General features: G+C 47.0%; 3 protein-coding genes across 8 annotated transcripts in view; all 3 read right to left on the bottom strand.

Moving 5' to 3' along the window:
- Positions 1 to 20,541: 20,541 nt before the first annotated feature.
- Positions 20,542 to 38,333, bottom strand: MAP1LC3A (microtubule associated protein 1 light chain 3 alpha). Its single transcript, XM_027663968.1, has 4 exons — positions 38,225 to 38,333; positions 28,194 to 28,249; positions 22,100 to 22,206; positions 20,542 to 21,558 (listed from the first exon to the last, which is right to left on the bottom strand). The coding sequence occupies exons 1-4, from the start codon at positions 38,262 to 38,264 to the stop codon at positions 21,396 to 21,398; spliced, it is 366 nt and encodes a 121-aa protein (XP_027519769.1). The 5' UTR covers positions 38,265 to 38,333; the 3' UTR covers positions 20,542 to 21,395.
- A 4,921-nt stretch (positions 38,334 to 43,254) lies between these two features.
- Positions 43,255 to 48,891, bottom strand: DYNLRB1 (dynein light chain roadblock-type 1). Of its 3 annotated transcripts, none has more exons than XM_027663970.1 (4): positions 48,833 to 48,891; positions 46,288 to 46,363; positions 44,756 to 44,923; positions 43,255 to 43,759 (listed from the first exon to the last, which is right to left on the bottom strand). In XM_027663970.1, the coding sequence occupies exons 1-4, from the start codon at positions 48,833 to 48,835 to the stop codon at positions 43,716 to 43,718; spliced, it is 291 nt and encodes a 96-aa protein (XP_027519771.1). In that variant the 5' UTR covers positions 48,836 to 48,891; the 3' UTR covers positions 43,255 to 43,715. The 3 variants fall into 3 exon arrangements, with proteins under 3 accessions (XP_027519771.1, XP_027519772.1, XP_027519773.1); XM_027663971.1 differs by lacking the exon at positions 48,833 to 48,891 and adding an exon at positions 48,229 to 48,427; XM_027663972.1 differs by lacking the exon at positions 48,833 to 48,891 and adding an exon at positions 47,793 to 47,811.
- A 2,019-nt stretch (positions 48,892 to 50,910) lies between these two features.
- Positions 50,911 to 70,838, bottom strand: part of ITCH (itchy E3 ubiquitin protein ligase) — a 55,091-nt gene continuing 35,163 nt past the window's right edge. For 2 of the 4 annotated variants that reach the window (XM_027664033.1, XM_027664036.1), the window contains 16 exons: positions 70,580 to 70,675; positions 69,136 to 69,310; positions 68,141 to 68,207; positions 66,588 to 66,672; positions 64,976 to 65,104; positions 64,219 to 64,291; positions 63,198 to 63,269; positions 62,501 to 62,589; positions 61,698 to 61,857; positions 61,292 to 61,425; positions 58,579 to 58,719; positions 56,723 to 56,843; positions 55,679 to 55,783; positions 55,370 to 55,466; positions 54,940 to 55,012; positions 50,911 to 54,304 (listed from right to left, as the gene is read on the bottom strand). In XM_027664033.1, coding sequence (XP_027519834.1) covers positions 54,205 to 54,304; positions 54,940 to 55,012; positions 55,370 to 55,466; positions 55,679 to 55,783; positions 56,723 to 56,843; positions 58,579 to 58,719; positions 61,292 to 61,425; positions 61,698 to 61,857; positions 62,501 to 62,589; positions 63,198 to 63,269; positions 64,219 to 64,291; positions 64,976 to 65,104; positions 66,588 to 66,672; positions 68,141 to 68,207; positions 69,136 to 69,310; positions 70,580 to 70,675 — 1,717 coding nt within the window. In that variant the 3' untranslated portion in view covers positions 50,911 to 54,204. The remainder of the gene's footprint in view (positions 54,305 to 54,939; positions 55,013 to 55,369; positions 55,467 to 55,678; positions 55,784 to 56,722; positions 56,844 to 58,578; positions 58,720 to 61,291; positions 61,426 to 61,697; positions 61,858 to 62,500; positions 62,590 to 63,197; positions 63,270 to 64,218; positions 64,292 to 64,975; positions 65,105 to 66,587; positions 66,673 to 68,140; positions 68,208 to 69,135; positions 69,311 to 70,579; positions 70,676 to 70,838) is intronic. The other 2 variants (XM_027664034.1, XM_027664035.1) reach the window with 2 other exon arrangements.

Raw genomic sequence — 70,838 nt, 5'->3', positions numbered from 1 at the left:
GGACCAGATGCCCCACTGTGGTCCCTTCCAACATGACCTGTTCTGTGATTCTGTGGGAGCAGGAGCTTGGCCATGCCCAACCCCTCATCCCAGCCCTGGTGTGTGACCCCAGTCCTGCCCTGAAGGCATTACAGGGAAGATGTCACCAAGCAAGTGGAGTCAGGCACAGTAAATACTCATTCACTGAGTTTGTACAGCTTTGTTGCAACCCTACTGCTTTCAGGGAGTTTGATGTGTTTTGTTCTAAGAAGAGACTCAGTCGTATGGGCAGGTTGCTGTTGGTCACGTTCTCTTGCTCATGTCTTCAAAGCCACCTTTATATTGGAGCTATTTCGTATAAAACATTCCCTGCACCCTTTAAATTGGAGCAGAATCATATTTGTATCCATGAATTTGAGCAAGACCTGTTGGCCATACTTCAGTAAAACAGCAGACTGTGATCTCTACAACAAGTAAAACTCTGAATCTCTTTAATACCAAACTGATAAATTGTTTCAATATTGAGGTAACAGGAGGAAATATATTTGACCAGCCATTCCACCTGTCTGTCCCGTTCGGGTCCTGTCTTATGTTGTGTACTAAAGCTTTAAAGTTTTTTTGGCTTCTATTGGTTTATTGTTATCTGTGAGACTGAAACAATAAAGTCCTTCCAAATCTTCATTCCTGGAGTAACAAGCAATGTCCAGCTGCTCTATTTTCCAAGGCTGCTTCCCTGTTTAAATGTTGTCCCTCTTGGATCAATGCAATCCAAGTGGGGTGGCAGTCAGAGGTTTTGTAGTGTACAGACCACCTGTGCCAGTTGGAGGTTGGCACCTTTTGCTCGTGCAAGGACTGCTACTGCTTCCCCTTTGCTCAACACATTCACAGGGAAAAGGACAAAAGGTCAAAAGGACAAAAAGCTTTAACTGGAATTACTTACTACACAATTACTAGTATTGCACACTTCTTATTAAATAAATTATATCAGAGCTATCTTATCAGAGGTGTCCACAGTGTATATGTATAGTATTTTGGCAAATATGTTGAGAAACATTGGTCTCCAATGTTTTGTCATTTACCTTAACTTACATGACTTAAAAGGTGTTAGTTCTTATATTAAGATGTTAAAACTTAGCAATATCTACTAAATAAAACATAGCATCTGGTTCTGGCAAAACGAACACGTATCTTTCACTTCAACCTTTGTATTTCTGGACAAGTCAGTTTTCTCAATTGCTGGGTTAGGTACTGCACTCTTACACACACTGCAGTTACTAACACAAACCAAATCCCAGTTGGGATCAATATCCCAACAGCAGGATGTAGCATTAGGTTGAAAAAGCCCGTGGCAGTTGGGGACCACCCTAGAAACTTTACTCACCAGTGATGTTCTCCATCTCTCCTCTCTCGTTCTGGGACATGTGTAAGGGGGGTACTTTTGAATTAGATGATCAGTGGAGCATAGAGGGGTGAGAAAGAAATTATATTAGGATGTGAAACCAGTCAGAGTATTGTACAATGTACCTTTATTGCACAAGTTAACTGTAAGGTCCATTGTGTCTTTAGCAAGTCAACTTGATGTCCCCCATTATCAGAGCTGAGTTCCTCCTTGGCTTGGCTCCATACTGCAAGATGGAAATGGAAACACAATGGTAGAGGTCCTACATAGGGGTGAGAAAGATGATGGTGAGAGGAAGATGATGTGAGCAGGGGTCGCTGGCCCCTTGCCCCACAGCAGGGCAGGCACAGACTGTTGCTCTCAGGTGATGAACAGGCAGGGTTTGGCTGCCACTCAGGCGTCACCTTATACTGGGTACTGGCCCTACGTGGTGTAATGTAGAGCTGATGAAATGGGGTGTCAGCACTGCTGGGGTGAGCGATCCTCATCCTGCCATGGAGACTGTGTTGCTCTGTGGGGACGCCCGCTAAGCACGGGCAGTGACCAACTGCTGCAGATCCTGGCAGCCCTGGCCTGTCTGTGTGGGTGAGCACAGTTTATTGACAGGAAGCAACCGAGAAAGCAAATGTTTTAATATCTTTTTAGTGTCCCTTTAATTCCCCTTTGTTAGTTAATACTGTAATAAAAGTTGTCCATACTATTTCCCCTTAATTCCCCTTTTTACTAACTAATATTTTGTTAGAAGTTGTCTGTAATATTGCGTTAAGATCCTTTTTTGGAACCCCTTTAGTTCCTTTTTACTAATTAATATTGTATTAAAAGCTGTTCTGTAGTATTGTTTTAATATCCTTTTTTTGGTATCCCTTTAACTCTTTTTTTTCCTAGTTACTACTGTATTAAATGCTGTTCATAGTATTGTTTTAATGCCAACCGATAAAGTAGTTATTTTGTATTCTTTTTAGCTTTTGATTCTCTTTGCTAGTTTTTTTTTTATTCTCACTGCAATAAAAGATTTTTTGTGGTGTTTGAATGTCTGTTGTACTTGTTTTTATTCCAGGCATGTATCCTAATGGACTAGTACATAAATTGGCACAGTCGGCAGGATGCATGGTGGAATAAACAGTGTTGTGTAGGGAAATTCGTTGGTGGAGTGCTCAGCCAACAAAGCTGTGTCCCTGCATGAATGGTGGGGGGATCATCAGGTGGAGTGCAGAGCCTGTAGAGCCACGTCCCCATGTGAGATGTGTGAGAAGGGAGATTCTCAGGTGGAGAGCACAGCCTATGCAGCCGTGTCCCTGTGTGGGTGGTGAAACATAGAGTTCAATTAACCCTCTCTGTGTGTGGGCACCGGGGGTGCCGGTGTCTGTGGTTTATATGTTTTGTTTGCTTTTTGCCTATTTTGAACCGGTTTTTGTTGGTTAAGTTACTATATGGGTGACAGTGCCTGTGTTTTATATGCTTTGTTTGTTTTTCATATATGGGAGGTAGTTCTGAGCAATTAATTATGAATATACCACACTGCTGAAGACCTAGAATTAAGATTTGTCCCTTTTGCAACTGTTCATTATATGTATGACTTCTTTGTAATAACTGCAATAAATATATCTTGGGACCTAGAGGCATCCAGGAGGTAAGGCTAGATTGGACTCTAAACTTCTCTTGTATTCTATGTGGAGCTAATCAAAGCCTAGAAGATACTCATTGGGTTAGGTTTTATTGTTGTTTTATTCATAGATATGTCTTTTTGAGGATCCATTCAGAGCTATTATAGTGTGTATTCTGTGGTTGGTACAAACACAGACTTTAGATTTGATGTGTATATGTGGTTAGATTTCTTTGTGGTGTAAGGGCCACAGTTTGTGGATTGGAGTGTCTTGTATTTAGCTTGAAATTGTATTTGTGGATTTGTGTATAGATGTTGTGTTTAGTTTGAAACTGAGAACCTTTTGTTGTGAGTGAGAACGTTTAGTAGATTAAGATGAAGAAGTGGTTAGGAGAGTCGGCCACAGGTGGCAATGAACCCAAGAAAACCACTGCTCCCCCCCGTGAATTAGTAGAATGGGGGCAGGAGCCATGGAATACCTTATGGAATAAATGGGACACATGTACAAAGATTTCCCCTGAATGCTGGGGACAGCAGGCCCTGATGGAGGTACTGCAATACTGGGAGCAGTTTACACAAACCCCTACTACTAAATCAAGCATTTGTCTGGAACACGCCAGACATACAGGGGGTGTGCTGCTTGCTGCATGCAAGTTAACTGTGGAAAAATTGCAAGAGGAATTAGAAAAGAACAACAAACTGCAGGAGCAGCTGAATGCTGTAAGAGCCACTCAGTTGGTACAAGGCCAGGCTTTGCTTGACCTTCAAACTGAAAAGAGCAGGGTAGAAGATAAATGTGTTACTTTAGCTGAGAAATATGCTGAGAGAACTATTCGGTGCAGGCAAAGGAAAATAGACCGAAGTGATCGGGGGCCACGGGTGTGAGCTGTAGTCACTGCCCCTGATTGGGACCCAGAGAAGTGGGATGGTAACGTATGGAGTAGTAGCGATGATTCTGATGAGGATGATTCTATAGAAAATTCAGGGAAGCCATCAACAACAGATGAGTTGACACATGAAGCAAGGGCAACCCCCTGTTGTACGATGGAAGGCTGTGGTGGATAATCAGGGTAACCAAGTAAGACAGGATGAGATTGTTGATTTCTCCCCAGAAAACATTAAAAATCTTTTATCTAAATATTCTCAGCAACCTATGGAGCAAGCACAAATGTGGATGGTTCAATTAATGGAGCAAGGGGCTGACTCAGTGATAGTAGATGATGTTGATGCCACAAAGTTTTTTAGGGTTAACTAATGATGTATACATACAAAATGCTCTTTGGCATTTAAAACAAAGCTGCCCCAGTGCCCCTGTCCCCAGGGATGGCTCTGCCCTGCCCTGGGCCCAGCACTGTCCCTCAGCAGGATGGCACCTTCCTGCCCCACTCTCCCTCCCTCCCCACCCACCTCAGAGGCCCCTCTGTGCTGGGACCCCCGTGGGCAGAGATCAAGGACAGGCACTGAGCGGGGGCTCCCGGCACCTGCCAGAGCCTCAATTCTCCACTCACCTTTGGCCACATTTCTGGGACACCTTCCATCCTTACGGGCCCCTGACCAGACACAAGAGACCATTGTGGGGCAGCTGGGAAAACATCTCAGGTCAATGACTTGACTATTTCCCTTGGATTTTCCCAAGGAGCTGGAAGATTTTCCTTTTGCCCGAGGAACATTGACTGAGGAGGGGCCCAGGGGAGGTGAAGCTGCTCAGGGGGATTGTGATTTCCTCCACCCCAAGGGGAATTCCCTCACATCCTGGGCACCTCCTCCACTGGGAATTTGCAAGATCTTTCTCAAAACCATTCCTGTCCTTCCCACTCAGCAGGAGCCACCTCCAGAGGCTGAGGACTGCTGCCCCCTCCCCAATCCTGCTGTGGAAAGTATTACAGAAATGTGGTTGATAGAAAGAGGACATGAGAAAGATGCTATAGCTCTGGTCCCATGATAAAGGAAAGATATTAGAAGGTCACTGTGTCTGTGAAACTGTGTACGTGATAGAAGAATAGAATAAAACAGATGGGAAAGCAGAACAAATAGCAAATAAGTAACCATAAGAGTGTGAAAGAAACAGCATTTGTGCAAATATAACTTAGGTAATCAGAAACCAATGATGAGCTAGCGCTTGTAATATGCATGAGGCTAATTATTAACCCTTATAAACACAAAACCTGCAACAATAAAGTTGGATAAGTCATGATTCACCTTGGAGTCGTGTGCTCTTATCCCATCGTCTACAACAAATGGTGACCCCGAACGTCTTGACTTAAAGAAACGGGGGAATTGTGGTTGGATGGCAAGGTGTTGGAGCCTTAGCAGCGAGGCTGGTCGGAAAAAGTCGGCATAAAGAGCGACTTCGGACCTGGAGTGTCGTATAGACAAGCTCTACCGTACGTGCTGCTGGACCCTGAGGGGCTGCAACAGCGCTGACGTAGGTATGGATAGGGAAGCAGCATATAGTTTATTTTCTGAATTTTTACAGAAAAAAGGTATTAAGGATATAGATCTTAAAAAGGAACTCCCAGAGTTGCTTGCTTTTGGATATGCTAAGGGTTGTTTTATTAATCCGCATACAGTACATTCCTTAGAGGAATGGCGTAAATTTAGGGATAAAATATGTGAAGCTGTTTTAGATGATAACAAAGTTGCAAAAAAGCTGGGAAAGCTTTGGAGGGTGGTTCATAATACATTGTTGCAACATGAGACAGAGAAAAAAACCGCGGAGCAGGCTCAGGGTGTTCAGCAACAGAACAAAGAATATTACGGGAAAGATTGGTTTTCTAATACTCCAGTCCCTCCGGCAGTCCAATCAGTCTTGCTCCCAGCGCAACCTTCTGCCCCCATAAAAGAGGAGGTAGTGCATTCAGATCTGCCTAAAGCTCCTGCCCCTGTAGAGTGAAGGTGCTGACCCACAGCCGCAACCACCCCCCCTGCTTTGGAAGCTAAAGAGCCTGTCCCTGGGGCTCTTAGTGACTCGGCGGAGGCCATAGCTAAAGAGCGGAGGGAAGCCTGGGCAGCATTCGCTAAACACTGCCTGTCACAAGGCGATTCTCAAGGATTGCAGGCGGCAGAGGGCATGGCATTTCCAGTAATTTATAATCAAGCAGAAGGGGGAGGAATGACGGCTACTATTACTGCTTTACATTGGGAGCTTTTGGCACAACTTCGGAGTACTGTGAGTGAATTTGGCTTGCATGGAGAACCTACTAAACAAATGCTAGATTATTTTTGGGGAACACAGTTTTTGTTACCTTCAGACCTTCGTTCTATAGTAAAAATGATACTTACCGAACATCAACAACTTTTGTTTAGTGCTTATTGGCAAGCATATGTTAATGAAAGTGTTGCAGAAATCAGACCTCAGGGAGATCCTTTGCATGGTGTTACAGTAGATGAATTGATGGGAACAGGCTTGTACACTAGACCTGAAGCACAAGTTCACATTGGGCCAGACAAGGTTAGAGAAGCGATGGAGCTTGTTAGAAAAGCTTTGAATAAGGTTAAAGAACCAGGTGGAGCACCATCATATATGAGTCTCAAACAAGGAAGAAATGAGTCACTTGGCGAATTTGTTGATAGGTTAACTACAGCTATTACAAAAGCAGGGGTTCCGGATTATATGAAAGGGACCATGCTGAAACAATGCATACTACAGAATGCTACTAATACAGTTAAACAGATTATAGCTAACATGGGTCCTTATTGGACTATTGAAGAAGCATTAGAAAAAATGTTAACTATACCTACAGGAGAGAATGCATTTTTAGTCAATGCTATTCAAGATTTAGCTAAAGGACTTAAGGAACAGGCTCAGAGTTCCCAAGCTCAGGTTTTAGCAGCTCTTGCACCCCTTCAGGCAAAGGCAAATAACTCTGCAGAAGGAAAAGCTCGATTAAAATGTTACCGATGTGGAGCCACTGGACACATCCAAAAAGAATGCCAAGCGACAGGAGTTTGGTGCCAACAATGTCAAAATTCCACTCACAATACTTCTGCTTGCCGAAACCGTTCGGGAAGCTCGCGACGGAGCGCGAAGAACAGCAGTGGCCGCTCACGGACACAAGATGCTGCAGCACAGATGACTCCAACCAACAGTTTTTCACTGAACAATCCATTTCACGGACAAGAAAACAGCTGCAACCCGCCGCAGCCAACAATTCCAGATTACAACCTGCCACAGCTGATAGTCTCGGATTACAACCTGCCACAGCCGGTAGCCTCGGATTGGATTTGGCAACAGCAGTAGAAGTCACCTTGCTATCCACCCAACCTCAAAAGATTCCCACTGGAATTTACAGGCCTTTGATAATAAATAAACAGGTGTTTGGTGCACTGCTGATAGGAAGATCATCAGCTAGTCTTGCTGGTTTATTTGTATTGCCTGGAATTATTGATGCTGATTATACTGGGCAGAAAATGGTCATGGCATACACCATTTTTCCACCTTTAAGAATTCCTAAAGGACAACGCATTGCTCAGTTAATACCCTTACCCCAGTTAACAAAACCTTTGACCAATGACCGACAATTGATGCAACGTGGAGATCGCGGATTTGGTTCTCCAAGAGGACTTACCCTACTGACACTAGATTTGAGCGAACGACCAAAACATAAAGTTACAATTATTTGAAAAGATCAAACAAAAACACTAGATGCTTTACTAGATACAGGAGCAGACTCTAGCATAATAGCACCTCATTGTTGGCCGAAACATTGGCCTCTACAACCTTCTGCTACAACTGTGACTGGCACTGGAGGTGCCTCAATTGCTATGCGAACTCCTACTTTAAGTATAGAAGTGGAGGGTCGTGTAGCTAATGTTGTCCTGTCTGTCGTACAACTTCCACCAACAGTACAATGCTTAATAGGGAGAGATGTCTTAACACAAATCGGAATGAAACTCTCCAATGATTACCCTTTGGGGGAGTAGCCATTGCTTGGTCTTTCCCAATTCCTATTACTTGGGTTGTTGATACCCCGGTATGGGTTAAGCAATGGCCTCTAAAACGGGAAAGCCTGGAAGCTGCTCATGAATTAGTGCAAGAGCAATTTGATCAAGGACATTTAAAACTTTCTACTAGTCCCTGGAATACACCCATATTTGTAATAAAGAAAAAGTCCGGAAAATATCGATTATTGCATGACCTGCGAGCAGTTAACTCACAAATGGAAGCCATGGGGGCTTTACAGCCTGGACTACCGAATCCCGCAATGCTTCCTATGGACTGGTCTTTACTGATTATAGATTTAAAAGATTGTTTCTTTACAATTCAATTACATCCTCGTGATACTAAACGTTTTGCTTTTACATTACCTACCATCAATCGAGAAAAACCTGATCAACGGTTTGAGTGGACAGTATTACCACAAGGGATGAAAAACAGTCCTACCCTATGCCAACTATATGTGGACACTGCGTTACAAACCCTGTGGCGTAGATGGCCTGATTGTATAATCTGTCATTACATGGATGATATTTTATTCTGTCAGCCTGAAGATTTTGTACCCCAGCAAATACAAATAATTCGCAAACATTTGGAACAATTCAAATTAATGATAGCAGATGAAAAAATTCAAACGACAGCACCATGGAGATATTTAGGCTGGACTATCTCCCGACATGTTGTTATCCCACAGAAATTGATATTTCAATCAAAATTACACACTGTGAATGATGCACAAAAACTTCTTGGTGATTTACAGTGGCTGCATCCTGTAGTAGGAATCCCTGCTGACCTTTTGGCCGAATTGTGACCCCTATTAAAAGGAACAGACCCAACAGCAAAGATTACTGTAACAAAGCACCAACAACGCATCCTCCAACAAATTGTAGACTGTGTTGTCACTCAAGGCCGTGTCCGAAGATGACAGTGGGACCTGCCTTTGGAACTTACTTTCTGGGCTGATAAACGATATGTCTTAGGGTCCATCACACAGTCACAAACAGAAGCGGGGGAGGATATAGGTGTCATAGAATGGCTACCAACTAGCATACAACAGTCTAAAACACTTACAAAAAATTGAAATGTTGGCAGCCCTAATAAAAAAGGGTAGAGAGCGTGTATTACAGATTGATGCTCGAGAACCTGTACGCATATGATTACCAATGCAGAAGAATGTTCTTGATTGGTACCTGTGTACTAACGAGGATCTTCAAGAAGCATTATTGGGACTATCATGTCCTATAATTACCAGTAAATTAAACAATGTTCCTATGGCATGGATTGGCTCCTGCAAATGGATGCTGAAGCCTAAGAAACAGGAACAACCGATTTTACATGCACGAACATTTTATACAGTTGCTGGCATTCCTAGATACCCCATTGATGGACCATGTTTCTTGGGAGAATTGACCATGTTTACACCCACTATGAGACAAATAACGCAGTTGAAAAGGAAAAACATTCAGAACAAACGAGACACTGAATTTGATAAATACTGTAAATCAGTAGAAAACCAACCCATCAAATTTTGGACGCCTACGGCAAACTTCTTTGCATCCATATTTGCCCTCATTGGAGCAAAAAAGAGCCTGGTTCTTGTCCAAAGAACAACTTGTTGGGCAAGGAATCAAATGAATAGAACCTCGAAAATTCTAGGAGAATTGGCTCATGACTTTGATGAAATAAGACATGCTGTTTTACAGAACAGAGCAGCTATAGATTTTCTATTACTGGCTCAGGGGCATGGATGTGAAGAGTTTGAAGGCATGTGTTGTATGAATCTTTCTGATCACTCTCAGTCCATTTACCAAAAACTGAAAGAAATGCAAGGTCATTTGAATGACTTTAAAGTCCAAAAGGATCCTATTAGAGAATGGTTAGCAAAGTTAGGTTTAGGACCATGGCTCGCTGAGATCACTAAACAAGCTATTTCACTCTTGCTGATATTGTTGGCTGCTTTATGCATCGTTCCTTGTGTTTTTAAATGTATACAGAACATGCTAACGAAAGCAACGAATGATGTATTTTTAACATTATCAAAAGAAAACGGGGAAAGTGTGGAAAGTATTACAGAAATGTGGTTGATAGAAAGAGGACACAAGAAAGATGCTATAGCTCTGGTCCCACGATAAAGGAAAGATATTAGAAGGTCACTGTGTCTGTGAAACTGTGTACGTGATAGAAGAATAGAATAAAGCAGATGGGAAAGCAGAACAAATAGCAAATAAGTAACCATAAGAGTGTGAAAGAAACAGCATTTATGCAAATATAACTTAGGTAATCAGAAGCCAATGATGAGCTAGCGCTTGTAATGTGTATGAGGCTAATTATTAAACTTTATAAACACAAAGCCTGCAACAGTAAAGTTGGATAAGTCATGATTCACCTTGGAGTCGTGTGTTCTTATCCCATCATCTACAACATCCCGCTGTCCGTGCCCTTATCCCCAGCAAGGAATCCCCAGCTGGACTCCACACCCTCCAATTCCTCACTCCTGGCCCCAGTATCCAGCATCTTCCTTAATGATGTAGGCGAAGGGATGGAGGGCACCCTGAGCCCGTGACACTGAGCTGAATGGGGCAGGTGACACACCTGAGGGACGGGATGGCATCCAGGGGGACCTGGACAAGCCAGAGAAATGCTCCCAGAGTGTGGAGAGAGAGAGATAGGGATAAAAGGTAACGTAGAATAAGAATTAGAGAGGAAAACCAGCTGCTGCTTCCTGGACAGCAAAGAGACTCCAGCTGCTGTTTCCCAGCTGGGATAAGGTCACGATGCCCCACAAAGCTCCCCAGGCACCCAGAAACAATTGTAGCACTTCTCATTAGAATTCCTCAAACTTCGAAATAGCATAAAAGATAGTTGGAAATGGGGAAAGAATTGGAGGGAGAATTCCATTGAAACTGCTGGGATCAACAGAGGGGTTGAACCTGCCTTCCTCCCCCTCAGGGATGCCTGTGCTGGGTGGGAAGTGTCAGCTTTGCGTGTTAGTCACTGCTTGGGAGAACTAGAGCAAGGTTTTGCTTCCTAATGTATTTGTGGATTGGTTTGGTTTAGAGTTTGTGCTTTGCTTTGCTTTAACAACAATTTTGACATTGTTTGAAGTGTGTTTTTGCAGCCAGGCCCTGTCCCTGACCACCACGAACCTTTAACCTGTGCCAATTTGTATAAATAATGTTATTCCACAGACTGTTGGAGGGATCCTTTTGTTGATGCCAGAGTAACTCGTGGAAATATCCACGGAAGGGTTTTCCCTTTTGCCGTGATGTGTCAGTCCCTGAAAAAGGGCACTGGAATTCCCCCACCTGGTGGATCTGTTTGGTGGAGGGTTCCTGGGCGGAAAATGGGACAGACTAGATCGGACTGACAGGGGTTTGTTTTTCACAGGAGAGATGTGATGTCACAGGAAGGATGTGATGTCACAGGGGAGCTGTGATGTCACAGAGACGATGTGATGTCAGGAGGAGGACATGATGTCACAGGGATGATGTGATATCACAGGGGAGGTGTGATGTCATATGATGATGTGACATCATAGGGGAGATGTGATGTCACAGGAATCATGTGATGTCACGGGGGAGCTGTGATGTCACAGGGAGGATGTGATGTCATGGGAACAATGTTATGTCACAAGGATGATATGATATCAAAGGAGAGATGTGATGTCATATGATGGATGTGATGTCACAGGAAGGCTGCAATGTCACAAGGAGGATGTGATGCCATATGGGAGCTGTGATGTCATATGATGGATGTGGCATCATATGGGAGATGTGATGTCACAGGAAGGATGTGATGTCACAAGGATGATATGATATCAAAAGAGGGATATGTCACAGCAAGGATCACACCGGGCAGGTGTGATGTCACGGGGAGGATGTGATGTCATAGGAGAGATGTGAAGTCACAGAAAGCTGTGATGTCACAGGGATGATGTGATGTCTCAGGGAGGATGTGATGTCACAGGGGAAAAAGTGATATCACAAGGGAGATGTGATGTCATATGATGGATGTGATGTCATAGGGGAGCTGTGATGTCATAGGAAGGATGTGATGTCAGCGGGGGAGCTCTGATGTCATAGGGTAGCTGTGATGTCAAGGGAAGGATGTGATGTCACAGGGGAGCTGTGATGTCATAGGGGAGATGTGATATCACTGGGAGGATGTGATGTCACAGGGCAGGTGTGATGTCATAGGGGAGATGTGATGTCACAGGGGAGCTGTCATATGACATCACACCTCCCTTGTGATATCATATAATGCCTGCGACATCATGTGCTCCCCTGTGACTTCACATCATTCCGGTGAAATCACATGTCCCCTGTGGCATCACATCCTTCCTGTGGTGTCACATCCATCATATGACATCCCATCTCCCGTGTGATATCATCCCTATGACATCACATCCTCCCCGTGACATCATACCTGCCTGGTGTGATCCTTGTTGTGACATCGCATCTATCCTTTGATATCATATCATCCTTGTGATGTCACATTTTTCCTGTGACATCACATCCTCCCCATGACATGACAGCTCCCCTGTGACATCACAGATCCGATCCCCTATGACGTCACATCCATCATATGACATCCCATCTCCCTTGTGATATCACATTTTCCCCTGTGACATCACGTCCTTCCTGTGACATCACATCTCTCCTGTGAAAAACAAACCCCTGTCAGTCCGATCTAGTCTGTCCCATTTTCCACCCAGGAACCCTCCACCAAACAGATCCACCAGGTGGGGGAATTCCAGTGCCCTTTTTCGGGGACTGACACGTCACAGCAAAAGGGAAAACCCCTCAGTGGATATTTCCACGAGTTACTCTGGCATCAACAGAAGGACTCCCTCCAACAGTCTGTGGAATAACACTATTTATACAAATTGGCACATCCTTCCTGTGACGTCACACCCATCTTATGACATCAGAGCTTCCCTGTGATGTCACAACCATCATATAACATCACATATATCCTTTGATATCATATCATCCCTGTGACATCACATCCTTCTTGTGACATCACATCTTTTCTATGACGTCACATCTCCCCTATGACATCACATCCTTCCTATGACATAACATTGCCACCGTGGCATCAGAGCTCCCCCGTGACATCACACCTGCCCTGTGACATGACATCCTCCCTATGACATCACATCCTCCCCTGTGACATCACAGCTCCCCTGTGACCTCCCATCCATCATATGACATCACATCTCTCGTGTGAGATCATATCATCCCTGTGACATCACATGCTCCCCTGTGACATCACATCCTTCCTGTGTCGTCACATCCTCTGTATGATGTCACATCCATCATATGACATCACAGGTCCCCTGTGACGTCACAACCATCATAAGACATCACATATCTCCTGTGATATCACATCCTCCCCGTTACATCACATCCTTCCTGTGACATCACATCTCCCCTATGACATCACACCCCATCTGTGACATCACATCCTTCCTGTGACATCACATCTCTACTGTGATATTATATCCTCGTGACATCACGTGCTCCCCTGTGACATCACATCCTTCCTGTGATGTCACATCTTCCCTATGATGTCATATCCATCATATGACATCATAGGTCCCCTGTGACGTCACAACCATCTTATAACATCACATCTCTCCTGTGATATCATATCATCCCTGTGATGTCACATCCTTCCTGTGACATTACATCTCCACTATGACGTCACATCTCCACTATGACATCACATCTCCACTATGACATCACATCCATTATGTGACATCACATCTCCCTTGTGATATCGTATCGTCCATGTGATGTCACATCCTTCCTGTGACATCACCACCACCATATGACATCACATCTCTCCTGTGATATTTTGTCATCCCTGTGACATCACGTGCTTCCCTATGATGTCACAGCTAACAGGGAGTTAGTAAAACTTTAGTTTCAGTTATTGCTGAATGTTTTAGTGACTGTTTTACCAATGATGGATCATGGCAGGATGGAAGTTCATCCTGGGTAACTCTTCATCAAGCAATCAGGATATTGAAAGGGGAAGTGATGAAAATAGCTATTGAATTGCAGAGCCCTGAACTTTACATAGAACAGCCTTTAATTCCAGTAATGAGAAACAAACTGTTAGAAGGCTGTCCTTTACCCTGGAAACCATACATTATTCCACTGTTAGTGTCTAACCCGGGGGTATCCATAGAAGGGATTGTAGAGAGGTTGCAGCAACTCGGTGACCTTCCAGATCTCCCACACACAGACAAAACAGCTGACTGTGGAAATAAACGAGATAACAGTGAAAACGGGAGAGGAGGGGAAGGAGGAAAAGGGGAACGAACTAAGTTATTTCAAGATGTACTTAAAAAAGGAGTTCCCAAAAGAGATATTGATGGGCAGCCAACAGAAGCCTTATGGAGGTTAGCCAGACAGCACCAAATTAGAAGAGCTACAAAACAAGAACAGATATATCCCTGGGCTGAGATGCAGGAGGCAGTTGATCGGTTCTGTAACACAGATCCAGTATTTTCAGGGTTTGAGCCAGCAAAGGCCAACACTCCTCCGTACGAGGAGCATCATACACTTGAATAGGGGTGTGGCCAAGCCCCAGTGCAGTCCCCGCTGTTTGCCGTGCTTGTGAGGATCAACGACCTTTTACCACTTGTACAATACATTGGTCCACAAAGAACAAGCAAACTGTTGATCAACAAGCATTGGTTGATACTGAGACAGAGGTCACTATTACTCATGGCAATCCTGACAAATATAAGGGGGACTCAGCACCTGTATGGGGCCTTGGGGAACAGGTAGTTCAGAGGTGTATGCTGGAAATAACACTACAAATAGCAGACCATCCACCAAAACCTTGCAGAGTAATGGTAGCAAAAATATTAGAATATATAATAGGGATTGATGTTATTAGAGGAATGGACTTATGGATTGACAACACCCTCTGGTCGTTTGGGTCCATGCAGTGGCACATTTGAGCCATACAAGTAGGGAAGATACAGGAAGAGACAAACATTCCTATTTGTACACCCGTAATATTGCGTTAAGATCCTTTTTTGGTATCCCTTTAGTTCCTTTTTACTAATTAATATTGTATTAAAAGCTGTTCTATAGTATTATTTTAATATCCTTTTTTCAGTATCCCTTTAACTCTCTTTTTTTTTTCCTAGTTACTACTGTATTAAATGCTGTTCATAGTATTGTTTTAATGCCAACCGATAAAGTAGTTATTTTATATTCTTTTTAGCTTTTGATTCTTTTTGCTAGGTTTTTTTTTATTCTCACTGCAATAAAAGATTTTTTTGTGGTGTTTGAATGTCTGTTGTACTTGTTTTTATTCTGGGCACGTGTCCTAAAGGACTGGTACAACATGATGTGTCTTTTCCATATTGTGATGGACACTGATCACTGTCTTCTGACTTTTCTTCTTCAGTTGTTGTAGCAGTTTGTGCAGGTCAGGATGTTCCAGCAGGTTTTTGACCAGGATAGTGTCCCTTTCAATCAGTGTTGGAGACAAACTTGTGTAACATAAAGTTGCTGTGTATGTTCTGTAACACAGTTTCTCCTAGGCAATAGTTAAAATCACATCCTGCTATGTTAGTAAAGTCACAAATCCATAGTTTTGTGAGTTTTGAGGGGTTGGAAAGCTGGATGTGTTCTCTACTGTTACCAGAGGGGGTTTGAAACACTCACATCCTTGTCCTATGTATTACTGACCATGACTGGCTGGCCCATCTTCAGATTATCCTAAAAGTCATCAATTTTATTATTTGGACCTGATTTGAGAGACATGGAGCTCAAGAAAGCCCTCAATACAGGCCTGCCCATTGGCCCCATTGTTGTTTAGCTGATTCAGAGGGTAACCTTTCATCCCTTCCAGATTTGTGTGCTTTCAGAGAATCTTTTAACAGACCATTCACATGCTCCACCATCCCATTTCCCTGGGGATAGTAGGGTGCGTGGAAAACCCACTCAATACCCTCCTTCCTGGCCCAATCCTGTACCAGGACACTGGTGATGTGTGATCTGTTATTGCTTTGTGTATAATCTGGAATTATACAAAATTCCAGAGAAAAAACGAGAGAGCAGATTACAAAGCCCCGAAACAGCAGCTTTAGAACCGGCGTGTTTTGGCAGCCAGGTAGACCCCAGGTGGACCTCTTGGGTCAGTACGTGCTGACATCTGCTCAGGGTCCTCAGAGGCCTGTGGGAGGCCACCTGTGTGGGACCAGGGCCCCAGTGGGCTTTAAATGTAAAGGTGTAAAGGTTGCCCCTAGAAACAGGCCTCACTGCTGGTTGCCATGGCAGCGTTGCTGGAAACAGGTCCTGACAGGCTGCCATCATATAGTGATAGTTTTTGTGGTGGCTGCCATCATACAGTGATAGTTTTTGTGGTGGCTGCCATCATATGGGGGGGGGGGGTTGCAGGGAGATGATCATTAAGGTCCTTTCAAACTCAAAACATTCTGTGACTCTCTGGGTTCCTATAGCCCCTCCCCATCTCCCACAGCCCCTATGGGTTCCTATAACTCCTCCCCAGCCCCACATGTCCTATAGCCTCTCCCCCAGCCCTTATGGATTCCTATAGGCCCTTTTTCCCCTCCCCCAGACCCTATGGTTCACTGTAGTCCCTTCCCCAGCCCCCTGTGTTCCTGTAGCCCCCTCCCCCTGCTCTCCCAGTCTCTATGGATTTCTGTAACCTTTCTATAGCCCTTCCCTGAACTTTATGGGTTCCTATAGCCTCTCTCCCCTCCACCCCGATTTGTTCCTGTAGCCCCTTCTCCAGCTTCCACAGGCTCTACAGTTCCAACAGCCCCTTCCTCAGATTTTATGGGTTCCTATAGCCCCTTCCCCAGCCTCTATCTGTTCCTACTGCTCCATGATCTTCCCAGGCACAGAGGGTGAGGCTCTCCGGTCTGTAGTCCCCCAGTCTTCCTTTCTCCCCTCTTTAAAAACAGGAGCAGTATTTCCCTAGTTCCAGTCCCCGGGGACTTTGCTTGAGTTTTCAAGTGGGGTAGAGAGGGGCTTGGCAACCCCATCAGCCCATTCCCTCAGGATCCTGGCAGGCATCTCATCAGGCCCCACAGACCTGTGCCCCGTCAGTTCCATCAGATGATCTTGAACATGCTCTTCTCTCCCCCACCTGGAGGTTCAAGGACTTGAGAGATGTCTTCATATTTTATTGTGTTTTACTTATTAAACTGTTCTTTTCTCAACCTGTGAGGTTTACTTATATTTTCCAAATCTCCTGCCCAGCAGGGGAAAGGAGAGGAAAGGAAGGGGTGGGGGGTGAGCAAGCAGCTGTGTGGTATTTAGTTGCCAACTGGGGTTAAACCACACTGGTGGAGGCCCAGACTTGTGCATGTGAGTTGGTTTGAGCGGCTCATATCAGGGCTCACCCAAAGGGGAGCAGTGGGAGCACCCCGCTCTCCAACAGGAATTTCCTTCCCTGCTGTGCCACAGTCTCAGTCTTTGGTGGTTCCTCATCCTGGAACTTCCTACTAACAGTCACAGCCATGCCAGACACCTCCCTCGGGGTCACAGGAGCCACGTACCCTGGCAGTGAGGGTGGTGGCAGTGACCACACAGAGTGGCCAGTGGCTGGAGGGCAGCGTTGGTTCCTGCTTGGCTCTTTCCCACCACACTTCCAACACCCCCTGCAATTGTGGCTCCCTCGTGACAAGAAACACTGTGCTGAAGCGAGTCCTGGGGACCCCCAGGGTGGTGCACACAGCTTGTAAGACAGGGCTGGGGGAGCTTGGCTTGCTTGGCCTGGAGTCAAAGGGGCTCAGGTGGCCCTGGCAGCAGCACGGGGTGGGGCCTGCGGGGCGGTTGTCAAGAGGGGACAACAGCAGGGCAGCATCAGTCACAGTCACCAGGTGACTGGTGACACCCTCATGGCTCTGGTCACTGATGGGTGCAGTGTGACATGCAGAGACTTTCAGCCTCTCAGAGTTACTCCTGAGCCCAGCACACAGAGGGGTTCTGGGTGCCAGCACACATGGTGGGCCATGTCCAGCCTCTCACCCACCAGCACCTCCATGTCCTTCACAGGGCTGCACTTTTTGCTTCCCATGTGATACTGTCTTCAAGGTTCAACCACTACCAGGATCTCTCCTCTTACTCCTTTTCAGGCTGTTTTTTGCTGTTCTTTCCTCCACTCTGTCCTTAGTTCCCGGTGAGTTATAAATAAAGGTGAGTGACACTGGAGTCTGTCGGAGTTACCTCACAGCATCACCACAGCCCCAGTGCAGATTCACCCAAGGCTGATCCACAGCATCACTGTGTGGCCTGAAGATGAACAGATGAGGATCAGGACACACATACAGCTCTGTGCTGAGCAGATGGCACCAAAGGGGACTGAAAGTGCCCTCTGAAGCTGTCATGTTCATCTCCAGGCCTTCTCTCCCTCCTCTGTCAGGAGGGAAATGACCTAATGCATTTCTATCTTTGCTTGTTGGCACTCTGCCCTACCTACCCTTGTCCCAGGCTCATTTGTGTTCCACTGCCCCCATAGAAACCTCAGCTTCCTCCTACCCTGATGGTTCCACCATTTGGCCTCAGTCATCAGCTGTGCCACACAACCTGCTCAGCTCTGGGTCAGCCTGGCTGGCGTGGCCAGGTCTGGTCCATCCTTTCAGCCAGTCTGGCACAGGTAACATCATCCACTGGTCAAGCAATGCCCAAAGCAATGCCCAGAGGCATCAGCCCATGAAAAGCCCAGGCAGGCCCTTGTGCCCAAGCGGTTTCTTGCAGCTCTTCCTGAAGGTTGTGGGTGAAAGGGCAGCAGAGAGGGGGGACAAGGCAAGGGCCCACTTTCATCTCCCACACGGGGAGGAGGGGGCAAGACAGCAGCATTTCCCTTCAGAGACCTTTGAGAACCTGCAGGTATTAGAGGCCAGGCCCATGCAGACCCCAGTGACACAACTGGGTAGGAATGAGCAGGGCTGTTGGGTGCCCCTGGGGACAGACTCCAGTTGTTATTCACCTTTATTTACAACTCACCAGGAACGAAGGGCAGAGTGGAGGAAAGAGCAGCAAAGAACAGCCTGAAAAAGAGTAATAGGAGAGATCCTGGAAGTGGTTGAAACCTTGAAGACAATATCACATGGGAAGCAAAAAGTGCAGCCCAGCTGAGAAGATCTTAGGGGTGCTGGTGTGTGAGAGGTTGGACATGTCCCAGCCGTGTGTGTGCTGGCACCTAGAACCCCTCTGTGTGCTGGGCTGATCCCCCAGCGTGGGCAGCAGGTGAGGGGGAAGGGATTCTGCCCCTCTGTCCCACTCAGGTGAGACCTCCTCTGCAGAGCTGCCTCCAGCTCTGGAATCCCCAGCACAAGAAAGACATGGAGCTGCTGAAGCACATCTGCTACTCCTTTAGCACCTCCCACAGGGAGAGGCCTCACCTGGGCTGCTGGCTCACCTGCAATAGCCCATCCCACCTGGAGGAGAATGGGAGAGGACCTTTCCACAGGGATTGGAGTTTAAATACCACAAGGCTGGTGCTTAACAAGGGGCAACCCTCACAGCTGCTCCAGCTGCCAGGACCAGTGTGCCCAGGTGGCCAAGAGGGCCAATGGATCCTGGGCTGGCTCAGGAACAGTGTGGCAGCAGGAGCAGGGCAGGGATTCTGCCCCTGGACTCAGCACTGGTGAGGCCACCCCTGGAGTGCTGTGTCCAGTTCTGGGCCCTCAGCTCAGGAAGGACATTGAGGGGCTGGAGCAGGTCCAGAGGAGAGCAACGAGGGTGGGGAAGGGACTGGAGCACAAGTGCTGTGAGGAGAGGCTGAGGGAGCTGGGGCTGTTCAGCCTGGAGAAGAGGAAGCTCAGGGGAGACCTCATCACTCTCTGCAACTCCCTGACAGGAGGTTGTAACCAGGTGGGGGTCGGGCTCTTCTGCCAGGAACCAGCAGTAGGACAAGAGGGCACAGCCTCTGCCAGGGGAGGTTTAGGTTGGATATTAGGAAGCAATTTTTTACAGGGAGGGTAATCAGCCAAACACTGACCTGCCAAATGACCACCAGCCCCCACCTCTGGCTGGAGAACAGGTCTGATGGAGTGCTCAGGATGATCCATGATTACCTGCACTGCTCAAAGGTTCCCTTAAACACAGAGGCTTTGCAAATTTTTTGTTCCCCAGATGAAGAACCTTGGTCAAAGTACAAGAGACTCAGCACAGGCAGGGCAAGGCCAACCATGTTTCCTGTATCACTGCCCAGTGCTCTGGTCTCTAAGCCAACCTTCCCCCTTTGCCTCAGTCCCTCAATTCCAACCAGCTGCTTTTCCACAGCTTGGACTAACCAGCTCCCAAGCCTGGGCAGGCACAAACACACACCAGGGAACGTGAGGAACACACATCACATTTATACCAGGAACATGAACACGGACAAATGAGATGGGAACAGAACATTCCTACAAGACACCACTTGAATTTATGTTTATTTTATATATATATTTATATATATATACCTTTGTATAGATTAAACTGGGGGGATTTTATCATATACATTTTTTGGTCTAATACATGAGAAACAGGGACAGGAACATAGCAAATATAAATCAGTACATTCCTTGAGTGAACTCCTTGCCACACCGAGACTGAAAAATTGCATGCAATGGGGAGACAGAGAGAAAGGAAATCAATTTTATTAGAAAAAAAAAAGAAACAAGACAATCCAAGTACAACTGTCAACGGAGGAGTAGCACTATAGATGGCAAACCTGTATAAATTATAAGTAAATTCCACTCTGACATCTACTATGCTTTAAAGTGCAATGAAGCCTGATTTATTTACCTACAGAAATACAGGAAAGATTCCCCCCCTCTCCCCACTCCAATCTATTCCTAAAAAAAAAAAACAAACAAAAAACAACCAACCAACCAAACCCAAACAAACAAACCAATAAAATAAACCTAAAGGATATACATTATCCACAGTCCTACAGAGACGCCTACAATCTACTCAGTAGCACCAAGAATCTGATATGGGTGTAATTAAAACCAATTAAAACTCGGGAGCAATGGTAACATCTGCCTGCTGCTTGTGCAGCCCTCCTGCCCGCTGTCGGTGTCTGGGGGGGAGGCTCTCCCTGTGCTGGGTGAGGGTGGCAGTGCCCACACCCGCTCTGGCAGCAGCTCCCAACGCGCACACACAGCACAGTGAGAGCAGTGTGGGGGACAGGGGGACACGAGGGGACACGGGAGGACACGGGGGGGACACGGGAAGCTGAGGCCTCGCGCGGGGTCTGCGCAGGCGGGTGTGGAGGGAGCGGGACTGACCTACACGGAGGGGAAGGGAAGGGTTGTGCGAGTCCAACACGCGCCACGAGCCTCTTTGGTGACAGGGTGATGGGGAGGGGAGGGAGGGGGAGGAAGGGGGTCAGCACAGCCCCCCTCTGGTGAGCCTCTGGCTGCGTTGTCTTCCGAGGCCGGGGGCCTCTGCGCCACAGTTCATCTGTCTCCACATGCCACCCCTCAGCAGCCCTCAGAAGCCAAAGGTCTCCTGGGAAGCGTAGACCATGTAGAGGAAGCCATCCTCATCCTTCTCCTGCTCATAGATCTCCGAGATGGGGGTGGACACGCTGACCATGCTGTGCTGGTTCACCAGCAGGAAGAACGCCTGGGTGGGATTCAGCTGCAAGCGGCGCCTGTGGGGGCAAGGGCAGGAGGGGCAGGGTCAGCCCACCCGGGGCAGGTGCCCTGACAGCCAGTTCCACCTCCCCAGCAACGCTGTTCACTTGGGGCCAGGCCTGCACAGCCAGGACCTCCTCAGGACCTCCTCTCACCACTCAGGATGTGGTATCTGTGAGTCCAGCTAAGCAGCTCGGGGCTCCAAGGCCTCCTGACTCAGGAACTCACAAAGCCCCCTTCTGCAAGTGCTGCTGGCAAGGGCAAAACAGAGGGGCCTCTTCCCTCTGAGCTGAAAGATAAAAGGAGGGGCTAAAGCCCCCCTCATCAGCTCTTGAGTGTCCCTATGAGGGAGTGGTCACCGACCTCCAGCAGGTGCTAAGAACCTGCCCCCTCAGTCCCCCAACAGTGTGTACCACACACAAGGATGCTGTGGCTGCCAAATCCCCATCCCTGCCCTCAGCAGCTGCCTCTGCCCCAACCTCACCCCAGCACCCTGTGCTGGGTGACCTGTGGGTGAGGAGAGGTTCACAACACACCAGCTGAGGCCACCCCACTCACCGGATTATTTTGACCAATTCACTCATGTTGACATGGTCTGGGACAAGGAACTTGGTCTTGTCCAGCACTGGCAGCTGTTTCTCCCCTTTGTAACGTTCAATGATGACCTGGGGAGAAAGGCAGGGGTAGAATTAGTCATGTTTACAGTGCCCCCCATGCACTGGCCTCGAGGCCAAACACAAATCCAACCAGCACGAGTGGAAAAGCTGAGCTAAAGCCTCACTTGGCTTCACCCTCACAGGAAACAAACCAAGAAAAGGACATGAGCAGTGACCACGAGGTTGGCTGCAGATGGCTCTTTGTCAGTCACCTGTGCCCAAGCCAGGCAGTGCAGAGCATCCCAAATAATGAACTGAAGCACCCACTGCTCTGCTTGGCTGAGGAACAGTGGGCGCCACTGGATTGATGTCAGTGCCTGTCCTGGCACACAGGAGATCTAGAAAAGGAGTGACATATTTTAACACCCCTTTCAGACTGACCAAACCCATAGGTTTTGCTGGCTTGAGCTGCAGAACTGAGCTCATGGTGCACAGTTTTCTTCCCCTTTCCTTCCTGCTGCCATTCAGCATCACTCTGCCTGCTCAGGAGCAGCTGCAGATATTCCTAAACAAGCAGTTTTTAGAAATCCCATTGAAGCCACCCAGGGCATTCCTTCAGCAAGGGGGAGTTTGGATTTCATCAGTCCCACTCCTTATGTTAACACTCAGACACACTGACTCCAAGAAGGATCAGAAAGAGGGCCACTCCTCCCATGTGCCACCCCAACTGTGCAGGAGCTTCCCAGGCACTCCTGCACAGAATCACCCCAGGGACAGCCCAGCCTGTCCTCCCCTGCCAGAGCTCTTGCCCAGGAAAGCTGTTACCACCCTACATTCTGAAACGGCTGAACAATGATTGCTCTTCCATTTTCCTGCTATTATAAATAATGATTTTCTTCTGTTAAGCCTTTTGCTGCTTAACAGCTACAACTGCTGTTCTAAACCAGCCTGGAAAGGTACCATTTGTAGTCTGAGAATATGGTGGAAGGCAGTTAAAACAGGTAAATTAATTTAGCAGGTAAAATTAAAATAAGTAAAGAACTTACACAGCTTAATCCATTCCTGCTGCAGAAATGGTCTGATTTTCACATCTCTCAAGTACACAGCTATTTTCTGCACAGAGAGACACCTGGATACTCATCAGCCCATCACCCTCTCCCACTTGAGACTGAACATTATTTTTCTCTATAAGGCAAGGAATTCCCATAATTTATTTTCGCAGGTCCTTTCCAAAACTACAAGTGAAATTTGTACTTCAAACCGCCAATGGCTGTGGGCAGCAGAGGGATGGAGCAGCATGCAGAGAGGAGGATCCCCAGGAGATGGCTCTGCAGAGCCAGAAGGACCAGGGAACCTCTGGGAACACCGACTTCCCTTTCCCTTGAGCCTTTGTTGCCACCCCACCCTCTGGCAGCAGCAGCAGCAGCAATGGAACTCCTGCCAGCCTATCCCAAAGCCAGAGCTGGCACTCCAGCCGGGACGCTGCGGGGTCACCAATGAGCTGGGAATGTCTGAGGAGCCCCTCAGGGCTGATCTCAGGGCCCACCAGGATGGGCCAAGCCCCTCTGCAGGCAGTGCCTGGGTGAGGGAAGGGTGCCAGGGCCTTGCTGAGAGCTCTGCACCAAAAACCCTCTGCAGTGCCCACCCTGAGGAAGCTCAGCCCAGGGGAACCCAGGGAGCCGAGGGCCAGACAAGCAGCACGTGAAGGTCCCCAGGGAACAGCAGGGACACCTCCTTTGGCCCCTTGCAGGACAGGGCTGTGACTAAAGAACTTGAGCCTTACATGGCCAGGGGAGTGCTCTGGCTGTGGGGAGAGGAGTAGTCTCGAGGGGCTGGACACTCACACCAGCCACAGACAGGGATGCTGCTGTGGCCACTGAGAAACACAGAGGCAGCTCTGGGATCTTCAGTCTTTCAGTCTGCACAAAAGAACAGCTATAGAGCAGCTGTCTGTGCATCCACCTCTACCTGCAGAGGGGGCCCTGTACACCTGGGTGATGCCTCATTTCTCATATGAGCAGGAGCAGATGTCTCTCATTACCAGCCAGTTCCATCCCCCCAAAAAAAGCCTCTTGACTAATCCAAAAATGGGCTGGGAAGGATGTCCTGGCTGTTAGAGCAGCAGCTGCCTCATGCCCTGAGCACACATAGAGCCTCTCATGGAGAACAGCTCCAAGAGTTTCTGTTCCCAGAACACGAGCTGCTATTTGGGTAACCCAGCTATGGGAACAGGTGGCCAATGGACAAAACGTTCTTGTCTTGCTCTGGAGGGAAAAACATGATCAGATGCTAATGTTACATCCCTCTGGCCACAGGGCGTGTGTGCACAGCCACCTCCCATCCCAGATCCTCTTCCAGGATAGGGGCTTCCTCAGCATGGGACACCTGCTCTTCCACAGGGAACCCATCACAGATCTCTCTGCAGAAATCACACAAGTGGGCACAGATGGGAAGTGGAAAGGCTTAGGGCAGAGCCTGGGTCCTGGTCCCACCACAGGAGGGGCTTGGGCAGCATTTATAGACTCAACCCTTGTTCTGGGGCTGGTCTGGAGAGGTGGAAAGGGATTTTGGTAGGGAATGGGGCCAGATGTGGCAGCCTGACAGAGGCAAAGTCCAACCAGCAGCGAGGCTGAGAATGTGTTCCCAGCAGGCACAGGCACAAATGTGTGTATGAACACACTCCCTGATATCCATGGCCAGGGAGAGGCTGACACAGGTACACAGAGCACTCCCCTGAGCACAGGCAGCACCAGCCTCACCCTGTCCCACTCCAGCTGTGGGAGCAGGGTGCACAGGGTGCAGGTCCTCTAGTGAGAACAGACACAGTAACCCCCCTCAGTCCAAGAAGTGCTCTGGTGTTGACCCATCAGGAATTGCATCAGCCTTGGATGCTGAGTCTGCAGCTCCCCAGAACAGCCCTCCAGGAACCCAGAGAAAGTTGTCCCTTGCTCTGAGTCCGTAATTCAGGTTTCCAACCACCACTGTGCCAGGACAGGGCAATATCTGGGATCCCCCACCTGCCACTGCCTTTCTGTGCTCCTCTGTGGGTGCTCAGATGAACCCAACAGAGCCCAAATGCCCCCTCAGCCCTGTCCCCTCTGCAGCTGTACAGCCCATGACCAACCAGCCTGGCTGATTTTCCTGGCTTTGGGAAATGGTTTGCTCCAGTTACTGTCCAGCACAAGCTGTTCCCCAGGGATTTCAGACTCTCTGAGGGTTCAGTGGGCTCCAGAAAGAACCCTGGGGCTGACAGCAGGCAGGGGCAATGGGTGGGCACAGGCCCCATGCCCTCTAACAGGGCAGCAGATGGTTTCTAAAACATCTGCTGAGGCTGTGGATGGGGGTCCCAGCGAGAAGGTTGGAAGTTCTCTGCCTGCTCTGACTGCTCGAGCAGGAACCACCCTGTGAGGGGCAGCTGGAGATTCCTTCCCAGCAGAGCTGGGCTCGAGCAGCACCTCAAGCCAACACAACCATCTCACCTTCTCAGCAAGAGCTGCATGTGCCTGCGGTCAGGACTTTGCACCATGGAAGCGCAGCCAGCTCTGGGAAATGTAGGGACAACAAAGGAGCCCCTGACACGAGGTGGACAGGGAACCACTGGGGAGCCCCCGGCTCCTGCCTGTCTCCAAATCACCTGTGCCAGTGAGGTGTCCTGGCATGTGATTTCTCTTCAAACACAAGCAGACAACTCCACACCTCAGGCAGGGTCCAGGTTGTCTCTGGTGGGCTCAGACAGACAGACCACAGCCCTCTCCCCATGCAGACCTCCATGTACATGTGGCACAGCCCCTTCCTCAGTCTACTCTGGAAGTACACTCATGGAAACAGGAGAGACATGCCCTTCCCTGGGCACACAGCCAGGCCATGCAGTCTGCAAATCCTCCTGGCCCCCTGTCAAAGAAAAAGGGACTCACCCAAGGGCCCTGAGTGGAAACTGGAGATGCAGGAGGGCAGCAGGTGCCTTGCTGTGATTTCTGCCAGCACTAAGGGTGTGTGTGACCTGGCCCGTCATCTATCTCCCCAACTCCCCCCCAGGCTGTGGGCTCAAACCCCCCTGCTAATTCCAAGGGCCTCTCCAGGGAAGCCAGTCACCTGGCAAACACAGCTCCTGCCCTTCAGAGATGACCACAACCTTCCCACAGCCATTTTGCCCACCCTGTGCTGCTCAGACCTACAGCAGTGCCCACACCACACTCCATCCCACACAAGGCTCTGATCACTGCCCAGCACTGATACCTGTGCACAGTCACCTGTGCACAGTCACCTGCAGGAATTCTGCCTTGGGAAACAGGAGAGACAGCACCAAACTGCTGTTGGGTCTAACTGTGACCAGGCCTTTAGAGACACCAGTGACACGAACATGGCTGGACCCCCCAAGGCCTTCAACAGCCTTCTCACCCCCTGATTCTTTTTAGTGCTCCAGCTAAACGTGTCCTGTGCTCTCCTGCCGTGTCCCTCAGCCCAGGAGAGCAGAGCAGCTGAGGGATGAGCCGAGCCCCTCGTCCTCTCCCAGTGCTGGCACTCAGGGCACTGAACAAGGGGCAGAGCGGAGAGCTTAGGTCTCTGCCACAGCCAAACCTCCCCACACAGAGCTCCCCTCACAAACACCAGTGCCGGGTCCTGACGACACAGAAACCTCCTCCTGGGGCACGTGGTGCTGACCCCAGCACAAAGAACACTCCAGCCATGGGAGCTCTTTCACCACGTCCCAATAAAGCCACCAAACTGTGCCTGTGGATGCAGAGCTCTGGCTGCTTCGGTCCATTCCTCAGGCAACACACATTTGTGTACAGTCACTTCATATATGCAAGTGACTGCATTTTTTTAACAACTTATTTCTAGCCTGGCCTTACTGCCAGAGCCTGAAGGCACTGCATTTAGCTCTGGCACAGCCCTGGAGATACACGGAGCCAGTCTAGTAGCATTGAAAGTGTGTTAAAAGCAGAGGTCAATCAATGTGTTGATGAGCTGGTGTACTGGTATCCAGTGTGCTGCCACAGGCAGGCCCTGCCCTGCTGAGCTGGCAACACATGGACACCACAGTGATGGTGAGGGAGAAGGAAGAGAAAGAATTCTTTTGGCTGAAAGACACTGTGCTAAAATCAGAGTGAGGCAGGAGTGGACTAGGATGAGTCAGGAGCACTTTGAGACATTCAGCCTTGAAGGCCAAATACTGAGAGACAGTCTGCAATTTTAAGGTAAGGTTGATGTTCATCCAACACTTGGGAGGGAGCTGAACTAGGAATGCATCCTGATTTTTTGGTCATACGTGCTATGGTATCACAAATAGTAACTTCAGCAAGCCCCAAGTACATAATTTCATGGAATCATGGAATCGTTTGTGTTGGAAAGGACCCTAAAGACTATCTAGTTCCAACCCCCCCTCTAGGGGCAGGGACACCCTAGGCCAGGTTGCTCCAAGCCCCATCCAGCCTGGCCTTGAAAACTTCCAAGGAATGGGGCATTCCTCTAAGGTTTCCACCTTCTCAGGAAGAGAAGCAAATACTCAGGTAGAATCTCAAAAGCACACTCACAGCCAGAGAGCAACATGGTGCATTAGGTGTGACATGGGCAGGAAGGTCACGGGGTCTCACCTGGGCATGTCAACAACAGGTGCTGGGAAAGCACAGAAGGGGTATGAATGATCCTGACAGAGCCTCTGTGTTTTCAATACAGCAAAGATCATCTCACACACCTTTGTCTGGGCAGAGAGAAATCTTTACCAGGTCATCCAGAAGTCAAGTAGCTACTACAACCCAAAAAAAGGACATTTCAGAGTTTTCTCCTGCTGCACTAGCTTGGAAATAGATTTGAGGGCAAATCAGTCCCGTGCCTCTAGGGCAGACATGAGGCTTTAGGGGCAGCCTGCACTTTGCACTGCACAGAACGTGTCTGCTATGGAGCAGCTGGCACACACAAGGCACTGGAGGCTCATGGAGACCATCCTCTGTTGATTCCAGGGAGCAAAGTTTTGTGAGCCCCCTGGAGGCCACCCAGCAGCACAGAGGAGTCCTGAGAACAAAGTCTAACACAGCCCAGTGAGAACAATCACTTACCGGGATTTTGTTTGGATGCTGCTCTCGGATCTGCTGAACTTCTTTACAACGATCCGCTGGAGGGAGAGCAAAGAAACGGGGTTAGAGACACCTGTGTGGGAGCTCAGGCAGAGCTGAGGCACCCACCCTGCAAACCACACACTGACACACAGGGACACTGCCCAAGGAATGCAAGGTCTGCTCACCAGGCCTTTTCCGGGCATGGTCAGCCTGATGTCAGCTCCAGTGACCAACCCTTTAACTGCTTCCTACTGCCCCAACCAACCCCCCAGGATGGGACACACCACCCTGCCTGGTAAACCTGGGCAGCACACCTGGAAACCAGCAAAATGAAAGGAGACCATAAGGATAACAAAACTAACCTAAATCCACCAGCAGCTGGGCTCGAGCTCGAGCAAGGGTCTGAGCTTGGCAAGTCCAGGCTCTTTGTGTCTCCTGGATGCTCTCCCCAAGGAGATGATTCTCCAGCTGGGGCTGGGTTTTAGCCATTTCCTTCTGCCTGTTGTGCACTTCCAAGCACTGTCTGGCACAGAGCCTGGTTCCACAAGAGATGCACCTTGCCAAGAACTCCTTCACTAGCACAGATCTACAGAGCAGCTACAACAGCTGTTGGCCTGACAGAAGGTATTTCTAGACCTGGATACAGGAAGAAAACCTTAAGCAAGGAGATGACCCATGTACTAAAAGACTTCCTGCAGTTGTTCTCACACTTTCTAACCCATTTGCTCCCAGAGTTCATGTTTACTGACACGCACAACAGGCAGCACACAAAGCTTGCACACTCTTCCAGCTTACAGGAGAATTCTCATGCCCCTCACTGCTTTAGCAGAGGGTTCTCTGCTTTCCACAACCCAAAGCAGCACAAAGAAGCAGTGCCAGAGCCAGGTATAGCTCTGTGTGTGCTCCTCCTGGGACACCACACACCTACACTCCTCCTGGCATTACCTCCTCTGGGAAGTGCATCACAGCCTCTAGCAGCCCACCTGAAGTGCCCAGGGGAAACAGTTTTGTGGATCATGGTGGGTGAGCTGGGGGTGAAGGTCAGTGACTAAGCACTGACTGGAAAAGTGAGATCTGGGTATCAGAGGATCCACCATCAGATCATCCTGTCACACACACCAGCTCCAGCCCAACTCCTCTTCCCAGCTTACACAGCCCCCATTCCTCATGACCCACCAGGATCATGGAGGGCAGGATAAGCCCATGTGTTTGAGTGTTTTCTCCCCACATTTCTCCTCTGAGCACTCAATAAATCCTTATTGTTTATACGTTGAATTTGGCTAGAAACAACTTTAGGAAGAGAGTGGAGTTTCTTTAGAGGCCACAAAATCACCAAACCACAAATGCTTTTGAGCAGCATTTCTGCCTCCTCTGTGGGGAAAATATCCCTCTGCTAGGAATGGCTAGACCTTTTATTCTGCAGGACTCCAAGTCAAGCAACACAGAGAGCAAGATTATTTGGATTTCATGAAATATTCAGGCATATTTGTTTTGGGGTTTATGATTGAAGATGCAGCTCCTCATGGTTCCTTTTCACCCAATCCAATGCACCAGGGATCCAGAGTTATCCTTGTGACATAGGCAGTTTTCCCCCGAGGTCCCAGTCAGCAGGGAGTCACAGACATCAGCACCACACATGATGCTGGTACAGGGACACCTCTTTGGGAATGCTGAAGGACACAGTGACAGCAGCACCCAGCACCCAACCCAGCACCCAGATGGAGCAGAAGCACCTGCCCCCCTCTGCAGTGCCCCCCTCCCACGGTCCACTGTGGACAGGCTGCAGCAGGATGGAGCAACCCAAAGGCTGGAGATCCAGAGCATGACTAGACAAAACCTATCAGCATAGGAACTTCAGGCACTTTGACTGCAGCCAGCTCAGACTTCTGGGTGTTAACAGAGCCTGCATAGCTGTGTCCTCCTGGCTGGCCAGTTTTCCCAGCTTTAGTATCCACCCTATCCTGCTTCTCTCTGCATCCTGTCAGATGGCCATGTGCATGAACTCCCTAGAGTGCATTGGCCTGTGGGGTCACAGAACTGTTTGCACAAGAAGCTCCAGTGATGCAGATAATTGTGAGAATGGTCTGAGAAGGAGTTTGTTATCATGGCTAGTAAATGTAGATAATCTCAGAGCATCCAGCTAGCCCAGGCTGCACCTGCCAAAGGGCAGCCACACGCCAGACAGCCCTTCCTGCTCCCTGGAAGCACCACCAACTCCAGCACAAGGAGATGGCACAAGGCATTCCACGGAGGAGACAGAGGTGTCCCCTGCCCATCACACTGATAAAGATGCCACACAGAGAGTAAAATGGTCCATCCTCAATCCAGCTGCACATCAGTGCCTCAGGATCCCACCCCAGCCCTTTGTCCCCAGAGGAGAGCAGACCAGGTGCCTTGGGCAGAGGCTGCTGCTGCAGGATGCTCCTTCCAGATCTCGCTGACTCCACACTCAGCAGGAATCAAGGACATGAGCCACCACTGACAGAGCTCTCAGCTACCCTCAAGTCTGCTGGACCACAGTGGCAGCTCCCTCTGGCACCCTTTAAAACCTGCCATGTGCCCAGGACCTGGTCCCTTTGGCCAGCAGGGCCCAGGGCATTTGGAGCCTTCCTGAGCCCAGGGGACTGATCTGCAGGTTACCAACAGTGCAATGACAGCAGGTGCAGCTTTACTCCAGGGGCTGCTGGATCCCTCCAGCAGGTCCATGTGATTGCAACTACAAGCACCTCAAGCACTGCACTTCCTCTGCCCTGGAAATGCCCATTTCAGAAACTTCATTCAGGAAGGCAGTTGGGAGCAACCCCACCCAAGGTGTTCAGGTGCCTGAACACACTGGCTGAAGTTTCTGGGACACCTGGAGCTCTGCTAAGGAGCACATTCAGTCCCATCCGTGCCTTGGATAGCCAAGGAAACAGGCTTGGGAGTCAGCAGAAGCTGCATCAAACCCTGCACGAGGGTAATTTCTGTGTGCACAAGAATTCAGGCAGAAGAGATCTCCAGCAAGAAATAGGTGATGGTCCCCCACACCCTCCTCAGCCTGGGCTGGGAGCGAGAGGTTGATCCTGTGACTCATCAAAGCATCAACATCACACAGCAGGAACAGCTATAAATACCACCCTTAATTTAGTGTATTTACAGTAAATCTAAGTCAGAGGAATAAAGGGAAAACACTTAAAGGGCACTTGAGGGAGACACGTCTGGAGGTGCCAGCCCAGCCCCTGAGCTCCTTCTCACACGGTGCTGTGGACAGGTACGATCCCCCACCCTGGCACTCACAGTGTTGGCACACTCACATTTCACACACAACAGGCCTGATTTTACAAGCCTTGTTCTCCTCCTGCAGCTCCCCCAACCCAAAGCCGTGACTTTCTCAACACAAGGTTGAGACTTTCCCCTCTCCTGCAGCACCTGGCGCAGTCAATCCTCAGCTGATGTGCAAAGCTAATCAGAACTGTTCACACAACCCTGTCCCTACCCACATTCTTCTCCCGTGGTCCCTCCTCCCTGAGGGGAAGGAGAGCATCACACCTGAGTGCAGCAGCTCAGGGGCTCCACTGCAGGGGCTCCAGGCAGCTGCTGTTCCAAGGAGCTGAGCACAGAGCCACGGCCTGCACACAGAGGGAAGAGCCCCATCCCTGCTCCAGGGGTGGGCACTGCACATCTGCCACGAGGGAAGCCAGACTTCTCCCCAGTGCTAGGATGTCAGAGCTCAGGATGGCAGCAAGATAAACCCACACACTTTCATTGGTTATTCCCAGGGAAACGTCTCTGCTAAAGCCTATGGAAAGACGGGAGTATTTTTGTAGCATTGCATACACCAGGAAATTGCCTATTTCTCCTCCAACTGCTGTTTCAACTGTTAAGTACCAACAGCAAAGCCTGCAAATTGCCCAAAACACCAGAATCTTGGCTGTTTTCTTGACTGAGGTCCTTCCCAAGCTGTTCTCCCAAAGATGCAGGCACGCCGCGTGCGTATCCCATGGCAATGCAGGATGAGATCATTACAGCAGCTGAGGAGAACAGTGGAAAATTTCAAGCCTCACTTTGCAAACATTAACCTTTTTTATCAGCAGTGCCCAGGAACCCTGGCCATGGGAGCCAGGTCCCCGCTGTGCTGGGCACTGTGCAGACACGGGATGAAAGGACAGTCCTGGATGCAAGAGAGAAGCAGGCAGAAGATCCAGATGGTGGGACAGAAGGAAAACACGCGGCGAGCTCTCCAGCAGCGCCCTTGAGTAAGGGGCACCGTTCTTCAGGAGACACCAGACCAACACTGGTCTGGCACTGGTGCTGCCCCAGGGCAGCAGAGGGACTGCAGGAGCAGCAGGAATGCTGTTAGGAAAACACTATTAAGAAAAGACACCACCTGGAAACGTCACCAAAGTGCTACCAGGTCAACAGCTCCTGAGCTGAGCAAGGGCTGTGTGTGGAGAGCAAAGCAGAGACCAGCAATGCAGCCATGAGCCTCTCCCTGTGTCCCAGGGCTCCAGGTGCAGGTGCCAGTGGCATGGAGGGAGTGTGCAGATACCCCTGGTACCTGCTGCAGGCTGTGGCCTTCTCTCTGCCATCCACACAAACACTCTGCCCAGGGGTGGATCTGCCTCATGTTTGAAGCGGAGCCAAAAATGAACACGTTTCTTCAAAAAGCTGCTGCGGTCAGTCCCAGGGCAGAGGGCTGCTAGAACACAGATCTTTCCCCAAGAGATTTTCTGCAAGGAGAGGTGGAATTGGATGGTTTGAAATCAGGATATGTGTGGGATGAGCTGGCAAGCACTGAAGACACAGGCCAGTCATGCAGGTCATTCCAGATGAACATCAGTCCCTGTTTCTGTAGTATCACATCACCCTAAGGCCAGACACCTCTAACCACCAGGAAACACCCTTGTGCCTGTGTCATGGCTCACCCAGCACCTGACCTGACCTGACCTCAGGCCAGTGGTGCTGCAGGAGGAGCAAGAGGAGATTCCCACATCCAGGAAGGGAGGGCAGAACGTGCAAGGCTGACCATGTCCTGGACATCTGTCCTCCCCACCAAAAAAGGGTGTCTGTCCTAGGCTATGTGGGACAGCAGCACTGCAGAGACCTGACAGTAATTCTGATTGTTGAGTTTATTTAATTCTCCTGTCTGCAAAGCTGGGGGCTCCGGATAGGATGAATGACTTGGGACCAAACCATCACTGCACTGAATCTAAAGGCTCTGAATGGACAGAAAACGTGTCTCATCATGGCACAGGTGGAGCCTGATGCTCCACTGCACCCAGAAGGTATTGCCAGCATGGAAGTGGACACTCTGTCTCCATGACTATCCATCCCATCGCTCCAGCTGCACTGCCAGACATGCCGTGTCTGGGAGGATTTCTGAACACCAGGCTCCTGGGGCCCTGTGACTGCAGAAGGATCTCAGCAGCCTTCTTCATTTGCATAAGTTCCCAATATTCCTGACTCCACAGTAGAGCTTGAAAATGGATTTTAAAACACAAAGAAGAAACACCTTTGTATTTTTTAGCAGTTTCAAAATGTAATGGATATGGTTTCGAGCCTAGCTCCAGGAATTTGCATCTGGCAAATCCACGATAAGGACTCATCTCATGACCAAGCAGAGCCACACAACAACTGTGAACTCCAAATTCCTGTCAAGACACTTGTCCTCTGGTTGCACAGCACCACTGCACTGACAAGACAAGAGGGAATGGCATTAAACTGCCAGAGGGCAGGGTTAGATGGGATATTGGGAAGAAATTCTTCCCTATGAGGGTGGGGAGGCCCTGGCACAGGTTGCCCAGAGAAGCTGTGGCTGCCCCATCCCTGGGAGTGCCCTAGGCCACGTTGGACAGGGCTTGGAGCAGCCTGGGCTAGTGGAAGGTGTCCCTGCCCATGGCAGGGGGTGGCACTGGATGGGCTTTAAGGTCCCTCCCAGCCCAAACCAGTCTGGGGTTCCATGTGCAGGATGAGCAGCAGACCTCCATCATCCCAAAAGCTTAAAGCTCACTGCATCCCCTGAGCATGGGGGGCAAACACCTTCTGTGCCAGCTCAGGATGCCAAACAGAGTATTTACATCAGAGTTCCACAGAAGCAACTGGCTTTTTACTCAACATTTAATTACAGTTTCACTGTTCTTGGAAAAAGAGCAGCAAGTTCCTTCTGCACAAGCCCTCAGGAGGCTGCTCTGCAAGAGTTCTCTCCAGCTCCAGTGTGACCTTCCACCTGCACAACCTTCACAACCACAAGCCTCCAAGGCAGCAGGAATGATCTCAGATTTCTCAGAACTACTCAAGATGCTTCAAATTGCTCAGACAAAGGCCAGGCACTCCTGCCAGGGCTGTATTTTGGTGCAGCCCACCATGCACGTGCAAGCACCAAGGGCCTTTGCCCTGCCCGGGTCGCTGCTATTTGTGCACAAACAAGCCCGGGCATGCAGGGGCTCCGGGGCCTCTCTGGGCAGCTGCGCCGGACACGAGAGTCTGGAATTTATCCCTTCATTTCCTCTCACAGCCTATTTCCAAACCACCTTCTGAGTACAAAAGGCAGCAAACAACTGCATGAGCACAGAGCTGGAGGTGTTTAGAGCTGCAGGCCGACCTCAGAATGCCACACGAGCAGGGTGACACACCGAGAGACTTCCCAAGTGACTCTCCTGACCGTGATGCCCACCGGGGCTGACCACAGAAGGAACACCAAAGCCAAGGGACCTGACTTATCCATGGCTCATGGCTCCTCGATGGCAGAGCCTCCCAGCCTGACAGCTCCTGGATTCACCAGTCTCCACCCTGCTGGCTCAGGGGGAGAGCTGAAGTTTTTGTAGTGAAGAAAGTATTAAGTAACGAACAAAACACACACAGGTTTTATTGTTCCTGGCTGCCAGTCAGGACCTTGTGTTACGTAAAAGAAGAATAATAATAAATAAAAAAATCAAAATTTGTGGCCTACATGTCTGGCTGGCATTTGTTCTGGAAGCTTGTTCAGTTCCTCTTGCAGCAGTATTTTCTTCAGCGCTGATAATTAACCCCACATCCAGTCATGTCACAGAATGTCCTCGGTAATTAATCCAAGACACAGGCAGCTGAGCAGCTATTCCCACCAGCAGCCTCCTCTCAAGGAATCCCAGCTCTCAAAGCACAACTGCCAGTGCATGGACACTGAGGGCCAGCTCAGGACCAGGGAGGGCTCACTGAGCAACCTCACACCAAGTTCCACATGCTTTTCCAAGCCAACACCAAGATGAACTGTTGTGGATGGTGTGAGAGGCAGACAATTCATCCACTGCTGGTCCCTACACGGGAACAGGCACGGCTGGCTCACACAGGATGAATCCCCAGGGACTTCAACATTTCACTGTTCCCCAGAGCCACGGGGAATTCAGCTCCACACCCACGGCTGCCTTTCCTCTGAAGAGGAGTGGTTTCCCAGAACTAAAGGCAGATCTCCCGGAGGATGGGACCTGGGATGAGGAATATGCAGTGCAGAGAGGCTGAGGTCAAATCCCTGCATTTGTCACCAGGCCAGGGGCTCCAGCTGACCCCCCCACGTGTCCGTGTGCTCCTGCCTCTGTGCCAGCGGGACACTGGGGCACAGGGCCGAGCTGCTCCTGGTTCTCCTGACAGTCCTGCATCCAGGCCATGGCCGTGACCATGCTGGCTATGTGTGCACTGAACACACAGCCTGATCCAAACCCCCACTGCAGGAGCAGTGGGACAACGCTCCCAAGGACTCTTTTCAGGAAGTGCAGCGGTGTCAGGCAGCCGCACGCTCTTGCTGCTGCCAGGACACCCTGTTCCTCTGACACAGGCCATGGCTTTGTTCTGGGAATTGTTTTGGACTCCTCCAGAGGATCTGAATATGCCTCAGTGTCTGCAGCACATGGATGCAGAGGGTACTGTCAGATTATACCCCCAAGGACACTGTGCTGCAGACCTTACGAGGACCAGCTCTCAGAGCTCTCCCCCCACCACTGGCAGCACTCAGCTCACAGGAGGGGTCAGTGCTCAGTGCCCTCCACACTCTTTGGATCAAACCCCGGCCACTTCCCAGCCAGTCCCCCTTTCCAGTCCATAACGATGATGAATAGAAAACAGGAAATTTCTCTCAGGAGAGACCCAAGGGCAAAGCAGATGAACAAGCAGGAGAAATGAACAGAAAAACAAATCGCAAAAATACAAGAATGGGGAAAACCAGCATTGAAGAAAGCAGATTCTTCAGTGAGGGGTGGCAGACCAAGAGCTAAGGCAGCCACTTGCCATGAAACCGGAGCCTGGGTGCCTTTTGTAAACAGCCATATCCCTGACTCTGCCTTTTCTGGCTTTTTGGAACTGTTCCACTTCTGTAAAGTTTTGAAGCCTTAAAAATTAAGCCATTCCGAGGGCACAGAGTCGCTGGTGATGTTTTCCATCAGCCCCTCCAACTGCATTGTAAACAATCGCTTCCTGCTCCTGTTGTGTAATGATTCAAAGACAAAAACAAGCCGTATTTACTTTCTCCAACAGAGCAATTACAGCCCTGACCCAAAGCAACTGCGGGGGCTGCCAGGCCTCCTCCTCCTCCTCCTCCTCCTGGCTCAGCTCTGCAGCCCAGTCAGCTGAGAGAGCAAAAGGGCAGAGGAAAGTACAGAGAAACAAGGAGCACTTGCAGTTGCCGGCACCAAACTCCCTCACCCCCCTCCGTCCCTCCGGGGCTATTTTAATCCTGCTTTCTTTCAACTACTCTGAGCCTTGGATTTTGTTTTCTTTCTGGCTCACAGAGTCTGAGTGATCCACAAAGGCAAACCAGACTCCTCCTGACCATAATAAGCTGATTCTCACCAGTTTAGCAGCGGGTAGTTACGAAGGAGCTGATTTAGGATTTCACTGCTTTTAATACGTGGTTTAGGAGAACACAGCAGGGTCCCAGTGAGCACCCCGGGGCACCCAGGCTTTGGCTGGTTCTTGTTTGTGCGTGTTCCCTTGGCAGGGGAGGGCTGGGTAAGCATTCAAGGCCGGAAGGGTTGTGCCAAGAAAATACCAAATATTTACAGTTTCCAAGAGAGCAGCGAGGGTCTGGATCAGCAGTTTTCAGCAGGAAAAAAGCTCCAATTTTAAAACTCACGTAGGGAACACGCCCTCACCTGCGTTTGGGCAGTAACTGGCACAACATGAGGCTTTGTTCGGCACGAAAACACCGATTTCGGCGTTACACAGACAGCAAAGCTGAACTGATGCCCCCCAGGGCTGTGACCTGCCAGGAACACGGAGCCCTCCCCGCGCCAGCTGGCAAAGGGCAACAGCAACAGCGGCTGATGTTCCGTCTGACCCCACCGTGGGGTCTGGCCATAAAATCTGGGACTTTCCACGGTCACCTCCCCACCTCCTGAGCCCACCGCGCCCCTCTGACAAAGGGGCGATCACTGACCCCTCTGGGTCCCAAGGGCCGCCGGAGAGGGAGTGCGGCGCTGGGGAACCACCACCCACCCACCGCGGGGCGGGACGGGGCGCGGGGACAGCGATTTGGGGGGGGGGGTTCGCTGCTGCTCTGACAGCCGGGAGGGACACCCCGACAGCCCCCTCCCGACCGCCACCGGGAGGGACACCCCGACAGCCCCCTCCCGACCGCCACCGGGAGCGACACCCCGACACTCCCCTCCCGACCGCCACCGGGAGGGACACCCCGACACTCCCCTCCCGACCGCCACCGGGAGCGACACCCCGACACCTCCCTCCCGACCGCCACCGGGAGGGACACCCCGACACCCCCCTCCCGACCGCCACCGGGGGATCCCGCCCTGCGGGCTCCGCGGCCGCTCGCGGTGACCTCCCGGGACAGGAGGGGACACGGGGGCGGCGCGGGGACCCCCGACACCGCCGGGCTCTGCCGGGCGGGCGCGGCCCCCCCGGAGCGGGGATGAAGTGACATCAGCGCGCGGCGGCTGCTGCGGCCCCGCCGCCCCTCCGGGCACCGCCCGCGGCCGGGGGGCAGACCCGCTGATCCCCCCGTCCATCCGTCCGTCCTTCCATCCGTCCGCCATCCCTCCCCGCCTCCCCTCGGGGCGCGGCCCCCTCACCGAAGGCGCGGCGCTGTTTGAAGGGCCGGTCCGAGGGCATCGCGGCGGCACCGGCACCGCCGCTCCGCTGCCTGCGCTGCGCCGCCTGACGTCACCGCCGCACGCCCGGGGGGCGGGGCCTCGCCCGCCCGCGGGCCCGCCCACCGCCCCGCCCACCGCCCTCACCGCGGGGCTGCCCCTGCAGGGACCCGGGGGGGGGGGAATGCCGTGGGAATGCCGTGGGAATGCCGTGGGAATGCCGTGGGAATGCTGTGGGAATGCTGTGGGAATGCTGTGCGAATGCTGTGGGAATGCTGTGCGAATGCTGTGGGAATGCTGTGCGAATCGTGGGATCGCGGGGCTGGGTTGGGTTGGAAGGCGCGACACTGACCTGGGGTGCCATGGAAAGCATGGAATTGGGTTGGGTTGGAAGGGGTGACAGTGACGTGGGAATGCTGTGAAAATCGTGGAATCACAGGTTCGGTTGGGTTGGAAGGGGCTTTAAAGCTCATCCCTGGAATGTCTTCAACTGGAGCAGGTTGCTCCAAGCCCCCTCCATCCTGGCCTTGGACACTCCCAGGGATGGGGCAGCCACAGCTTCTCTGGGCACCCTGTGCCAGGGCCTCCCCACCCTCACAGGGAAGGATTTATTCCCAATATCTAATCTAAAACTCTCCTCTTGTAGTCCAAATCGGTCCCCCCTTGTCCTGTCATCACTCTCTGCCCGTGTAATAAGCCCCCAGCACAAGACAGGGCTGCTGGTGACACGGGGCCAGCCGTGCCCCGTCAGCAGGAACCCCATGGCAGAGCATCACCATCCCCTGAGGGGACACAACGATCCATCAGAGGTGACCCCAAACACCAGCACTGTTCCCGGTCCCAGCAGAGCAGCACAGCGGAGAAGGCAGCAGGAGGACTCCTGGGCTGGGGTCTCCAGAGGCGCTCACAGGACACAGGTGTCCATGACTCTGGCCTGCAGGGGCTTCTTCTGGACATCCTGGATCAAACACCTTCCAGGTGTCACTGGGAGGAAACGCTGCTGGAGTGAGGTGGGTGGAGGGGAAGGACTGTGCAGGGACACAGCTGAGACAGCTCCGACCGGGGCTGTGCCTGGGAGATTCCAGACAGCAAATCTGGACACGAACCACCCTCACACAGACTCTCAGACATTTGCAATTCCCACGTCTCCCCCGATCATCTGCCAGCTAATGAGCCCCTTGTTTTCCCTGCTGCATCCAGAGCCACGGCTGTGCTGAATATTTCAAAGCCCGCAGCACAACTACAAATAGGGCAGCTATTTCTGGAGCTGGTAAATGAATCAAAAACAACTGCAAACACAGCTTCAGTGCTTCACCAAGAACCAGGTTTAACATCCCTCCTTGCTGTACACTGCAACAGGAGCTGTATCATGTTGGAGCAAGGTCTCATTTCTACAGTGAACTGGCACCAAACACGAGTGAATGCAAAATGTTAAAGGACTAAGTACAGCCTTGGTAAAAAAAGGACATGAACGATGCAGCTGGTAAAGAACTGCTCTGATTCTTGTGTCACCAATTAAAAGAAAAATATGTTTAATGAGAATTGAACAAATTCTTTTCTCCTTGTCAAGTTTACCCAAGAAAGGAAACACTTTCATGGCCAATGCCATGGATTTCCTTGACCAAGCAGTAGTTAAATAAGCCCATAGTGGTAAGGAAGTGTAGTCTCTCCAGACTCATTTTCATAATTAAGATACAGGGAGAGACATTAATCTCTGATATAGGTCCTGTTAATCAGAGAATACCTAAGGGAAAGCAGGAATGATGAATCAGACATGGAGAGGTGAACCTTACACACTGTGTCCTCAGGCAAAGGGTTTTACTATTTATTGCTATAAAGTGTGAACCCCTTTTCGATGAGAGGAATGTGGAACTCTTTCCAATGTAGTGATGTCATCCCTGGTTTTGTCCATGCAGACCTTGTTGCAGGACTGGGGCTATAATTCCACAGAAGATTATTCATACACTTGGAGGAGAAAAGACCCCATTTCATTGAAGCTCTGGAGCTTCTTAGCATGTTAAGGTACTTACAGAAAAGGGACACTGATCAAGGAAGTTTTACTTCTAATACAGCACAACATGATTTATACACCCCTTCCTTCAGCCCTCAGCTTCCTGATCAACCCTGCACACATCAATGCCTCTCCTGCCTGGTCTTACTGATGCCATTGGCAAAACTCCTTACTTAAGGAGGTGCATTTCAGACCCCAATCCCCCTGGAGCACTCAAAGGTAAAGGCACCAGTGAGCTGCCTTGACATGACCTGGAACCAGCAAGGAGCTTCCCACCTGCCAGCGTTCCAACAGGGTAACCTGTGCTGACCACGAGCACTCCTGGGTGCTTGTGGAGCCACACCAGCAAGGGAAATGTCCCCAGAGAAATCCTTAATGCTGGCAGAGTGTGTTTTCTTCAACAGAACTGTGTTGATGCTCAGGCCTGTGCTGGCTGGGCAGTGCCTGAGCTCTGGCCCCTGCACAGCCCTGGCTGCCTCTGCTTCTCCTGACAGGGCTCTGAGGAGCTGCTGCAGCTCTGCCCACACGGGCACAGCCCAGTGGTGAGAGGAGCTCTGCCTTCATGCCCTAGAGATGTAGTTACATGTAAGTGTTGAGATCAAACATAAACCACAGAATGGTTTGGGTTGGGAGGGACCTTAAAGCTCATCTCACTGCACCCCCTGCCACGGGCAGGGACACCTTCCACTAGCCCAGGTTGCTCCAAGCCCCGTCCAACGTGGCCTTGGACACTTCCAGGGATGGGGCAGCCCCAGCTCCTGAGTGAGGAGGAGCACAGTCATCAGCCACCTTGGGCAGATGAAGAGTTGCTTGGGAGGGCACTGGAGCCAACACAAGCTCCTCAGAAGATGTCTACAAGCCAAGCTTTTGCAGGGTCACCTCCATTCCTCTGCCAGAGCCTTCTCTTGGAGCAGGGTCAGCACAGGAGAGCACGTCCTTGGGCCTCAAGGGCTGCTGTTCACAGCTCAGAGCCATTCCCCAAACTCCCTTTCACTACCTTGGTAATGTGTCAGGGTTTGTTTTCCACATCCCAGCAGCAGATGTTTCCTCTGCCTTCAGTGAGGGATGCACCAAAACTGACCTCTCCAAGAGAGCAAACGAGGTCAGCCCCCAGCTCCTCCACAGAGCAGCTCCCAGGCACAGGGGCACAGGCTATTCAGGCCCTCCTGTGATCCATGTGCTTTCTGCCCAGGAAAAAGGACTGGAACCATCATGCTCATTTTTCTACTCTTCCTCCATTTGACAATGGTTTTACCATACCAATGACCAGGTCCAGACTCACCAAGCACAGGACAAGAAGCTCAACTCCATCCATCTCTTTTTTGGCCCTATTTAAGGTAACTTAAAGAAAGTGAAATCCTCCCCTAAACTTACATACAGGAAAATTGCTGCAGGTCAGAGCTCTGTGACCCTCTGATGCTCCTGATCCAAGTAAGACATTTTCTTCATAGCAAGTAACTAAATAGAAGTTGTCATTCTTCAGCTTCCTCCACCCCTTCTCCTTTTTTAGAAATAAATCAGAATTAATTTGGATGCAAAGTGTAAAGGTGGCACTAGCAAGGCCCTGCCCAGATAGATTTGACAAGCTCCTTCAGACTCCAAACCCAGCTTCTTAAGACCCTTTTATTCAAATTCCTGAGTACATTTCACGTCAGCCCTTGGGAAAAAAACCCCAGCAACCCAAACCAACCAGCACACAGCAGGAGCTCAGTCATTTCACTGCAAGTTTATGATTTCGACCCAGAAAAAGGCGGTGATCTTTGTTTTGCAATAGGTTATTTGTTACAGCTTGTTTTAAACAAAACCCACCTCAACACTCTCTCTCCCAGGCTCCTATGACACAAAGGCACTGGCAGGACAGTTGTCCTTAAGGAAGTGTCCAAAAGAATGCAGGGCACTACAGATGGTTCACTGTTCAGGGGAGCAACACCACCACCTACTCAGGAAAGCCAAAATCCATAAGCAGCTCACCACCTCCAAGGAAACATTTCTCTGGACTATGAACAACAACAGAGAGATCACTAGTCACATTTTTCTCCTGCCTTGCCTCACTACTCTGTTATTATCCAGACTTCAGCTTGCTGGAGGTCATTTCTTGGGAGACAGCATTCAACTATTGCAGATCACAGGCATTGTACAACATGCTGTGTGCCAGGAGCTGCTCCAAAGGCCAAACAGGATTCCAGACCCTATTCCCTGCTTTGGTGGAACGGCTTAAACCAGACCCAAGGAGGTGGGAGAAACAGTTCATGAACAGGAGCAGCCAACACTGAGTCATGAATGCAGCTGAGATACCCCAAATGCTGTAAATCACCCTGACCCAGATGCTGCAGGGCTGACTACAAATCTCAAAAAGCATTTCTGGCCTTCGGGGTCATGAACACCACCTAAAAGACAGAGAGAGTCTGTAAATTAGTGTCCAGGTGTTAAAATGCACAGAAGAAAAGCTGAACACAGGGGTTACCCAGGCTGTTTGAGTGCCCACACACCCACCCACCACTGAGCTCTGAAAGCCACAGGTGCCCACGTCAACACCAACATTTTTACTGAACTCTCCAAAGCTGCACTGCCTGCAGCACCCCCAACCCTGCTTCTTTTTTGTTTTTTGAGGAAAAACTCAATCAAAACAACCTCTTTAGTAACTTGGAGGGACCACATGACTTTTTTTTTGTCCTTAATGGCCATCAAACAAAAAACACTAAAGGAAGATACCGGGTCAAACTGGCTACTGAAGTGGCAGTCTGGGAGCTCCACGGGCAGCCTCGATGGCCTTACCTGGCCAAGAAAATTCTGTCTGGAACTGAAAGAAAGAGGTGGGAAAATGCTCCAACACGAGGCAATTGTGAGTGCACTGCATGTGCCCTTTGAGCAAATCCTTGTTCAGAGAAAGCAACAGACAAGTAAAAACAGTCCTAGGAAGGTTCTACTTTTTGAATAAAAACTCAGTCAATCATCAGAATACTTAAAATCTCCAGAAGAAAAACACGTAAGACAAAACCAGTCACCAGTGACATATTTTAATATGATATGGTCAGACCTTTTGGAAGTAAAACCAACAGAGTAAGACAGAACTAGAGGACAGGCAGAGTCATATTTACAGCCACTCAAAACTAGTAGTGTCAAAGCAGAGCTCAGTGGTGACAGAGGCATGGAGGCATACAAAGAATAGCCTTTTTTAGGTTATTATTAGAATTTTATTATATTACCTTTTTAGCTATTAAAAGAATCTGTTGCATTTTTTACTGCCCAGTTCTAACTCACCAGCTCTCCCTCGAAACAACTTGTGATACAAAAAAAAAAGTGCCATTTTTGCTGTTTGTGGACAGCAAACCACCTGCTTTTGTTCTCCCAAAGCTTACTGGAGTGGCACAGCACAGTTAACACTAATGCTCTATTCTTTACCATTAAATTAAAAAAAACAGTCGGGCAAAGTGGAAAAAAAAAAAGACCAAGTCAGTGCAATCATTCAGTTGGATTCTGGATGACAATCAGGAAATAGTCTTTATCTGGAGAGAAAAAAAAAAGAAAATTATTCTTTCATTGCTGATATTTGTTCACAGAAACAGTAAATTTCAACATTTTTCACATTTCACTTATACACTGTGGGAACTCCAGAGCCCCAATATTGATTCTCAACAAGCAAAACAGGCTCTGTGTGTCAGATCACTTATTTTATGGGTTTTTACTGATAAAAAGTTTTAGAAACTTCATGTTCCCAAGGCAGCTGAAGTTAACCCTGTTTGTGCCAGGGCACATGCAATGATGGAATCAAAGCCAGCAGTGCAAGGCAGTGGTTTCCCTCCTCTTACTGTGGGCTGCAGTCGTGTTTTTCCTGGAGCAATCTTTCCATCCTTCCCATGGAAATCAGAAGCTGCCCCAGCATAAACCAGAGCCTGCATTAAGATGTGCCCTGACCTGTGCCTGGGACAACTGCCATCCCCTCCTTGGCCTCTCCATCAGCACCATCCACATGGAGTACACAGGGAGAAGCTGAATTCCTGCCACGCCAGGGAACTGCACTCACTGAATTTGATGGAATACTGAGAGTGTTTCCTGAAAAGCAGGCTGCTGTTGCTGTATTCCAGGACTCATCATTACAGCTACAATGTAGCTCTAATACTTTCCTCAGAACTGGAAAATCAGGACTGTTTTGTTTTTTCACTCAGTCCACAGTTCTGAATGGAAACTGCTCTCAAAACATATTCCTTTCCAAATCCTGGGGGTTTTATACTGAAAAACACAAAGCATGAGAGGCTGCAACGTGCTCTCAAACACTGTTCCATGCTTTCTCCTTTGATCAATGCGAAAAGAGGGAAGTGATTTCCCACACTCAAACACAACAAAGCAAACTTCGGTCCGTGACAAAAGCTTTCAGCTCAGCAGAGAGCAGAACAGCTCCCTGGGATTATCCAGTGTGAGCACAGCAGCAGGCAAAACGCTTCTCCCAGGCCGGCAGTGAGAAAACAACCCTGCTGGATGCCCTGATTCCCGCTCCCTTTTACCTGGAGCAACCATGATTTCGTTTTTCTTGGAGCGGATGCGCAGGAAGGTGAGGTCGTTCTGGGGGTCGATGTCCCGCACGGTGCTCCGCGCCTTCATGATGAAGCTGTGCATGAGCCCGGCATACTGGATGGTTGTGGAGTTGTCCATGGTGCTTTTGATAGGAATGCCTGCAGGAAAGGCACAGCAGGGCTCAGGGACAACACTCCAGAACCTCGGGCACCACCAGGTCCAGCTGGGGTGGCTGTTCCACCTCAGGAGATGCTGCTGAGCACCGGGGGTCAGGAGTGTTCTTTTTAAAGGCAAAAGGAGAACATGAACAGCAACAAGATGTGGAAAACCTGAGATCTGGGACCACGAGTGTAGGTGAGAACTGTTTACCTGCAGTAGCATCAGTGCTCTACTTTTGCATTTTCATTTATTTATTTATGAGTTAGAAATAAATAACAAGAATAAACACCTGCAGAGGAGAGAGGCAATACCAATGTTTCGGTTTGGTTCTCCTGCCTGGGGACACCTTTTTCTCTCAGAAAGGCTCCAGACCACCACAGTTAAATGAGACTCACGTAGGCCACGCTGGGCCTGGGATTATACAGGACATCAGCTGCAGCACCACACAGTCCCAAGGCTGAGGCTCCACCGTTCAGCCACAGCAGGTGATGCAGTCCTGTGAGGGCCCTGCCTCAGTGGTCACCAGCCAGGAGGGCAGACACACTGGCCAGGGTTTTCCCTCCCCTACACTTCAGCCACCAATTAGCTGTGTTTTCCCACAAAAAGCCAGTCAAACCCAGCTCAGGTGTCAGAACAATGCAGCAGCCAAGGGCTAAATCCTGGCAGGGCAGAACCACTGCTGCAGGTTCCAAGAGCTGCAGCTTCAGCCTGGAGAGCACAGCCCATTACTCACCACCAAGGAAAAGCAGCGAGCAGGAACACAAGCTATTTACATGTACCCAGTGATCTGATCCTCAGTATATTCATATACAGCCACTGTCATCTTTTCTAAGGATCATTTCTAGGACATAATCGATTTTAATTGATAATCACACCATTTTAAGGGCTGCTCACAGTGTATTCAGAGTGCTCTGAAGCAGCTGCTCTGTTGGACCCTTCAAAGACTCCAAAAAGAGACAATTTCCTGATGAGTCCTGCAGGGCCACGAGCACCAAACAGTGCTGAGGAACTTGAGTCTGCCAGGCCAGCAGCACTCTGGACATGCACAGCAGCAAGATTCCACATCTCATGAGAGCCTCAGTGCTGCTGACAGAGGTTTTGATAGACACAGTCTCAAACACTGGCATAACTCAAGTATTTCAAAGCTTTTGCAAATTATCTTAATTTATTTCCTAAAATAACAGAGTGAGCTTGCAGAAATGGGAACCCAGTTTTCCCTTGTAGCCTGACAATTGTCTCTGTGCTTTGGCTCCAGAGAAACCCCTGCTAAAGGCAGACTCTAAGCTAAGTGGTACAGTGAGCAGCCCCCAAAGCACAGGGTTAGAGTAAGTCACAGCTCCGAGAAGCGAGGCTGACACAGCACCTTCCGAATTAACCACGATGATTCCCTGCACTCCTTTTTGGCTCTGGATTCGCTTCAGTGTTTCCTCCACCTCAGCCTGCAAACAGAGAAAGCACAGGTCAACAGGGGGTTACAGCTGCTCTTTGCCTCCCACCAGGGCTCTGTCTGAACACAAAGCTGCACGGGGTGATTCAAACACACGCAGAACAGCAAAGTGGCTGTGCTTTGGTACCACCTTTCTGCAGGACCTTTGCTGCTGTTTTCCATCTGTCTTTGCTCATCGCTCATTTGTGATTATCACCTTGTGGAAATGTGGAACTCCCCTCTCATCTTTCCCTCCCTCCTCCTCCCCAACCCTCCCAGTGAATTCTTGCAGCTGGAAGTTGCAGTCAGGCCACTACAATTTGGGTGTGAGACAAAAGTAATGTTTGAAAATAGACATGGAATTTATGAAAAAACCAGGAAAAAGACACATTCTGGGTGCAAGATCACCTTCCCTTTTATCAAATGAATTACTCATAAGAGAAGTGAGGGGAAAGCAATTAATAAACACTATTTGCTTATAATTCTGATTCGTGCTAGGATGGCTGCAAGATTATAACACTACCAATAAAAAACTATAGCTTAAAAAAGGGAAAATGCAAACAAGGCCAAGGCAACAGGCCCTTACAGTCCCTTTGCCTTCTCTGTAAAGACCATCAAAGTCAGAAGAGCTTTCTGCACAACTTCCACTGCTACAAGACACAGATCAAAATGTAAGTCTGGGTTCTGTAATAGGGTGGGAAACCCTCAGCACCACAGCTGGGGAAATAATTGGCATTTTTTATTCCAATATTCCAAGAGATAGGCAGCATCTTTCAGATCCTGCAAGGCAGAGTCCCACAGAAATGGTCAAGGAGGGGAGACAGGAATCCCCTGAACCAGGACAGGTGAGACCTACGTGTGGCATTTGGCCAAGGCTGTGTTCCCTGGGCACTGGGAACAACCCTCTGCACTTCCTCCCTCAGCAAACAAGCCCAGCCATGTTCTCCAAGCCCTGTTCCCTGGGAAGAGCCCTCGTCCTCACAATACAACACAACACGAGCTCAGCCCCAGCACTGTTAACCCACTTTCCTTGGGAGGCTGTTGGGAACACGACCTGTGCTTGACCAGGGATGGGACCCCCTGGGCTGGTCTTTGTGGAGCAGAGGTTTTTCTGTCTGATACAGCACAGAAAAAACAAAACTCTTGATTATTTCTGAATGCTGGATTATTTTCAAATGGAAGGCAAGGGGAGTGAAATGAAGAACAAGCTATGGGGTGCACAAATGCTGAGAGAAATATGGTGGCAAATCTCTTAAGAAATTAAGAAGTAATCTCTTGACTTCTTACTATCAGTATTTAAGTCCTGATTCATTACATACTTTCCTTCACAGGACCTTTAAAAACATTTGGATGCAAAGCAGCAGCCATACAGAAGGATACCAGCTTTTAATTTCCTCTACCACCAAGAGCTGATCTAACTCCCAGGTGAGGGATGGGCTTACAGTTCACTGCTGGGAAGGTCCTGCTTCTCCTATTCCCACCCTGGGGCTTGTCCAACACCTTCACCAGCCAGTATAGCTCACCAGAGCAGCAAAATTATGTATTTAACTCGTCAAACAAATAAAAACTATCTTAACAAAGTGCTGGATAACTAGAAGAAACATGAGGAAGGAGAGATGCACTCTGGAAAAGGAGGATTAAACACTCCCCTATTGCCAATTTGCTGTCAAATACCCTTTGCTACACATCCAAACAGCAGCCTTTATCTTCCTGTTCTCATCTGGAAAGCCTGAACTCCTGGGTTCACCTAAAAAACACATCTCATCAGATAATTTCAATTCTCTACCTACAGCTCAGGTCACCACTTATTTCTTTACAAATTTTTGACACGCATTTTGATCCCCGAATTTCATGAATACGCCCTGAACAACAACACACCTGGGGCAGGAAGAAATCTCCGATGCAATCACAGTAGAGGGAACATATCCCGGGTTTCACAGAAAATTCCAATACAATCACAATAGAATCAATTCATCCCGGGTTTCTTGGAATATTCCAATAAAATCACAGTACGTCCCGGGTCTCACGGAACATTAAACAGCCCCAAACAGTCCCTTTTTCCTGACTGCCCCCAGCCTTAGGGTTGTGCCCTGGCAGCCGCAGGACAGGCAGGATTTGCTGTGGGGTCCCCCCCCTGCCCACACCGGGACCAGCCCCAGGCTCGGGGGAAGGATCCGCCTTTCCCGCAGTGACTCGGGGACAGGGAAGGCGGGGGTACCCCCCGAGCTCCCGGGACGGGACAGACCCCGGGCTGGGGCACCCCCCGCACAAACGCGGCCCCGAACCGGGCGGGGGCTCGGAGCCCCCTCAGAGCTCCCGCCGCCCGCAGGGGGGTCCCGCCCGTGCCCGGACCCGCCCGTGCCGAGGGGGCACCGGCACCGCCCGCCCCGCGCCGGCCGCGGGACCCCCGAGGGCCGGGGGTGCTCAGGGACCCCCGAGGCGGCTCTGGGGCCCGGCCCGGCCCCGGCCCGGCCTCACCCACCATTGTCGAGCCGCCGCCGCCCCGTCTCGGCCCCGCCGCTGCCCCGGAAGCGCTTCGAGAGCGGGGCGGGACCGCGCCGGGGAAACATCCTGTGACAGCCACGAAACACCGCAAATACACCCAAATCCCCACAGAACACCGCAGATACACCCAAATCCCCACAGAGCACCGCAGATACACCCAAATCCCCACAGAACACCGCAAATACACCCAAATCCTCACAAAACACCGCAAAGGTCCGCAGATACACCCAAATCCCCCACAGAGCACCACAAACATCCTCAAATACACCCAAATCCCCACAAAACCCCGCAAAGGTCCGCAAATACACCCAAATCCCCCACAGAGCACCACAAACATCTGCAAATACACCCAAATCCCCACAAAACACCACAAACATCTGCAAATACACAAATCCCCACAAAACACCACAAACATCGGCAAATACACCCAAATCCCCCGGGGCTGCCGCTCCCGGCAGCTCAGCGGGTCCTTGATCCCGCAAATAACCTCCAGCCTTCCTGTACGTGAAGGGAACAAAGATGGGGAGAGACTGTTTACAAGAGCCCGGAGTGACTGGACAAGGCAGAATAGCTTTACACTGACAGAGAGTAGGGTTAGATCAGATGTTAGGAAGAAATCCTTCCCTGTGAGGGTGGGGAGGCCCTGGCACAGGTTGCCCAGAGAAGCTGTGGCTGCCCCTGGATCCCTGGAAGTGTCCAAGGCCAGGCTGGACGGGGCTTGGAGCAACCTGGGTTAGTGGAAGGTGTCCCTGCCCATGGCAGGGGGTGGGATTGGATGGTGTTTAAGGTCCCTTCCAACCCAACCCATTCTATGACTCCCTTCAAGCAGAGCCTGAGGAAAAGTGCCCAGTGCTGCTGCTGTGTGTGTAGAGCCCAGATGGGGTTACGGGGGATGCAGTTCCTCAGGGCATTATTTTGTTTTGCCACCAGACTGTGGCCCATCCCCGATCCTTCCCCGGGGGAGCAGAGCACTCATCCCTTCTCCCCGGCAGGGGCAGGAGGTGCGGTTCCCCTCAGGACACAGATCCCCAGGGCCGTGGCAGGGACGTCCCAGGGTTTTGGGGTGCAGATCCCAGAGATTTGGGGTGTACCATGCCTTGGACTGGCCCTCCCCACCCTGCCCCTGCCGGCTCTGGCAGCAGCTGAGGGGATGCAGCCAGGGAAGGGGGGGAACTTCCAATCTCCCTTATCATAGAATCCCAGAATGGTTTGGGTTGGAAGGGGACCCTGATGATCATCCAGTTTCCTCAACTTACTATAGGATGCTGTTAAGTGGTTCCCATCCAAGGCTTGGAGGAAGCAACTCCAACATCCATCCCTGCTGCAGTAAAAGGCAATTGCTGCTGGCACAAAAAGTCATCCTTGGGATTTGCTGCCACTACCAAAACTGTGTTAACACAGCCTGTGGGAACACCTGGGAAAGTCAACCAAGGGAGAACCCTGTGGGAAGGCCTGCAGCAAGGAATGACCTGTTTAGGGACCATTTGACCAAACTGGACATAACCAGGTTCCTGAGACCTGACGGGATGTCCCTGTGAGCACAGAGGAGCTGGAATGTCACTGCAAAGCCCATTTCAGTTACCTGGGAAAGGTCAAGGCCAGCAGGAGAGGCTCCTGATGACAGGGAGAACGTGAAGGCCACTTCTCCCTTCAGGGAGGATCAGGGACACACAAATCTAGTTGGGCTCATTGGAGCTTCCCCCCCTCCTTTGTGGCACGCTGTCAATCCTAACCACTTGCAGTGTCATTCCTCATTTTTGTTATCCCTACAAGAGTGCCACAAGGAAATGTTACAACTGTGGCTCGTGCAGAACCTTCCTCCAGCCCACGTCCCTCACTGGCTCCGCAGGGCAGCATCCACAAGCACTAAAAATCCAGGAACTGTGTCCAAAAGCTCCTAATAAATTTCCAGTGCAATTAACAACAGTGGAAGAGGTCTCAGGAAAGAGACATTCCCAAAGAACTCTGCTAGAAGGACAACCCCAGGCAGCCCGACCCCAGACAATTCATCTGCACACGGATGTTCCATCACACACCAGGAAAAATGACCAGAACTACCAGTTCTTTAAGTAGTTTTATAAAAGTATTTGACTTATGGAGATACTGTTACAGTTACCTGAGTATTTGAAATTACAATGCAAGGAAATATTGACAATGAATTTCAGTACAGTATTTTACAATCCAGTGCTGCTGATCCCAGTTTCTTCACGAGTTCACTAGAGCACATATACACAAACAGTGAATCTTGGAGAAAATTAAAAGACACCACAAAAAGGGGGCTGGAGATACCAATATAACAGAGTTGAAAATACAAATCCAGTGCAGCATGTAATAAAATGCAAAACAAAACAAAAATTAAACAGGCATTTTTTTGTTTTATTTTTCTCAGAATAATTAAAAAAAGCTTTTTATTTTTAAACACACGCAACTGGATTAAAAAACCCCAAACTTCCATACTAGGTCAGATGAAGACATGATGTGTTTACTGTGCATGTCATTAGTATATGAACAGTTCCTGAGCTACCCAAAACAATAAGGCTTTGTTAATTCTCAGCATTTCATTTTCTCACATCACTCTCATGAGGGAAAATTCTAAATAAAAGTTCTTTTAGTACTTGATAATTAGGATCAGTTGACAATTGCATATAAACATACATTTGTAATGTAACATACTATGACTTTATGCAGCTCAGGTTGCTAAATCAGTTGAAGTAGTGGGTACAAATTCATTATCTCTGCTGAAAATCTCACTTGTAAATCCAATCCACACTAACCCGTTTTCTGGGACACTGGTTGCTCTGGGCTCATCCCTGTATTGCTTCACCAGATCCCCAGAAAGAACTGAAAAGTGCACCACTGGCTCATATTAATTCCTTTTTTTTCAACACAACATGCTGTAAGAATTTACAGATTTGTTAGTATTCACAAGTCAAATGCCTGAGGAATCTGAACTTGTGCCTTCAGAAATACTGCCAATTTAACACTGTGAAGTTGCTTTAAGCTTTCTATATTTTGGTCAAATCTAATGTTTTATTCATGTTTTATTTTTCCCCTCTCAATGAATTCTTTATTTGCAATATTTTTAAATCATATCTGGTGCTTGGGATATCCAGCCCCCTTCCTCCCGTCCTGGTACAGCAGAAAAGACATATAAACATGCCATTTAAATTAAAAGAAACAATGGAATAAGTGGAATCCTGGACATCAAAAATATATACAAGCAGGTATGTTTTTCCTGAACTAAACATTTCAACCATAAAAATATTCAACAGCCAAACCCTATAGAACTAGGGCTAAGGCTATTTCAATTATAACTATTCTTTATTTTAAAAATATAGGGCTGACAGCCTTTTGGGTGATATTTATACATGAACAATAGTTCTAGGTTCCCTACATGAATCGTAAAGCAATATGCAGAACATAGACTATTTTTCATAGCTTAATCTTGCATTATCTTGCTTAGTTTACTCTCTCTTGTAAATATGTTAACTACATTTCATCATAAGAATTAATATAAACAGAAAATATATATAAGGCTTTTTTTCTCCTCATGAGCTGTGTAATGTAATACAACCAAATGTTGAAGTTGGCAATTTTCCTCCCAGTCAGACCACAAAGGGGAGTTCTCACCATCATGAAACTTGAAATGAGGGGCATTTCTGTATCACCAGCAACCCTCCCTGGGCCTTTCTTTGAATATCCCTGACAAGAGCTATTCACTCCAACCCCACCCTCCTGCCTTCCCAGAGCATTTACCATTAGCCCTCCCCAAGTCAGTTAAAACCTGTAGTGCCTTGGTTCTTCTCAGACCCCAAGCAGTTTTTCCCTCTTGCAGTTTAGACGGATGGGACAGCAGGAAAGAAATATTCTTTTCCAGACTGAAAGTTCAGTTTTACACTTTCCCACTGTCCTGTTTCAGCTCTGTTACCTAGAACAGTCTTCAAAGCAGCTCCTGCCACACTGCTCTGAACTGCAGGCATGCTTTAATATGTGCTACATGTTATTTCAAGTGTCACGTCTCACTGTGGCTACAGCTCATCTCACTGGTGTCTGCCTTTGGGCAGGGAAAGGGCTGACCAGACCCAAAAAGTGCATTCAGTCTAAAGGAGCAGTAAAATGCAACATGTTCTTTAAACCAGAAAAGAATTGAATATTAAGAGATTCTAAAAGGATGCTGTTAATCCAACAGGAACTCACTACAAAAGTTACTAGCTGTAAGAAGCTGAGGGTGAATTAGTTTAGACACCTTCCCAAAAACTTTAGTTTCAAACTTTATCGAGCTATTTACTGATGTTCCAGCATTTCAGAGACCTGTAATGCATGTCTGAACTTCCTAATCCTCTTGGCCTCAGCCAGTCTCACACATCAGTCCATCTGCAGAGATGATGAGTGGGATCCTTTTCTGAATCCAGTTGTTTTGCACCTCTTCCTGAGAACCCAATGAACTCTTCGGAGCAAACTGACTGCAACATGTAGGAAAAACACGGAGGACAACGTCCATTAACACTGCTGACAAACATCAGCCTGCAAACAGGGACCTCAAGGCAATCAGTGCAATCCCAGATGGGCTTGTCTTTTGCAAAACAAGTGAAGTACCACAGTGTTAATATTGACTTCAGAGTTAAAATGTGTTACACAGCAAGAGATCAGAATCCTTCGGAGGGCACAGAGCAGTTCCAGCAACTTTGGGCAGGTGTCTGTTTTGCTGACAGGAGCAGGGTTGGGATAAACCAAAGCCAAGCTATGCCCTGGATTTGTGCCAAAGTTTGACATCCCCTTAACAGCAGCTTGAGTCCAGCTGGCACGTGAGCAGACTCCAGGTGGGGAAAAACAGTCTGGCCACACTTGAGTTAGAAAAAGGAGCTTAAGGAACGGGAGCTGCTCACAGCACAGAGGTGGATCCAGGCTGGCTGGCTCTGACACTGCTGTGGAGAGGGCTCAGGATGCTGCTGCAGCATTGCAGCTACCAATGAACTTCCCAGTGCACCAGTAGCAAAAAATGCTACTAAAAAGGAAAGACAAAACTATTGTTAAAAATCTGTCAGTCATTAAGGACACATTCTAATTAATGAATGGTAAAACAAAGCAGAGCCCAAAGCTGTATTAAACCTCTACTTCAGTCATTAGTCACTTGTAGCCATTATCTGATTGCTCATTTGATTTCTGAAGGTGCTCAGTAGAAATCCAGAGTTAATGTGGATAACCTCAGGATAACATCCATTTATTTACACATTAGTATTGTTAAATAAATCCAAGTCAAGTCTACTTTACAATGAAGTGTGCAACAAGCAGAAGAAGTGAAGAACATACATCGTGTGGAGTTCTCATTCTTCAAGGTGCAAATTTTTGCTACTCTTGCCCAAATCCTTCTGTTTCTTCAATTGCAAACAACAGCTTTTCCTTCAGCTGCTCATAATTCTTATATGGTGGAAGGTCTAAGCGATTGAAACTGAAAATAAAGAAAAAAACTTACGTACTGACAAAGAATTCAACAGCCACAAAAAATCCGTTATGAAAACAGGTTAATTTTTGCTGTGCAGATGGATACTGGGATTTATACCCTGTGAAAAGCTGACTGTTGACATAAATTTATGTATTTCTGAGAGCAGAGTGCTTGAACAGTGATAGTTTTCACTAACCTTTCCTACCTGGTTAACTAGAGTCATCATTCAGATTTGAAATTTTAAATTTGTGTGGTTTTACTAACTAGTAAAACCTGAGGAAATGAGTAGAAGTGACCTTTTCCCTAGGGAAGACTGTGTGAATGTGGCTCCTTCACTAACAAGATGTGGAGTGCAGTAACAACAAAGGATAATCCCAACCTCTTTAGACAGTACTGTTAATGACTCTAAGTGTTCAGGACCACACAAATCCATGGAATTTGCAATGGAATCTGCTCTATGCTATAAGAGTTTTCCAGAAGATCAGCTATTATTCAACAACACAGTTTATTGGTGTAAGTTGTGTTTGCTTTTACAGAGTCCCAGCCATTTCAGTATATTACCCATTTACTAAAATCTCCAAGTAGGTTGTGGTCAGTAAAAACCAGAGCAATAGTGATATTCTGGGTTTTTATGTACTCACCAGGTATGACTTCTAGGTAACCAGTTTTCCTTTCCAACTTTTTCAATACAAAATTTTTGGGGTCCATTGCTCCCTGTAACAAATTCCAATAGAAAAGGCATAGGTCTGGCTACCTTTGTATTACTATATGATACTATATAATACACCTGGAATAGGCAAGGCTTAAACAAAGAAAAGATCACCCTTACTTGCACAGAAAAATGTCTCATTATACAGCTCTGCCTGGATCAAAATTATGCATGTGGTAAAATGCATCAATTGAAGTGATTTTGAAGCTTAATACATCTCTTTTGCCATTACAGCTCAAGTATGTGCAGTGTACTTTATAAAGAACAGTATTCATTATAAAATTCACTTAAAATGTCCACAAATATATAATTTGGTTCTTTTTAAAAGTATCTACTGCATTAGAGGGGTTATTAACACATACCCATGAGGTCAGCAAATCCTCCCACTGGCAATCTGCATGTTCCAGTCACAAACTGCAAGAGTCTCATTCTTTTCTCATTATCTATTTCTTTCACAAACTGAAAAACAGTAATTGAAACAAACAGTTAGGGATAGGTTTGATACTCAGATATTCACATCATAATCCCCCACAGACGAACAAGTGCCATGGCTGGATCAGCAGTAACAGTTTATATTTGCACTCTCCAGATGTGTTCAGGGTTCTGTGCCCTGAGCTGTAGCTGTGCTCTGTGACTTCTGCTGGTCTGACAAGAAACCAAAGTCTGCAAACCTGCCAGAACCACACGATCTGCCTGCTGGTCCTGGTGTAGTGCCTGTAGATGGTGTGTCTCTGCCAGTCATTCAAATCTATTTCTTGCATTCCACAGAGAAGCACCTTTGGGGGGGAAAAAAAGGAAATAAATGCATGAGTACAAGTTATCACTTTCCTTTTGTGATGTCCCACATAGCAAAGCAGCACACGAGCTGCACCCACCCTGAGCAGCACCTGCAATAACAGTACACTTGTTTTTAATTTTAAACTTTATCTGAAACTTCTGCACAAAAAAATTGACTGTTCATGAAGTTTATTTGGAGAGGCTACAAAATAAAAAGCATCTCTGTTGTAAGTAACTGATTGCAGTTTCAGGAAGAAATCCTTCCCTGTGAGGGTGGGGAGGCCCTGGCACAGGTTGCCCAGAGAAGCTGTGGCTGCCCCATCCCTGGAAGTGTCCAAGGCCAGGTTGGATGGGCTTGGAGCAACCTGGGCTGGTGGAAGGTGTCCCTGCCCACGGCAGGGGGTGGCACTGGATGGGCTTTAAGGTCCCTTCCAACCCAAACCCCTCTGTGATTCTACACAGACATTCGAGCCAGAACAATTTATCTTTGCCCAGTCATAAAATTCTCCACTAGGGACAGGATGTTTTGTTTTGATGTTTTTGTCTTTTAAATGTTTCAGAAATTGTGATTTTAAGAGGTCAAACCCATCTAGAGCCAGGTCCAATCTATATGCAAGTGTTCATTGCATATCTGGCTTTATCTCCCCTTCTGTCAGGTTACTCATTCTTTGAACACAGCCAAGTCAAATTGCTCAGGATTACAAAAGCAACTCAGTAAGAAATTTCTACTGACAGAATCTTGGCCTTTAGAAACATCTAAGTAGGTTGCTAAGAGGCAAGTTCAGGAAAACACACCAATCTAATACTACTCCATAAAGTTTCCTCCATAAAACAGAGGTGTCAGCTTTAGTGAGCTCTGCTCTTCACATGTACTGACTGCAGTTTAAGCATTTCATGTGTAATGAGCTGGATCCAGCAACAGCCAAACAATCCTTTACCTCCAGTTCCTTTGCATCAAAATACTGCAAATACTGTTGTGGCAGAATTTCATTGAAGCCTTCAAAGAAAGCCTGTGTCTGCTCCTCAACACCTCGGGAAAGCCTCCACTCTGCTACAAGCCTGGAAAAGAAGACACAGAAGGGTAATTTAAATGGCCAGTGCTAACCCAAGTCCTCATCTTTGCCTGTTTTGAGATGAAATGTAAGTTAAGTTAAAAAAGTACGGAAAGTCTGGAAAGTTCTGGGGATAGAGGATTGTATAATTTCATTAGTAACCTTTACTCTGTGCAGAGGATTTCATTTGCTCTTTCAGTTAAACCTGAAGTGTCCAACTATTCTGCTACAGAAGTATTTTACACTCAAAGAGGAGGCAGCATCTCTTCACTGATTACATCCATGAGAGCACAGCAGTCCTGAGGTATTTGAAGACAGTTCAAAATGCAGAGCTGATTTTGTCCGATATTCTCCCCAGAAATCTCAGTCATGATCCATGACAAGGTTAAAACCAAGTCAAGCTGTACTGGGAAAGAGCAAGCAGGACTGCTGGCTTACCAGAATGACTGTGTCCATCTGGAAGTTCCATATTTGTTTCTGTTAAAGATAAAACTTTGCTCTGTGGCAGAAACTCCACTCTCCATTAATAAAAGGGTGAAAAGCAGACAGGAGACTCAAAGAACCTGAACCCAAGGAGAAGTAGATATTATACTAAACCCAAGTCTAACCTGTCAGGAGCACTGGAGCCCAAAGGAGAGGTGGTTATTTCTTATTTCAATCCTAGAAACTCGGGGGATTTAAAGCAGATAAAGAGCAAGACAAAAGAAAGTGAGAGAAACTGGAATCTGAGCTCTCCCTACAAACTAGAAGGGAGTTTCTACAAACTTTGTAGTTCCTACAAACTAGAAGGGAATGGTTTTCTGCAGATCCTCCCTCCTGCCAAATGCCAGAGTCTCCTCTGCAAACACCACCTTTCCTGTGAATCCCTGAAGTGACACAGATTCCTCATGTGATGAAAACAGAATCCACTCCCTCCTCCCTCCCCTGCCCGTGGAAAAAGCCTCCACAGAACACATCGTAACAAACAGGAAAACCCTCCTGTGACTCAGTTTAGTCTGGGCCTGCAATGTGTGATTTTTTTTGCAAGCACATCCTCCAAGGCTGTGTGTTGAAGTTTACACCTTAAATCAGAGCTTCTGCACTGCTGCAGACTGAGGAAGGAGGGGATGTCTGGGGACAAAGCAGGTCACTGTTCACAGCTGTATTACTTAATCACTCTTCGGCTCCTTCTCTCCTAAACTATTGCTTTAAACCATTTGGTACTGCAAATATAATCCTTCATTTATGAGAATACAATTTATGAGATCATTCATAACACTGCCCTGTTACAATTAGACTGTAAGATCAGTTCAGATAAAACTAGATGGAATTGCAACTATTTTTAAAAAAAAATGAATCATCACAGAAGCATCCAGAAATGTTCTTTAAAAAACCCCAAACCACTGGCTGGGTAGAGTATCAGCAGGCTGTGAAGCAATATAATTACAGTAATTAACACGTGCAGAGCTTTCATGAAATACCTGACATTCATATTTGTTGTGACAGTGTTCTGCTAAACTTAAATATCTCTAGAAAAAGTGGACTTTCTTCTAACCACGATGTTTGGGAAAAGATGATTTTAGAAACTTATTTCTATCAATATTTCTCTTTCAAACATGAGATCCAAACGAGTGTCACTTTTTGCCAACATCAGCAATTACTCAGAGACAAAATTTCAGCAATGCTTCAAATGGCACAGATGGTCTTTTGAAACTTAAAGAAAATGACAGAAAGAGTGTTTTAAAGTGTTCACTTATTCTTACCTGATGTAGTCTTCTTTGTTTTCTTCTGTGACCAAAATGTTGCTACCATTTGGCTTCAAATCATGGCTTTTGATTTCACCTAATATTTCTTTATCAACAGAGAAAAACATTTCCAAGCCACACTCTTCAATGTCATTCTCTCTGTAAGGAAAAAAGTATAATTTTAAATAACTGTGTTGAGACCTTGTATGCAATAAAGCAGATGAGCATGAAGAACCTAAAGATAAAAGGTGTGGAGCACATGATAATTATGGCTTTGCAAGAAGTCCTGACTCATTTTACCAATGTGCACACATGAATTGTACTCCTGATTGGAAACTTCTGATCAGCACAACCCTCAAATTTAGCAACCACAAGGCTGACCAACTACCTCCTGATCTGAGGGATGTCTATGGAACAGAAGCTTTCCAAGCAATGCTATTTTTGCAGATTCCATGGCATGACTGCCCCTTCTCTCAGCTAATGCAAGGACTGTGTTCAAAGGTAGCTGTCACTGACAGGTAACAGCAGGTAAGAAGCCACTTTTCATGGTCAGTGAATAATCTCTTAACTCCAGCCTTTTTATGGCACTGTTTTGTAAGCACATACTACAACGTCCCAAACTCTTACGTTAATAAAGTACAAACAGTGTTAAAGAGGAATTCTCTAAGAAATTTCAACACAGGAACAATCTGAAGCCAAAACTAACTCTCTTCTCTTCATAGGCATTAATAGCCAGAAGGTAACAGGTACAACACTAATTTCTATGTTGATATGTGTTTCTGTGAAGAACTGCCTGCATATGCAGAGGTTCTGATGACCATTTTTCTCTGAAATAAAGTGCAAATTCAAGATATTTGTCCTGAACTGTAACACAGAAATGTCAGTCTTGAAAACATGGCTGTGGTTTATTGAGCCCCCTGGTGCAACTGAGTGTCTGAACTTCATCTTTCCAAAATACTGCAGGAAACCTGGGGGGAGGAGGGAAGGCTTCAGACAGATGGATGATGACAAAATCACCCCTTCCTTTGAAAAGAAGAGAAACCTGCTGTAGCTCACTGTGCACAGAGGTTTGACAGATGACTTCTAAAGGTCCCCTACCAAACTCAGTGATTCTGTGAGTCTTCCAAACTGTGTCAAGGAATTCAAAGCTACTGAAAGCTTCCTGCAGAGTTATAAAATTTGCTTTTCTGGTGAGGAAAAAAATGATGTCTGCCCTAGCAGACATGATTCTTTCCCTCTATAAATGTGCAGTCCCTTCCTCAGAGCAGCAGGGTCAGCTGCACTGCAGTTGGGTCTGCACTGAGGGCTCAGTGTGTCCCCTCTCAGAGCTCTGAAGGCTTTCCTCCAATTTTCACATCCTTAAGTGGTTTTTTGAAAGGGCAAAGCCCTTCCTGGACTCTAGTCTAGAAGATTTTTATCACTACAGAAATTGCTTTGAATTAAAGTGAAGGCACTTGAACAGCACATACATGGAGTACAGAACATACTGCTCTGAAAATCAAATCAAAATCCCTATCTCAATTCTTAAACAGATCATACAGCTGCTTTCTCCCCTTCTCATTATTCAAGGTAACGCTTCCAAGATTCAGTACTACAGATGAAAATCCTGGGGTTTATATTTAGTTTTGCATTTCAAAAACCAATCTATCCTCACCTTTTATGAATTTCTCAAAGCGTGTTTAACACTACTCTGGCTTTTTATGATTCTTAAGTAAAACGTTTTATGTCTCTAGTCACAAGAAGGACCATTTTTTCTGCTAAATTGCTTTTACTGGATCAGAAGCAAAAAAAGAAAAATTAACTGAATTTGTCTTTTTCCCTTCCAATTTATTTTTTAACTGCTGGGAAAGGAAAATCGCTTCTGTTACAGAAACAAATGGTGAACATCAGCCATGGGCTGGCATCCTGGCATCCTCCTATTACAAAATCAGTACAGAATTACAGTGCTTTGGATCTAAGGGGTTTTAAAAATTATTTCTTAAAATATTTATAATATATAATTCCAAAATAATAATGGCCTAGAAATTCCACATCCTTTTTACTTGCTGCTCTCTGGAGAGGAATCTGCAAAGGAGCAGAGAAGGAGGACTCCGAAAGAGTATGGACAGACAGGTGGCTGACCATGAAGACATGAAAGGCTGCATGTAGGAATGCTATGGAATCACTAAACATGGAGCAAAAAACCCAGGAGAGCAAGAAGAATACATGAGCATTAACTTCCTTAAAGCATTAAATCTTCAATACTAACCTTAAAGTCAAAAGAATTACATGGTAGTAAATAATAAACTACATTTGTTAACTTCATGTTACTGTAGCACTAAACTTTTTGTTTTCTAATTAAATCAGGTACTAGAGAAACATTAAATGGATTTTTGGTGATTTCTTTTAATCAGTTATCTGAAAAGTCTCACAGAAATTTACTGAAGCCACTTTATTTGTAACAATAAAGTTCAAGACTCCACATCTCTATGTCCAACTAGAATTACTAAAAACCAGTAAAAATGGACCCCAAGATGCTGCACAGAATAGTCAATGAACCAGAAAGGCTTTTGCATTAACAAATTATTCTTTGTGTATCTAAAGTTCCAGTAGAAATTCCATTCTGCTCTGCAATGAGAGATTATACTTCTCAGTGGGGTTTTTAGTAATAAATTTGCACCTACTTCTTGATATAAGTGAAAATCAAAAACATTGTATTGCTATTTCAAGAACAAAATCAAGTCAAACTCACTTTACCCAGATGAGAGAGTTGTAAAACTCTGGGTCAACAGATTCTAAATCCTTGAGTCCTACTGCCTTGTTCAGGATCCGTTTATAGAACGGCAGAGAGAAACCAGTGTCAATGAACTTCCCGTGGAACAAAGCCTGCAAAACACAAAACCAGACAAAATAATGCAAAGGATGGCTGAATACCTAATATGACAACATTCTGTACTCTGTACCCATGAAATCTGACAGCCAAAGAATTAAACCCACATGGATATCATGACTGCTAATATGCTGAATTAGCTTAGTTACATACGAGCAGCTGATAAGAATTTCAGCTCAAAAATGAACTGTTTAATTGTCCATTTATTTGTTTATATTTGTTTATAGGAATATTAGAGGAGAGAGTCCCTTTCTGCTTCAGAACTTACCATGGCAATGAACCTGCCGATGAATCGGAAGTACTTGAGGTGGTCTGGGTTGATGTAGGAGGCTGGGTTTATCTGTAAGCAGTAATTATCCTTCCCTGCATATTCAAACAGGCAATACATGGGGTTCAAAACCTCGTGTGACAATAGAAAGAACCATTCCCTGAAATCACACAAACAATAAAAACACATTTCAACATAACGATACAGCAGAAATTACTGTAGGTAACTGGTGTTGACTCAGGACCTGTTGGCACAGTCCTTCCTCAGAGAGCAGCCAGCCCACTGACACCCAGGGAAACTACAGCAAACTACAAATTAAAATGCAAAGCTACAATGATACACAACTGGCAGTGGTTTGGATAAAACACATCCTTGTCTAAATGAGCACATCACTGATCTAAACATGCAGGCTTTGGGAAATGCTCAGTAACACGTGAACTTCTCGGTTCCATTCCACTGAAGACTTTGGACTCAAACGTAGATTTCTGTTCACTTTTTCAATCGACTCTACTTTGAGATTAACAGTTATGCCAAAGGCTCATTGTAGTTCATGTAGTTCAGTGAACTGCATCTCTTTAATCACTGAGATGATTAAAGTCATTCCTAATGCAAACTGAAAATCATTTAATACAGACATGCAAACACATCGTCCAGAACCGCCTTCCTCAGATGTTCCGAGGAAAGATAAGGAATAAACTTCAGTACTGTTGTGAAAGCACTGCAGTTTGAAGTATCTACTTTGGGGATGCCTTCACACCCCCACTTGCAGAACAAGCTGTTATTTGCCATTTCAGTGTAGTTACCTTGCAACACCTCCATAATCTAAACCTTCTTCACCAGGGAAAATAACCCACAAACGTCTCCGGAGATCCTGAGGGCTGAAGCTCATTATCTTAGTAAAAGAAAAACAATCAGTTCTTTTTAAGAAAACAACTACAAGTGTTGGCTAGAATTATTACTACTGGCTAACAATTTAATAATTTGGAAAAATTTTAACTGGGCCTTAGGTCTAGAGACACTAACAAGAATTTTGCTACTAATAATCTACATAGAATTAACAATTTTTGCTTTAACTATTTCATTACTCACTTCAAGACCCATAACACCCAGACTAAGATTCACTTAATGTACTTTGGCACATAGCCCATGCTAATGTAACATATTGTGAGGAAAAGTGTGCCAAACATGAGCACAACATGAAACCTTCCTGAGAATGGGGAGCTGCTCTGCCCCCAGTGCTCCCCTCAAAATTAACTCTGTTTGAAAGCGTTCTGAAGAAAAACTTAAAAAAACAAAACACCTTCTCTGTTAGATGAATCAATCTAGTGCCAGAACTTCATGATTTAGCATGGTCTTTTAAATAAGTCTAACTATTAAATTAGTACTTTTCAGTTAGTCTCATTTAAAATAACATTAGCAAGACATTAAAGATCAAGAATATGTGACAAATTTAAATAACTCCATTTTTCATGCCCACTATACCATGTTTTAACACAATACCTGCTGAAAGGAGTCCTCAAATAATGTTTTCCTGCTCACTGTGATCTTTATGTGCTGTGGCATTGCCAGTTGCTGAAAGAAAATTTTTTAGAGGTGAAGTGTACAGTCACTTAAAGCTTCTAATACTGAGTTTGGACTGTTATTTGTAGTATATATTAAAAGGTACAGTTGAATTTCATTAATCCACATAAAATAAATCCAGTAATCAAGATATCTGAACTGTAATTTACTCCAAGAACAAATTGCTACCACACAGGTTGCCCAGAGAAGCTGTGGTGCCCCATCCCTGGAAGTGTCCAAGGCCAGGTTGGATGGGTCTTGGAGCAACCTGGGCTGGTGGAAGGTGTCCCTGCCCATGGCAGGGGGTTCAGTGAGGTGTGTTTTAAGGTCCCTTTCAACCCAAACCATTCTGGAATTCTATTAACACAAAATTAGAAAATTTAGGTTATAGCGCACAGAATCCAAAGTGAGAAATTAGGCTGGTCTCTCCGCTATTTTCAAAGGATAATTCACTGACTCTTGAAAGCTGGAATATTTCAACTGACTGGAATATTTAAACCAGGACTGACACACTGGAATTTGGAATTATGTTGGAGCACACTAACATGCCCCACAGTATATTCTTCAATGCTTAGACATGTCTGTTGTGTGTCAAAAGCCCTGCATTTTCTACCAGAAGTATTTCTACAGAAAGAAGATCTTGTATTAACCATAAATTACTGTGCCTCCATATATTCCTGTATTTACAACAGAAAGAAAACACTATTCAGAAACCCACCACTTCAAAAGAAGTAGTGAAATTGAGCTTTTCCTTTATTCTAAAACATTTTAAAGCCATAGCTTACCTCGCTTTAAAGCTTCCACGAGTTTACACAAGTCCTGTATTTACTCCCTCCTAATTTAACTCATCCTTAAGCTTAAAGGAGTTTGATTATGTGTATTTGCAAGGCATTGAAGAGGGCATTTAAAACAGGTAAGCACAACCCAAAAATGCAAGAAATCCCAAGAAATGGATCCATACCTGACACCAGAACCTGAAATAATGGACCTTGGCCTTGAAGTCACGCACATAGGCTATCTGGGGCCCATTGTCCCTGGAACCAAAAGGAGGGGGGAAAAGCATTTCAGAAGTGTTTTTGTAAGCAAAGTAAAAGCCTGCAAATGTATCAGTTATACAGCTGTATGCCCTAGTTGGCTATCTAGCTGGGACATTCTTAGTCACAATTTTTGATTTTGGGCTGTAATTTTCTTGGTTTTAAATTTTTTAAAAAAAAATAATAAATCTTCCTTTGTCAGTTGTGAAATGCACACACTGTATGTTTTAAACAATATCTAAATTTTACCCGTAAAAAAGTCTGTAACAATAAGGATGGGATGACATTCAGTTAATTTAAGTTGGGAGTTAAACATCGGTTTTAACTTTACTCCTAAAAAAAAAAAAAAAATCAAAGAAAGAAAGGGTGGAGTGTATTTTTAAAGAGAAAGACTAGTAGGTGTAAGGAAAGGACTTGGTCATCAACAGGACAGATGCAGCTCCTGCATTACCCTCAAATCTCACACACTACTTGTCAAGAAGGATTCTAAGTGTTCAGAACTCTGCCTTCTCCAGGGAGTTATCATCAGTGCATGGAAAAGCAAAGCCCAGATAATTAAGCAGCATTGCTACATGTAAAACTTTCTGCCTAGAAACGTAGTAAGAGGAAAAAAATAAACCTTTCAAAAATGACGTGTGCCAAACTTCACTTCTGAAAAGTTGGTATAAAGTCACAAACACTCACAGAGCAGACTTGCCCGTGCGGGGATCTATGTACGTGGTGGTTCTTCGGTTGTGATCCACAAAATAGGGAATTCCATCCACAGTAAATCGCATTTCCCAGCCCTCTGGTAAGGGTTTCTCATTTAACTGACTATGGACACAAGAAAAAACATGGTATGACATCAACTTAAAACATTAAGTCAGTTGAACAATACCTGAGACGGTAAAAATTCTGGTAGGTCTAGAAAACCTACAGAGTGAGAAACTTCCCATTCAATATTTATGCTGCCTTTTTTTACCCTCTTCAATTTGCAGTCAGCTCTCAATTAGACCAAAGTGACTGCTGAAGTAAACATTAGCTCATTTGGTTGTTGAAATAAAGGCAAAAAGAAACTTAAGTGGAAAATGTAAGCCAGGTGTCACTGTTTCCTCCACAAACACAAAACAACAGAATTTTATCTTCTAACTATTACGTTTTTACTCCAAAAGTGACACTGTTTTAATAAGCAGCTTTTGGTACCTTGTGTATAATGACAGCAGCCAAAAACGTGTTTCAGAATGACCAATTTAAAAGAAAATGTAAATACTGATTGTGCATAATTTTTTGACAACTTCCAACTCAATTTTGGTATAAACAAAAGTAGATCTTAATGTATTTGGAAGATCTGAGTAGGGTCCCTGCAAAGTGCTCCACAGTGACTTCCCTCCACAAGCAGGGAACCGTGTAGGTCCATGGTCCTGACTGTGCATCCTAAACATTGGGTTGTTGGGTTGCTTTAAGAGCAACAGTGTTCTCCAGAGTCAGCTGCTGCAGAGGTAACTGGGCAGGAAAAGTTATCCCTGGATACAGCTATTATCCCTCATACATACTAGGCTATTCCTCTTCCCCTTCTTCTCCTTGAAGGACAGATGGAGTTGCTTCACCAAATGGAATTTTTCAGCTCAAAGAGGAGTTAGGATTGAACAGTTCACCCTCAGCTTCCTGTCTCCATTCCTTCCCTCAAAGACTCTGAATGGCAGAGCCCAAAATAAACAGAATTCCAGTGCTTTTTCTCTGTGTCTTTTTTTTTCCCCCTCCTTTTTTAAAAAAGTGTGAGAAGGGGTGTTGCAGTTTCTTAGGTTTGTCTTTGTTCTGTCTCTTACCCAGGTTGGATGGGGCTTGGAGCAACCTGGTCTAGGGGAAGGTGTCCCTGCCCATGACAGGGGGTGGAATGAGATGAGCTTTAAGGTCCCTTCCACCCCCAGTTGGTTCTGATTCTATGACTGTCTAGGAAACAAGCAAAGTCTTACTCAGGACTCTCTGCACTATCCCATCACCATACAACAGAAAACTCTCCCTCCAACAACAACAAAAATGCTGAGACATATGGGATTACTTATAGAAAGAGCAAAAGGTCCTTCTGGGAAATGAGTTTATTGCTGTTGACCAAGACTTCCCTGGTAACTGTAATATTGCTAAGTAATACTGTGACAGTTTCCATTTTGGTTAATACCTTTCATCTTCCTCATGAGCTGTCTGACATTTGTGTGGCACAGTCCATGCCTCACCTGTGGGCAGCATTTCCCAGCTCCCATCCCACTACTTTGCTACATTTTCATTCCAGACTTATATGAAGATCCAACTGATTTCTCACCCCTGACTCCTGGGATCTTCCCACTGAGTGATCCGTGTGTTGTGATTGACAAAATACACTCGGCCATTGCTGTCAGTTCTCTTCTCTGAAAAGATGCAGAGGGAAAAAAATGTCATTACCACTTCACTTATTGCTGAGACTACATCAAACAAATAAAAACAATCACCAGGCCCTCCCATAGGTTTCTCTGCACCTCCTCTGATCCAACCTCCTTTCACTGTCATTGACCTTATTCCTTATTATGTTATGTATTTTTCAGTTGCAGGAAAAGTTAACTGGAAAAAAGGACAAGTGTGAGCTGTTTTGTCCACAGGAAATTCCAGCTGCATCGAATATTGTGATGTTCCTGACAAGCAACACAGACAGCAAACAGAACAGGGAACAGATGTAGACACGAGTATTGAGACAGTACAAGGGCCTCATGTCCAAATTAGAGCAGGGAATGAAAAATGGTCAATGCAGTTTCCAAGAAAACCCATTTATATTTCTCTCATATAGATTCAAGTATGCCCATAGTTCAACAAAGCTTAGGAGAAATGCTCCAGCTTGCTCTTCTGTACCATTCTGCAGTTTGTGCCATTTTTATTTAGTGTTGCATGAGAAACAAGTTATAAAAATGAGAAAAATCTGACTACCACAGGTCAAAAGCTTCAGTTTCCAAGAGAAGTCTGGAAGTAGATACTTGCCCATGGAATTATGCTATAACAGAATTCCACAGGATGGGGAAACTCAGTTTTGCCATTGCCTGGACAATGTCAGCCCAAAGACCTTCCTTTGAAATGCTATATATGTAATGTACCTCAGCATAAGTGTGGGGAACAACAGTTTTATGGCATGAAATTGCATCAATACCAGGACTAAAAATCCAAATAGTTCTGTTTGAAAAGCAGATGAGCCAAAAACGCAGCTCCAACTCTGCCAAGTAATTACTTGCTTTAAAATTCCACAATTGAGAGCTTTCCTTGTGTATCATAAAACTTGAATTCTTACATCTACTTGACAGTCACACCAGAAATTAGTTTTACATTTTCATTTTTGGACTACACCCCACCCAAATTTATATCAATTGTAAATTCTCAACCCTGTAAAGTACAAGAACAAATTCATTCCAGGGAGAGGGGCAAGTCAAGAAGTGGTTAGTTGTCATTATAAAAAACATTTTCAGACCAACAAAACTCTCCAAGAATTGGCTTGGAGAGGGAATTTGGCAGTTTGGTTTAGAGAGGATTTGGAGCCTCTTTTAGCAGGAACAGGATAGTGGGGGGGATCCTGCCCAAAAAAGGCATAAAAGGATGACAGTGTGAAAGAAACTATTATGCTCATTACAGGGAGTAAACCAAAATACTTTATAGTTTCTAATCTACTTTGAAATGGCATATCCTTGTCAGGACTCTGTTTTAACAGCACATTTGACTAGATCTAATTTTAAAATCTTTTTAATCCAGATTTTAATTTTTAAAAACTAGCCTAGAACAGCTGACAAATAATTTGGCAGAAGTATGCTTTAATGTTTAATTACATTGCATTACAAAACACTTTCAAGTCAGCCTTACCCCATCCATGTGGCAGAGGGCCAAGAGGATCAAACTCTTTGTTCTGTGTGGATGAAAAGTCCTGGTTCTGCAAGTCACACAAACAAATGAGGCATTAATGACTAGTCATTTGCTTTCCAGATGTTCTGCCATAGTCATCCTGAACTATTGAATTAAATGCATTTTTGTTAACATTACACATAAGCAAAGATGCCAATAATTTCTTTTTCTCCCCAGAGAAGATCTATTTTACTGACCCTTGGCATGCTTAATTGACTACAGTGCCAAGAAATAATTATTCTTTGTTTGGTGGCCCTGCCTACGCAGGAAGAAATTAGTACAGTAGCACCCAAAACAATCAGAAAGCAAATCATTTCACTCCTGCAGTCAGTACAGATCTCCCTACCACCATTTAGGGGATCCACTTTATTCTCACACTTACAGCAAATTCACAACTTTCACCACTCTTGATAAACGGGCAGCATGAGTTGCAGTGACCTAATGTCTGCTATTCATCAGAGGTAAATAATGAATTTAAAATTCTGGAAGGATTGTTTTCAATTTCCCTGCTTTCCTAACAACATTCATTGTGCATGGCTCATTTTACCCAGAGCAGAAATGTATGGCCTGTGAGCTTGTTTACCTCCCAGGTGTTTGCCCAAGGCAATACAAGACACCACACAAATAAACCAGCTTCCTACTCAGCTGCAGTTTGATGTGAACCAAAGGCTTTATCAATACCACACACACATTTTTATCACAGAACACCACCTGTATTCAGCTGACAACTAAACCCCACTCCACTGCATGTGTCATGTCACTTAGTTCATGTCACCACACGGACATGAACCAGGGTTGCAGTGAGCCCTCCCTGCCACAGCACACACACAGACAGTGCACTGGGAGAAAGAACAAACCATAACAAAGTCTGGCGTCTTTGTGGGGGAAGGTCACCCACAAACATGCCCAAACCCCAAAACCACCTTCACCGTGCTGGTGGTGCCTGTAGCCCTTACCCCATAGATGAACCTCTGGTTGAACTGCTGCATGGCTCCCTGGAGTTGGCTGCGCTGCAGCTGCCACTGCTCGTAATTGCGGACGGACTCCAGCGTCGGCCGCTGCCACGTCGTCGTCCTGGTGAAGTGGTCGACGTAATAAATCCTGCCCATGTTGTCAACCCGGCGCTCCCAGCTTGGGAAAAAACAAAATCACAAGCCACGGTTGTGAATAGCAGCAGTTTAAGGGCTCAGGGGCACTCTGAGGGCAACAGGCAGGGTGGGGAGGGAATAAAAAGCACAGGCTCAGCAGCAGCTTTTCCCCCTTGTACCCTCCGCTAAAATGACCTAAGAGCTGAAGTTGTTTTAGGAGAGTCACTTTTATTTGTTGCTTACTATAAAAAGTCAGACTCATTCCATTTTCTCTACTTTTAAGGTTGCTGGAAATAGTTTTTAAGAGCTGCCCAAACCCCAGCCATACTGTGTTGGTATCACTGCAGTCAGTTATCCCACCCAGCCCATGATACAAGTCTATGGTTCCTCCTAAAGACACAGCCCTGGCAGTTTGGGCTGTTCAGTGCAAGACTCCCTCACACTCTGATGTGGCAGAAAAGGAAGGTTTTGGTATTGGGTTTGGTGTATTGGTTTGATTTTGTGTTGAGTTTCTTTCTAATTTTCAGTTCATGTGAAATCGGTACTATTTACAAAACTTGAAGGAAAACATAACATTGTGAGTAAGTTTAGGTAATACAGTAGTTGAGCCTCTCAAAGAGTTCAAAATATCTTGAAATATGACAGGTGGGCTCCCTTTGTGAGACTGTCTGCCAGTTTTTGTTCTTCAATAACATGTTCTTTCCCATTCCACATTTTTACTTTGTAATACTGTCTGTCTAGTGTGTGAACCACCTGAGGATGAATGAAGTGCAACAGAACAGCTCTTGTGTTTTTCTTATATTTTTTAAGAAACATAGAACAACTGTGAACTAAGACAGCCAGTGGGCTGTTCTGCTGCCAGGAACTGGAAAGGCCTAATAACCAAAGCTGGTTTCTATGTGCATAGTAAATGAGCAGCTGGGAACCCTGAGACAAGATCAAAGGCCTGTGAACAGTAACCTCAGGATAAGAGGCAACCAAGAGCATTCCTGCTCAAGCTGATAGTTACCTCAATCCCAAAATACTTTTCTGTGGGTTTGGTTCTCTTTTACACTTGGGGGTGTCCACTGTCTTTAACTGAAATCCACTTTTCAGTCAGGAAAGATGCACTTGCTTAATCTTTGACAGGAATTTGGACATTCAACCCTTCTCCATACCATGAACTCCTCAGAGACAACCTGGAGCCATCATTTGCACTGGGTTCACATTTCTATTTACCAACACACTTTCTAGCTTTAGTAAACTGCCAGGCAATTTGTTCCAGAAAACCCCAGAGATATTCCAGGTGATCATATGGCTGATCCTGGCTCACCTTGGAGGAAGAGGCTCTGGCCGATCCCACGTTGTTCTTTTTTCAACATGATCCACGTAGTAGACTCGACCGTGCTGGTCTACTCTTTGCTCCCAACTGAAAACAGATCAAATATTTTAATATTCCTCCAGGTCAAACTGCTCCAACCATTCCTCTACAGCACAGAGATGAGAAACATCTGTTTCCATAAAATGCTTCTCTCTAAATAAAATGCTTATAACTAACACCTGGCTCACGAGGTGCACCAGAAGTGGTACAG

The sequence above is a fragment of the Corapipo altera genome, unplaced genomic scaffold, assembly GCF_003945725.1.
Source record: "Corapipo altera isolate COAL_440 unplaced genomic scaffold, ASM394572v1 110, whole genome shotgun sequence".
Lineage (NCBI taxonomy): Eukaryota > Metazoa > Chordata > Aves > Passeriformes > Pipridae > Corapipo > Corapipo altera.
This window is presented reverse-complemented; position numbering and strand designations above follow the sequence as displayed.

Coding starts and splice junctions, on each gene's coding strand:
- MAP1LC3A (XM_027663968.1), bottom strand. CDS start 38,264: ATGCCCTCGGACCGGCCCTTCAAACAGCGCCGCGCCTTCG. Junction 28,250..38,224: donor CAAACAGCGCCGCGCCTTCG/GTGAGGGGGCCG, acceptor CTCTCCCTCCAG/CGGATCGTTGTAAAGAAGTT. Junction 22,207..28,193: donor AGCATCCAAACAAAATCCCG/GTAAGTGATTGT, acceptor CTTTCTCCCCAG/GTCATCATTGAACGTTACAA.
- DYNLRB1 (XM_027663970.1), bottom strand. Junction 44,924..46,287: donor CATCGTGGTTAATTCGGAAG/GTGCTGTGTCAG, acceptor CCTTTCCTGCAG/GCATTCCTATCAAAAGCACC. Junction 43,760..44,755: donor CGAAATCATGGTTGCTCCAG/GTAAAAGGGAGC, acceptor TTTTCTCTCCAG/ATAAAGACTATTTCCTGATT.